The following is a 69,690-nucleotide window of genomic DNA, read 5'->3' as shown; positions in this document are numbered from 1 at the left end:
CAGGATCAGAAGAAGGATCCGAGCCAGGATCCCGGTGGACTATGGTTTTTGACGGAGCTTCTAATGCACTTGGCAATGGCATCGGAGCTGTGATCATTTCCCCCGCAGGAAGTTACACACCGTTCACTGCCAGATTATGCTTCAATTGCACTAACAATATAGCCGAATACGAAGCATGTATTCTGGGTCTTAAAGCTGCAATCGATCTAAGAATCAAATTCCTGGAAGTCTACGGAGACTCGGCCTTGGTAATCTACCAAGTCAAAGGGGAATGGGACACAAAGCACCCAAATCTAATTCCTTACAAAGAATATGTGCTGAGTTTGATTCTTTACTTCGAAGAAATCACTTTCGAACACATCCCACGCGAGGAAAATCAACTAGCTGATGCTTTAGCTACCATGTCGTCCATGTTCAAAGTCAGGTGGGACAACGAGGCGCCTATGATCACCATCTACAGGCAAGATGAACCATCCTATTGCAATGAGATCAATACCGAAGGAACCGAGGAAAAACCATGGTTCCATGAAGTAAAAAGATATCTCGAAGCTCAGGAGTACCCTGAAGGGGCATCCATTAATGACAGAAAGTTTCTAAGGAGATTTGCCGCCAAATTCTTTCTAAGCAATGGAACCCTATACAAACGCAACCATGACTCGACTTTACTTCGCTGTGTAAACAAGAAGGAAGCAGAACAGATCATGGAAGAAATACACAATGGTACCTTCGGTACTCATTCCAGTGGACATACAATGGCTAAAAAGATCCTTAGAGCAGGTTATTACTGGTCTACCATGGAAACAGACTGCCATCATCACTCCCGAACATGTCACAAATGCCAGATATACGCTGACAAAGTACATGTACCTCCAGTTCCATTAAGCGTCCTGACGGCTCCTTGGCCTTTTGCAATGTGGGGTATTGATATGATTGGAGAAATCAAACCTACTGCCTCCAACGGACATCGCTTTATCCTGGTCGCTATTGACTACTTCACAAAGTGGGTAGAAGCAGCTTCATTTGCTTCTGTCACCAAAAATGTGGTAGCCCGGTTCATCAAAAACAATCTCATTTGTCGGTATGGCATCCCTGAACGGATTATCACGGACAATGGCACAAATCTGAACAACAGAATGATTACTGAACTTTGCACACAGTTCAAGATCAAACATCATAATTCCTCTCCATATCGACCAAAGATGAACGGCGCGGTGGAAGCTGCCAACAAGAACATCAAGAAAATCATACAAAAAATGACAGTAACCTACAAAGACTGGCATGAGATGTTACCTTTTGCTCTTCATGGTTATCGTACATCTGCGCGTACTTCAACAGGGGCAACTCCATTCTCCTTAGTCTATGGTATGGAGGCAGTTCTTCCAATTGAAATTCAGATTCCTTCCCTAAGGATTATGAAAGAAGCCAATCTAGACGAAGACGATTGGATTCAAACACGGTTGGACCAGATAAACTTGATTGATGGGAAAAGGCTCGCAGCTATTTGTCATGGTCAGCTATACCAAAAGCGCATGATCAAAGCCTTCAACAAAAAAGTCAAAAGTCAAGCATACCAAACTGGTGGCTTGGTTGTCAAACGCATCATCTTACCACAAGGTGATCCCAGAGGCAAATGGACTCCCACCTACGAGGGACCATTCATAATCAAGAAAATATTCTCCGGCGGAGCCATGTTGCTTACCACCATGGATGGCGAGGATTTCCCACATCCTGTGAACGCTGACATAGTCAAAAAATACTTCTCTTAAAAAGAAAAAAAAAGAAAAAAAAAACAGCTCGCTAAGTTGAAAACCTGAAAGGGGCAACTTAGGCAAAAAATGAGCGTCTCGGTGGATTGAAAACCCGAAAGGGCGGTCCAGGCAAAAATTAGAGACTAAACAAATACTATCCCGGTAGGCTGAAAACCTGAAAGGGCGGCCTAGGCAAAAGTTAGGGAATAAAGCATACAACTGTGTTCCGTTCAGCTGCCTACTCACCATCAAGATTCAACACCTCAAAGACACCGATCAGTCTAATCACTTTCTTCCAACAAGTGAGGGATGAGATGCTCGAAGACAGATTGGCAATAGCAGAGTTGAAACTTGACTGGATCATTTTCACATAGCTATTTATCTTCATAAATATTTTTCAAAACTTTCTGACAGTTTCCTACTTCTAGGATTGTTGTCTTCCTGTGCTAACCCGCCTATCACGGCTCTTTTCAATGCAGCTCTTTCAAAAATCACTATTTTCACTTTTTCTGTTTAAATACGTAAGCGTCCCAATGATAATTTTGAATGAACATATGCATTTGAATATGATTGATGTTTACCAGGAAAAACAGGAATGGCATTCAGGAAATGTCCCGATCATCTGGACATCATTCCATCAGAAGGAAATCACCAAGAGAAACGCATTTCTCAGCAAATTCCTCAAAAAGATTTTCTCTTCAAAAGAAGTCTTATTCCCCAGCAGGTTTGTTCCAGATTACTATCTTCAGAAGGTGTGATCCCCGCACCCGGACTTGGACAGATAGTGCATCGGAGGATTATGCATCTTCCTCATTCCCATTTGAAAGGGCATCAGAACTTCCAGTTACCTTTGGTTCCCCAAGCAGTAGTCAAAGATCCTTCAACGGGACACCCGGGTTCTCAAAGAAATTCCCCAGATGAGGGTACTCAAGCAAGACAAAAGATCATCAACGATCACAATACATTCATGTCCAGCTGACTAGTGGGAATTTATTTTTCCAACTAGAAGCTTGACACGCATCACATTCATACATTCATACATTCATACATTCACATATTCATATTCATATTCATACATCATGCATCATGCGCGTATTCATACACAACATAACATGCATATTTCTCCGGGAATATCTCACATTTACATGCATCATAAACATTGCATATCACTAACTTGATTTTTCAGGTAGGCAGATATCTTCAACAAAGATGTTCTCAATCACATGCAGTGTTCACCTGAATTCCATGAACGGTTCTCTCAGATATAATCAAGCCGAAGATTCATTCTGATCACTTATCAACTCAAAAACAGACATCACGGATCTAAAGCGATACCTCAGACGGTTCCAAAACGATCTAACATCACAGATCTAAAGCGATACCTCAGACGGTTCCAAAACGATCTAACATTGCAGATCTAAAGCGATACCTCAGACGGTTCCAGAACGATCTAACGTTGCAGATCTAAAGCGATACCTCAGACGGTTCCAAAACGATCTAACATTGCAGATCTAAAGCGATACCTCAGACGGTTCCAAAACGATCTAACATTGCAGATCTAAAGCGATACCTCAGGCGGTTCCAAAACGATCTAACATTACAGATCTAAAGCGATACCTCAGACGGTTCCAGAACGATCTAACATTGCGGATCCAAAGCGATACCTCAGACGGTTCCAGAACGATCTAACATTGCAGATCCAAAGCGATACCTCAGACGGTTCCACAATGATCAACTTCCAAAATCTAAATCGGAAAAACTTTGAACAAGTTCCGTAACGATCATCTTCCAAGACTTAAAGCGGTAATCTTGGACGGTTCCGAAACAGTCAACACAAAGACTCTCAAATCCTTCATCAAGATATAATCAATGGATTCATTCTGATGAACAAACCCTCAACCCATTTACCAGGAGGCATCTGAAAGCCCATCTCAGGTAATGTTTCAATCTGCCAACAACATTTCGCAGACGACATTCAAATGCAACTTCCAACATCTCTTCTGATCAAGGTAAGTGCAAATTTTCAGGGCATCTAAATATTCAATCATCTTCTACCTTCAGATTTCAGACAATCTCTTCAGGTTTAAGAAGATTGAATAGGGGCAACTGTTATACCCCAAAATTTGCCCACATATTTTTCAAGAAAACTCCAATCTGAAAATTAAGGGTCTCATATAATCATGGATTTTTATTTCAACAAAGATCCTGACATATGAAATACTTAGTTTTTAGAATTTTTCTTATACAGTAATTTGGCTTGCAGTTGAATTTATTCTTACGCAAACACCAAATACTGTTTATTACTTCACACATGCTATTTATTTATTTACAGATAAATGGTACTGACACAATTGGTACAGAGTTAAATCTTTTTTTTGCAGGCGCAGAATCAGGAAACTCAGACTGTACTGGTAACAAGTAGATTATTATTATCTTTTGTTTCCCACTAATTGTTGTACTATATTCCATTATTTGCAAAAATCTTTTCAAATCTCTTTTTCAAAAATCAAATCTCTCTTTTTCCAACACTATCATACACTTTCTTTCAAATCTTACTTCCACTCAAATTTTCCTTTTGTACGGAATCACATCATTCCCCAACGTCTCTTTCCTTCTTTCCATTCTATAAATACCTTTCATTTCTTTCATAAAATCTCACATCAAATTCCAATTCATCTTTCAAATTCCTATCTCATATCTATTTTCTCTTCTTCCCTAACAAAAATGGCAAAATGGATAGAGACACTGTTTCTTACAGTCATCACCATTGCTACGGTGATCATGACTTTCTTCTGCCTGCACAGTCCTGAGGAGTGTGGACCTGCAATGGTTATGCTCCCAATCATCTACATGTTATTGTTCATAGCATGGGTCATTAATCGTCATTCTTAAAATTTGCCGTATTCCTTATTTCTTAAATGTACCGTTTATTCGTCGTACTGTTCAATATAGTATGTGATATTTGTACTGTCAGTATTAAATGTTGTACTATTTGTCATAATATTGCTTAGTTACTAAGATAATATTTTGTGTGTTTTCTGCCAGTCAAATATTCCTATTTCTGTGCATTAAATGATTTTCAGGGTTATTATCGGTAATTTTGCCCGCATACCGTAAATATTAGTTATTTATTATGTCTGTGTTTTTCTAACAAGTCATGTAAATAAACTTTTACTTTTCACATAAAACAAAAAAACAAAAATAACAAAAAAAGAAAATTAACTTTGACTGTTGATTTTTCACTCTAACTGCTACATCAATACCTGAACGGTCAGTTGACAGCCAAACTGCTGGCGGTACAATTCTCAGTGTTTTGTACCATCAATCAAATCAATCTTTCACAATTCAAATTTCCAAGATTTTTGTGTTAGAAGTCTTCTGAATATCACGCGATTAGCAGAGACTCAACACTGCACAAAAATCAGGTACGCTTAACTGTCTCCTACACAAACAGTCCCTAATCAGGGTTTTTCTTGTTTTTACAGGAGCAACAAGTTTTGAGAGCTCAAATGGATTTCATACACATCCATATATCTCAAAGTACCATCATACAAATTTTCAAACTTCAATTCACTCAGACGCACCGTCAGCAGCTCAAACAGTCAACAGACGACCCGTTTGACCAAAAAAGTCAACAGACAGTCAAAAATGAATTTTTTTGTCAAAGTCCATATTTTGTCAAAGGATTCATCATTTGATCATTGGATGATCATAATTCATCAAGGAAAGATCAAAAATCAACAAAACCCTAAGATTCAAAATTAGGGTTTTTGCCTGAAAAGTCAACTCAACTTTGACTGATCATAACTCTCTCATCCTTCATCCATAAAATTCAAACCAAAGCTTGTTTTGAAGGAAATTCAATTATCTTTCAAATGCCATTGATCCCATGGTCATTGGATTCACCATTTGAAAAATATGATCAAAGACATTACAGGTCATTTTCAAAGTCAACAAAAAGACACTTTTTTCAAAAGGACACACAAGGAGCTTCAAAAATCATTTTGACATGAGACCAAAGACATTGGTTAGAGGACTCTTTGAGGTTTCCAAAAAGTGCAAGATCTCCTTCATATGACAAAAATTGAGGGGTTTACACCTTGTTGAAGTTGGCTAAATTTTGGGAAAATGCATGAAACCAACATTGTTCAAAATTGCATTTTTTCCAAAAGGGGCCAAGTTTTCAGCATTCAAACATCATTTCCATGTTACTATGGGCCTCCCACGACCAAGGCTAAGCCCACATCATTTTTTATCCATTTTTGGCATAATTTTATCTTATTTTAAGATTAAAATTAAAAAGAAATTGAAATGGATAAAGAATAGCTTGTCTTCCAAGCAAGACTCATTCAACTCTGTCCCAAAGCAAAGTACAGCAGAGGAGAAGAAGAAAATCAAGCCATGGTGGCTTAAAGACAAAGCTACCAATGTTGAAAAAGTCAAGATTCCAAAAAAACTCATCAATGCTTTTGGCTTAGTTTCTAAGCACTCTAATGCTTATAAATAGGCTATAGCACTTCAGTAACAAAGGGGACAGAAATTGAGAGCAAAACTCTTGCTTGTAACACACTTGTAATCTCTTAAAATATTCAAAGAATTTTGAAATTCGAATTCCAAGTTTAAGTCACTTTCCATTCAAACTAAACACTCAAACACGTTCCTTGAACATCACTGAAGCTATCTCAATCAATTACAAGCCTTGAAGCTCACTGAATCGAGCTACACAGGTCAAAATTTGTTCAAACTAAAATCAATTCGTATCTGGTTATTCACACACGTTTAACAAGATGTAGACATACTATTGAGTTTGGTTTGAGGTGTAGATCATTTCTGGAAACTTAATTGAAGTTTGGACATGTACAAACGAAATCACCATTTTAGGGTTCATAGCTTCAAAATTAGGGCTTTCCAAATTAGGCAAAATTAGAGGTTCTAATTAGTACCATTGAATTCGCATGGACCAAACGAATTGAACTGATAGGTCGCGCCAAGTTTATGTGTACGTTTGACCCTATTCGCTATTTTGCAGGTTTAGTAAGTAACCAATTACAGCGCTTTTGGTAAGAAAGCGCTATTAAAAGTCTTGTCTGAAGGTTGAAGACGAAGACGTGTCACCTCCCTATTGGTTCTGACGCGCGCGTTTTTTTAAATATAACCCTTGGTTTCAGTGTTTTGCAGGCGTGTCATAAGTGATGTTCCCTCACCATCTGGACCATCTGATCTCATTTATGACTCATCCAACGCTCCAGATCACGCGTGCACACCATACTCCCTCATAAATTTCCACACAGGATCAGTATCCTTTTATTTCTATTTTATTTTCTATTTTATTTTGATTTCTTTGTTAAATTAATTTAAAATAGTTTTAAAAATCCAAAAAATACACAAAAAATATTTTTAGACTTCTAAAATAATATACTATTTTATGAAATAAAAATATTTTATTTTTCTTCAAAATTTCAATATTTTGCATAATTAATTAGTATATATTTATATATTTGCTTTTTAATTATTCTAACCAATCAAAAATCATAAAAAAAAATTGTTCTTTATGTTAAATATTGTTTATATATTGTAAACTAATTTTGTACATATTTTGAATAATTTTATCTTTAAGTTTTAATTATTTGTATAATTATTTGCATAATTATGTTTTAATTAACTTAAATCAATTTCAAATCAAATTTCAAAAATTCCAAAAAAATTAGTTTTGTTTTAAAATTAATTAACAAATATTTTATACATATTTTAAACTTAATTTCTAGGTTTAAATCTATTTTCATCTTTTTTCTTCATTTTAATTTAATTAATCATGCATTAATTATAATTAAAATCAATCATAAAAATCCAAAAAACATGCCTTTTATTTTCTTGCAATTTAAATTCCTAGATAAATGTATAGGATGTCAAATTCATGTAAATAGGCTAGTTTACGTTTCCTGCAAAATCGATGTAATAGCGTAGATTTACTTTCCGCACTTTACATTTCCGCATTTTACTTTCCAGCATACATATAAACTGCGTGTATGTCAAAGATAAAATTGAACCGTTAGATCACTAACTTCAAAGATAAATATCTGAATCCAATCACAATCACACTTGCACCTCTTCAGGTAATCCTTTTCATTCTTTCAAAATCAAAGTCAAATTCTACTATTTTGAGTACAAAATCGAACCTTGCTTTTATATCCGGTGAAAGGATAGATTTTTAAAGGAAACAGGATAAAGACCTTATAACTCAGGGTAGACCTCCTAGTTTGCTTGCTCAAATCAAAACAAACAAAATTCTCATACACTGTTGATTTTTCAAAACTTTCAAAAAAGACAATACTTTGTATACATCCAAACACGGGTTATTACAAAGTTAACGTTCTTTTCAAAACATCTTTCGAAAGATAAACAAGCATTTTGTATACATCCGCACACGGATCATTACAAAATTCAATTTACAAAGGTATTTGAAACCACATATGAGCAATTTCAGAGCAATTGAAAAGTGATCGAAAAACAAGTGAGCTAAGCAAACTTAAGAGCCCATGGATAACCATGGATACAAAGGGTGCTAACACCTTCCCTTTGTATAACCTACCCCCTTACCCAGAATTTCTTAAAGGTCTTTTTTCTGTTTCTTTTATAAACCTTTCCTTAATTGGATAAAATAAAAGGTCGGTGGCGACTCTATGATATTTTCAAAAAATGCGAAAGCATTAAGCGACAAAAAAGAGTCAGTTCACGTATCTCTACAGATCAGAGGTATGGCCCGGTATTAAAAAAAATCGGAGGTCCACATACATACTGATACCTGTCTTTTATTATATTCTTTATTTCTCACTATCACTATCCCTTAGGAACAATCAAAATTTTAGTAGCCCTAGCTTTACATAGTAACCTTAGATAACGGTAGATCGATTCATAGTCCCTGTGGATTCGATATCTTTTAAAACTACACGACACGACTGTGCACTTGAAGTCATCAGATTTATAGACACGTAAAGTCGCGATCAAGTTTTTGGCGCCGTTGCCGGGGACTATTTAAGTCGATATCGTAACTCACTGTTACACCGTAGAGACTAGGACAATTCTTCCCTTTCTTTCTGAACGATTGTATGCCAAATACTCGTTCACAAGGAGGAGATTTAATACAACGAATTAACGAGATTGAACGTTTCATTAACGTCAAACGTCGAGCTCGCAATCTTCCCGAAGTAGCACCAATTCTTATTAATCAGGAATTGACTTTTACTGATCAAATTAATCAAATTATCCCGAAGTTAGAGATGGCTGCTATTCGTCCTCTTAGAGACTATGCCGCTCCTTCGCGCGCTGAACCGCACTCAAGTATCGCACCACCTACGATTGAGGCAAACAATTTCGAACTGAAACCTTCTTTGGTCCAAGCTGTTCAACAGAATCAATTCTCTGGAAGCCCTGTAGACGACCCTAACCTTCATTTATCTGTGTTCGTGCAATACGCCGACACTGTCAAAGCTAACTAGGGGTGGCAAAACGGGCCCGGCCCGCGGGGAAAGCCCGTTTTACCCGCACTTTTTCGCGGGGCGGGGAGAGGTTTTAGGCCCACTCCTTTAGTTTGCCCGCCCCGCCCCGCCCTGTTTTTTTGCGGGCTTATGCGGGCATGAGTTTTTTCATACAATTTTACTATTTTTAGGCCTAAAAGGTTCAATGCCCGCGGGCTTTCCCCGCCCCGCCCTCACTTTTTTGCGGGGCGGGGCAAAGTTTTAGACCCGCACTCTCTCATATGCCCGCCCCGCCCCGCCCCGTTTTTTCACGGGCTTTTGCGGGGCGGGCCTAAACGGGGCGGGCATGCCCGTTTGCCACCCCTAAAGCTAACTGTCATACCCCAAATTTTGCCCACATTATTCCTTCTATTCAAATTCAAATCAAAATACAAAGCTCATAGATACATTCTCCTATACAAGGGCTCTGAACTAGGGTTTGACTAATTCAAAAGGAAATCATTGAATCAATGGCTCTAAGACATCTATCTTGGCTCAATATATTCTACAGTACCTCTATGACAAGTATCAAGGCCTATCTTAAAGTTCTGGTCACTCAAAAATTCAGAAAATCAATAGTCGACTAGTTGACCTAAAAAGTCAACTGTGGTCAAAGCAAAGTCAAAATTCCTGATTATTTTGTCAAGATCCTCATATTGAAGTATCATTCACCATTTGATCAAGAACTGATCATGGTTCATCAAGGAAAGATCAAAAATCAACAAATCAAAAAGTTTCTAAATTAGGGTTTTGTATAGGAAAAGTCAACTAAACTTTGACCAGCCATAACTCTCACATGGAACATCAGAAATTTTCCATCCAAAGCACATTTTGAAGGAAATTTGATTCTCTACAATTTTGTCTCTCACATGCCAAGTCTAAAAATGCTTCATTTGAGAGATATGGGCTAAAACATTATAGGTCATTTTCAAAAGTCAACAAAAAGTCACTTTTTTCAAAAGGACACACAAGGAGCATGGAAAATGATTTTGATATGAGACCAAAGACACTGGTTAGAGGACACTCTAAGGTTTCTAGAATGTCTTAGAACACCTCCATACCCCAAAAATTTAGAGAGATAGGCCTTATCAAAGTCAGGTTATTTTGGAAGGGAAAATGTGAAGGAAGTTGAAGTTTTTTGCACATGGGCCCAAATTATTTTGGTTCAATCTTGATTCCCAAGTATCCAAAGACCCAAAATCCATTTCCCACGAAATTATTTGATTTATGTGATTTATTATGAATTTTTAATTCATTTAAAAATGATTAAAATCAAGTAAATTACTAAAAAATCAAATATTTTATAAAAGATGTGTTTCGGATCTATTTTGATCAGCAAATATTCTCCAAAATCAATCAATTTTCGTACAGTTGGTAAATGGGAATAGATTGATTCAATTAAGGCAAAATTAGAAAGATTTTATGGCATATTTCAATCAAATTTTCCAAACAACAATTATCAAGATTTGACGGGATTTTGTTCAATTTTATTGACCTAAAATAGTCTCCTATAAGTAGAAAAGCCATTCAGATGCAAGGGTGACGAAAATCTGCAGCACAAGAACCCTAGTTCGAGTTCAAAAAATCTCAAGAAAGTGAGATTCGGTTTTGGGATTTGAGGAGAATTCAGTCCAGTCTAAGGCTTCTAAAACGTTCCTGGTGCATCATTGAAGCAATTCCAATCGTCGCACGCGATCAACAAGCCAAGAACAGAGCTCTATTACTCACGGTTTGCAAGCTTTAAAATCCACTTCGTTTTCATAGAATCATGGCATATACATACTTTTTAATTGCATATTATTGATTGTTGTGAGGTTCTGATCGATTCTGGGTATTTAGTTTGTTGCTTGGGTGGTTGAATCGAGATACGCCATGAACGGGATTTAGGGTTTGTTTTTGGGGATTACTTTTGCAGGTACAATTAGGGCAAATTGATGCCATCATTGAAATCGCAAGAAAAAATGAGTTGAACTACGGTTTCTTTTTTATTTTCTGTACATGTATGAGTGTTTTGGTAAACAGCAGGTGTTATATGTGAAGGCTTTTATAGCACGCGTAATGCAAGCGCTGTAAAAGATCACTTGCAGGAATTCTGTGGAGAAGATGACATCGTGTCATCTCGTCATTGGCCAAGCGAAGCGCGCGCAGGAATTTCAAAATCCAGGGATCGGACGCGTTAAGATGTACGCGTTATCGTGTTCCTTCAATCCAGCAGCCGTACGATCTTCTCCATCTCATCAGGCTTTCAATCCAACGCAAGGCAAGCTGAGGGCGCATCATGGACTGCACGCGCGTGCCACACCAGATCATAGCTAAGTTTTTTTGCAATTTTTTTTAATTTTAATTATATAACTTGTTTTTCTTATTCATTTATATATATATATATATATATATATATATATATATATATATATATATATATATATATATATATATATATATATATATATATATATATATATATATCATTACAAATATTTTCTTTTTCTTATTAACAAGAACTACTTATTTTCTTTTATTTTATAATATTGGTTATTTATTTATTATATTTCATTTTTTTAATATGGATATTAATTATTTACTTATTATATTTTCTTTTAATTATTTACTTAAAACCGTAAAAAATCATAACTATTTTATTTAATTCATAAAAATTCATAAAAAATATATATTTGCACTCGATTTTATTTTTTTATCCCGATCTAATTAATTAGGTCGCGAGACCAATAATTAATTAAATCGTTTGTATTTTCTTATTTAATACGTACCCTAATCAGGGTTTACAAAGATCATGCCATACACTAAAAATCTTCTTCTTCTGTGCCTTTTTCAGGATTGCTTTTTCAAATGCCTTCCGAATACGCGCCAATCTCAAAACGCGAAGTTAAGTGTTCTATTCAGTCTAATTTAAATTCTATTTGGTTTATTTTTAAAATTAGGGTTTGTTTCACCTTCATTCTTCTTTTGCCTTGCCTCTTTTCAGGGTTAACCTAAAGGCATCCTCCGACTACCAACCATATCAGGTCAAATGCAAAAAGTTAAGTGCCCTTTATTTAAATTACTTATTTCAAATTATTGTCTCGACCTTCTTATTTTAGGGTTAGAGACGTTCGCCTCTGAATTAGCCATATACTCACCCTATTTTTGGTTTGTTTGCCTTTTCAGGGTTCGTTGATTGCCAAAGCTACGAGTTTGGTAACCCTAAACTCTAATCTTTTATTCTTTCTGTTTAATTATTACTTATGTCAAACCCTACTAAGGGATCCGCTGGTTTCATTGTCCCCTTCCCCATATTATTGCTGTTCTTGCCTTATATTATCTGCGTGGTTAGTAAAATAGGGAGTGGCAACCATGAATTGAATTTAGAATCGCTAATTTACAAGATAATATAATTGAATATAATCACGTGATTGGTGCACACACGCACGCTTTTGGGTAACCCTCTCTGTTGCCTGTTGCCTGTTGCCTGTTGCCTTGTTGCCTTGTATTTTGTGCAGAATAGCCAGTCCCTCGAATACGAGGATACCTCAGCCATGTTGCCCCGATAAAAGGTCATGAGACCCTAAAATGATGCTGCCTTCGATACACTAACATGACCTCGACCCTCGGAAGTTGCCCACGAATAAGGCTGAGGTATCTTCTGGTTGCCTACAAACAAAGGCTATTCTGATCCTTCCTCTTAGACTACCTGCCTCTCTATGGCATGGGTCAGTCTTTGGGCGAACGATAACTCGACGACCCTTCTACCTCCAAACGAAAGGCTTCCTGCCCTCTTATGGCAAGGACTGACCCTTTCATTCTCAAAGGCAAAAAAGAGACCTATCATCTGAGTTTAAGGTAATTGCCCCTAATTGCCTTGCCATGCTCTATTTTCTATATTCTTTCTCAAAATTCTTCAAAAAACTGGCTACGCTCATTTACGAGCTAAAGTCCATTTTTCCTTTTTCATCTACATTTTCTGAAAACGAGCAAGCAAAGCAATTAAGAGCCCATGGAAAACCATGGATGCAAAGGGTGCCTTACACCTTCTCTTTGCATAAATTACCCCCCGAACTTAGATTTCTTTAAAAGGTTTTTTTCTGTTTCTTTTTGCCTTTCTGATTTAGTTTGGATAAAATAAAAGTCGGTGGCGACTCATGCTTAACCGCAACATTTTCGATCGATAAAAAGTCAGTTCACCGTATAACAGAACTGGCGACTCTGCTGGGGATTTTCCGATAAAAGAGGGGTTACCTTAAAAGTTTAGGATTCACTTTAAAATGTTTTCTATTGTTTGTTTTGCTTGTTTTAATTTTCAAGGCTGTTTTGGGAATTCTGATATGTGAAAGATCCTACACCCGGATCTAGTGTACCTTAGGTACGTGGCATGAGACCAGGGAGGCTGTACGACATGTATCGTTATGCTTGAACTGGTGGCCACCGTTAGTGCGACGCTTTGGTTTGTCCTGATGGCCCTTGAATCTGATCGAGGAGACATTTGGCTACCGCGTGGTGTCATGAGCACTAATTCGCCTTTAGAACCTTAGTCGAACTTGACTTTGGCTTATAAGAAGTAGCGAGATGGCTGGCTTCGGATTCCTGACTGAAGCCGGTTGATACTCGATGCTACACTCATTGAGATTGGACTCAAGGGATGCTTTTGGCTGGCCGATTGAGTGCTATGTTGAGACAATGCCCACGAGAAAGATCAGGGATATGAGCACCATAGAACCTGGTTACTTTTTAGGACAGGTTGAACCAACTAAACGAAAGGAAGGAGGGTACATACCTATGAACTTCATGCAAGCCTATCCTTAAGGCAATTGTGTGACTTGTGTGTGTTTGTTATCTACTTGGCATCATGACATCATGACATCATGGCATATCATATCCACTAACAATTTCAAGGACCAAGAAATTTATATTTGTACTGTTTTGTAGGACATGGCTTTTGCTACTAGGGATTATGTACGACTCAACTTCGTGGGGATACCTTCTGAGCTTAAAGAGCTTGCCTTAGAAGTTCCTGGAGATTCTAAGTTTGCTGAAAGACATGGTTATCTACTCCGACTGGTCACCCCCCAATTTGAAGAAGATATGATGAGAGTCTTATGCCAATTCTTCGATCCCGAGCACCATTGCTTTACTTTTCCAGATTATCAGTTGGTACCTACCTTGGAGGAGTTCTCGAATTTACTTGGTATACCTATCTCTGAACATTTACCCTTTACTGGTTTGGAGAGCACTCCAAAACTTGAGACTATTGCTGCTGCGCTACACCTAAAAAGATCAGACATTGCTTCTAACTGGGACACCAAGAATGGGGTCGAAGGTCTCTCGGCCAAATTCTTATTTGGGAAAGCTCGACAATTTCTGAAAGCCATGAGTTACCATGCTTTTGAAGACGTTTTGGCTTTATTGATATATAGCTTGGTTTTGTTTCCTAATCCTGATCAATTCATTGATGTGCACGCAATCAAGATCTTTTTAACCCACAACCCAGTACCTACACTATTGGGAGATATTCTACACTCTCTTCACTCCCGTATCATGAAGAAACGAGGGACTCTTATGTGTTGCACACCCATGCTAGCTAGGTGGTTTATTTCGCACCTTCCGCGTTCAGTGGTAAGAAACGATCAAAAGATGCAATGGTCTCGAAGAATCATGTCACTTTCTCATTCAGATATCCGTTGGCACGTCATGTCTCAAGAGTATGTCACCATTATTGATCATTGTGGGAAATTCCCTAATGTGCCACTCCTTGGCATTAGAGGGGGGATTACCTACAACCCTTCACTAGCCTTACGACAGTTTGGTTATGCTCGCAGAGATGGTCCTCATCACTTGATTATTGAAGGGGTTGTGTTCAACTACGAAGAAGATGTTCGAAACCAACGCCGAGAGTTCATACGCGCTTGGAACAAAGTGTATAGAGTGGATAGCAAGAGTTGGGGGCAAAAGAACTCCCTTCCGTCAGAGCCTTATCTTCGATGGGTGCGCACTCGCGCTCAACGTTTCATCATGCCATATCCTTATGTTAGACCTGTGATAGTTGAACCAGAATGTGAGGAAAAGGTTCCGTTGGTTATTCTCCATCCAGACATGCCTACTGACTTGGAAGAGTTACAAAAGTCTTGGGTTCAATTAAAAGAGGAAAGGGATACTTTTGAGGCTCAATTCCGTGCCAAAGAGAAACAAGTTTTAGAACTCACGAGACTACTTCAGGCGGAGCAAAGTATCAACAACTTCATCGGATCAAAGAGGAAGCGTCCATGGGAGATTTGAAGAAGCTTTATCTTATTACTATTTATTATCTCTAGTTGTTTTATTTATTTGTTTTCTTTTGTAAGCCTAAAAGTGGCAAAGAACCATAACTAAAGTATGAGTTAATTACTATTATCATTATTAATGAATTTGTTCTTTCTTTCTTGTTTAAACAAATTTAAATTTCAAAGTCCTTGAAAACATTGCATATGCATAATCATTCATTCATAAACATCACACTACAGGTTTTCATAAAAACAAATACCTCATCATTCCGCTGTTTATTTCAGTGAGAAAATGGATCTCGAACAATCTCCAAGTTCAAAATGCTGAATTCCAAGCTTTGATCCTGACCTTGTCCAAGGGGCAAGAAGAGTTGAAAGCCCTTATGACTGAGAAGGATAAGAAGACCAAGAAACCCAAAGGGGTGGTCAACATGGGAAGAAGGTTCAAGGGTCGTCCTAAGAAGGCTGACGAAGCTAATATTCCCAAAGACGAAGAAGACGAAGAAGATGAGAACATCAGTGTCAAGAACAATGCTGGAAGTAATGAGGACTCTGAGGGTCAAGATGACGATGAAGAGAACTATTACCATGACGAAGATGAATCTGATGAGAAGTATAGGCTACTGGAAGAGCGTCTGAGAAGCGTGGAGGTTCAGAAAGTGCCTGGGCTGGATTTTGAAGAGCTAGGACTCATTCCTGGAGTCGTCATTCCTCCCAAGTTCAAGACTCCCGTCTTTGCTAAGTATGATGGAATCTCTTGTCCAAAGATGCACTTGAGGTCGTATGTGAGGAAGATCCAACCTCATACTGGAGATAAGAGGCTGTGGATCCATTTCTTCCAAGAAAGTTTGTCTGGGACTCAACTGGAGTGGTACTATCAGCTGGAGGGTGCCAATATCCGTACTTGGGAAGACCTGGTGGTTGCTTTCTACAAGCAATATCAATACAATTCCGATCTTGCACCAACTCGCATGCAACTGCAAAGCATGTCTATGGGACCTAAGGAGAGTTTCAAGGAATATGCGCAGAAATGGAGAGATCTAGCTGGAAGAGTCCGACCTTCTTTGAATGATAGGGAGTTTGTGGACATGTTCATGGGTACGCTGACTGGGCCATTCTATAGTCATTTGCTGGGTAGTTCCTCGTCTGGTTTTACTGATCTTATATTAACTAGAGAACGTGTTGAGAATGGTATTCGAAGTGGGAAGATTCAAGTGGGCTCATTTTCTGGTACTACAAAGAAACCATATCACGGAAGGAACGAGTCTAATGCTGTCCATAGTCAGAAGGGCCGTGATAAAAATGATCATAACCAATCTGTTGGAGCTGTCCTCATCTCTACTCCAACATCTCAACAAGCTCCCAGACAAGATTATCAACGCAAAACTGATCGACCAAGAAGACGATTCACCCCGATCAACATGCCTTTATCTCAAGCCTTGCAACATCTACTAAAAGCTGAGCTGGTCACCCTGAAGGATCCTCCGAAGTTTGTCAACACCGCTAGTCCAGCTTATGATTCCAAGGCTACCTGCGCCTACCATTCTAATGCTACCGGACATCATACAGATAACTGTTGGGCCTTGAAAAACAAAGTCCAAGACATGATAGAAGTTGGCGAGATCGAGTTCGACGCCCCAAAAACTCCCAATGTCATCACTGCTCCTATGCCAAAGCATGACAATACTGTTAATGCTATCATGGACACAATCCATGTCTATGACGTAAGAGATCTGTCAACTCCACTCCCTGACATCAAGAGAAAGCTGTTGCGATCTGGTTTATTTCCAGGTTGCGACCCTGGCTGTTATTACTGTGAACTCATACCCGAGGGTTGTGAGAATCTGAAAAGAGGTATCCAAGGCTGGATGGATCGTGGCACCATTAGGTTTGAGAAGACTCCTTCCATTGAAGAGTTGTGCGAAGGTTTCTCCCGTGGTTTGAAGTTCGAAGATGTATCTGTCATTTCCAAAGTCCCGTTGAAGATCCCTACCAAGGCTCCTTTCAAGATTTCTGCTGAACCCCGTGTGGCTCCGATCGTTATCACTCAACCTGGTCCGATGCCATATTTTTCTGATAAAGCTGTCCCTTGGAATTATGGTGCCGAGGTCTATGTTCAAGGAGTTAAGCAAGAGCTGGAATCTGATAAGGTTTATGAAGATGCCAATCCTGATGTGGTTAATATTGCTGGAACTAGTAAAGTGACAAGAAGTGGAAGGGTATTTTCTCCAGAGATCTCTCCGAACACTGCTTCACCTACTGTTACTATCACCCCGAATGCTGATGCTCGTGGTAAAGGACCGTTACATGAACCTGAACCTGTCGCTGAAAATCCACCATCTGAAGAAACAAATGAGTTCCTTAAGATCATTCGCAAGAGTGATTATGACATTGTTGAACAAATGGGGCATACTCCTTCCAAGATCTCTATGCTGTCACTTTTGAGTTGTTCCAAGACTCACGCCAAAGCTATGATGAAGTTTCTAGAGGCTGCCCATGTGCCACAAGAGATTTCTGTTACTCAACTCGAGAATTGTATTGCAAACCTGACGACAGATAACTATCTAGGGTTCTCTGATGCTGATCTGAGTCCTAGTGGGAAGAATCATAATAAGGCGCTGCATATATCCATTGAATGTGGTGGTACTACCCTGGCTCATGTACTGGTCGATGATGGCTCCTCTCTAAATGTGCTACCCAAAGTAGTGTTGGACAAACTCAAAGTTGATGGAATCAAGCTGAAATCTAGTAATGTGATAGTAAAGGCTTACGATGGCACAATGAGTACTGTGTATGGCGAAGTTGAGCCCCCGATCAGAGTAGGCTCCCAAACTTTCAATACTGTGTTCTATGTGATGGATATTCGCCCCGCCTATTCCTGCCTACTTGGACGTCCTTGGATACATAAAGCAAATGCTGTGACTTCAACTCTCCATCAGAAATTGAGGTACCCAATGAAAGGCAAAATTGTCACTGTGTATGGTGAAGATGAATATATGGTGAGCTTCGTAGATGAGACCAAGTATCTTGAATTCACTGGAGAAGCGTTTGAATCTCCCCGCATAGCACACGAATGGGTCCCCCAAGTGGTTCCCGAGACTAAACATGTTTACACTCCTCCTAAAGTTACTGGGGTTATTCCTACAATGGCTTCCCTGAAAGACGCTAGGGCTGTGGTAGAAGAGGGTGGTTGCACCATCTGGGGGCAATTACCTGATATTCCATACAAGTCCAACAAATGGGGTTTAGGCTGCACTGCTAAAGATCAAAAGGAAGGACAACCTCCTCGCTCAGAAGAATTGAAGCATCACTTCGTCAGCAAGGGAGTTAATGCTATTGAAGAAGACGAAGATAATCACAACCTGGACAAGTGGATCTTCCCTACTTCAGACAAAGGGCTGGACAACTGGAATACTGAAGACATTGTTTCTATCTCCTATAATCAGGAGTAATCGCCGTTCTTAGTTTATTTTCCTGCTTTCCTTTTCAATTTCCAAAATTTAAGATTATGTACTTCAATAAACAATAAACTCTAAAAGCCACGTGTCCTGCCCGAGACACGTTGGTCCATTTGTAAGGGCTTGTCATTTCATAAGCATATTTTCATTCAATAAAGCATTGGACGTTTCGTATTCAAATTGTGTGTTTGTTTTTATCTTTTTACTTTTATAGCTATGCGTTCTCACACACACCCACATAATACACTGCAGATCCATATCCACTCTGGATCCTGTTGATAACGATTCTGCTATTGATAAATATGACTTTGAAAATCCGATCTATCAAGCTGAGGATGAAGGTGAGGAAGGTTGCGAAGTGCCCAGAGAACTTGCCAGACTACTAGAGCAAGAAGAGAAGACTATACAGCCGCACGAAGAGCCAATTGAGGTTGTGAACATAGGTACTGACGAAGAAAAGAAAGAGATCAAGATAGGGGCTGATTTAGAGAATACTATCAAACAAAGGTTAATTCAGATGTTACGAGACAATGTTGAGATCTTTGCTTGGTCCTAGGAAGATATGCCTGGGCTCGATACCGATATTGTGGTTCATCGTCTACCTATCAAAGAAAACAGCCCTCCGGTTAAACAGAAGCTCCGAAGAAGCAGACCTGACATGGCTCAGAAAATCAAAGATGAGGTCGAGAAACAATTCAATGCCGGATTCCTGAAAGTAGTAAGCTATCCACCATGGATTGCCAATATCGTACCCGTACCCAAGAAGGATGGAAAGGTCAGAATGTGTGTAGACTACAGAGATTTGAATCGAGCAAGTCCTAAAGATGATTTCCCACTACCACATATCGATATTCTGGTTGATAGTACTGCGCAATGCAAAGTGTTTTCTTTCATGGATGGTTTCTCAGGTTACAATCAGATCAAGATGGCACCTGAAGATATGGAAAAAACAACCTTCACCACGCCTTGGGGCACCTTCTGCTACAAGGTCATGCCATTTGGGTTGAAGAACGCTGGGGCCACATACCAACGTGCAATGGTAGCCCTATTCCATGACATGATCCATAAAGAAATAGAGGTCTATGTTGACGATATGATCGCAAAGTCCAATACTGAAGAAGAACATCTGGTCCATTTGCAGAAGTTGTTTGATAGGTTGAAGAAGTACAAGCTGAGACTGAATCCGAACAAGTGTACCTTTGGCGTAAGGTCTGGTAAGCTGCTGGGTTTCGTTGTTAGCAGTAAAGGTATTGAAGTCGATCCTGCAAAGGTAAAAGCTATACAAGAGATGCCTGCTCCGTGAAACGAGAAAGAAGTTAGAGGATTTCTGGGACGTTTGAACTACATTGCTAGATTTATCTCCCACCTGACCGCTACTTGTGAGCCAATCTTCAAGCTACTGAGGAAAGATCAAGTAGTGGAATGGAACGACCAATGTCAAGAAGCCTTTGACAAGATAAAGAAGTACCTGCAAGAACCTCCGATCATGATACCACCTACTGAAGGAAGACCTCTAATTATGTACTTAACAGTTTTAGAGAATTCGATGGGGTGCGTACTGGGGCAACATGACGAGTCTGGTCGAAAAGAGCATGCAATATACTACCTTAGCAAAAAGTTTACCGACTGTGAAACAAGATACTCACTGCTCGAGAAAACTTGCTGTGCTTTGGCTTGGGCTGCTCGCCGACTGAGACAGTATATGTTGAACCATACCACTTTATTGATTTCTAGAATGGATCCTATCAAATATGTGTTCGAAAAACCCGCTCTCTCTGGACGAATAACAAGATGGCAAATGATACTAACAGAATACGACATCCAATATACAACACAGAAAGCAATCAAAGGAAGTGTAGTTGCAGATCATTTGGCCCAACAAGCTGTAGACGACTATCAATCTATGAACTTTGAATTTCCAGATGAAGATGTTATGCTTGTTACCGACTATGAACAACCTGGCCCGGATGAAGGACCTGAACCAGGATCCCGATGGACTATGGTTTTTGATGGAGCTTCGAATGCACTTGGTAATGGTATTGGCGCTGTGATTGTCTCGCCCGCAGGTGGACACACCCCGTTCACAGCAAGACTATGTTTCGACTGCACCAACAACATGGCTGAATATGAAGCCTGTATCTTGGGACTCAGAGCTGCTATCGACCTAAGAATCAAGTTCTTGGAAGTATATGGGGATTCAGCCCTGGTAATCAGTCAGATCAAAGGAGAATGGGACACGAAGCATCCTAATCTCATGCCTTAAAAAGATTTGGTGTTATCTTTAATTCCACACTTCGAAGAGATTACTTTTGAACATATTCCCCGAGAAGAGAATCAACTGGCAGACGCGTTAGCAACTATGTCATCCATGTTCAAAGTCAGATGGGACAATGAGGCTCCTATAGTTATTATTGAAAGATATGATGAACCGGCACATTGTTACGAGATAGTTACTAATGAGGTTGAAGAGAAACCATAGTTTCACGAAGTAAAAAGATACCTCGAGACTCAAGAATATCCTGAAGGGGCATCTATCAATGACAGAAAGTTCTTAAGAAGATTCGCCTCCAAGTTCTTTCTGAGCAATGGGACCTTATACAAGCGCAATCATGATTCAACTTTGCTTCGTTGTGTGAATAAGAAGGAAGCGGAAGAAATCATGGAAGACATGCACGATGGTACCTTTGGAACCCATTCTAGTGGACATACTATGGCTAAAAAGATTCTGAGAGCGGGTTACTATTGGTCCACTATGGAAACTGACTGTCACCAACATTCAAGAACTTGCCACAAGTGTCAGATATACGCCGACAAAGTACATGTGCCTCCTGTTCCTCTAAATGTCCTAACTGCTCCTTGGCCTTTTGCAATGTGGGGCATTGATATGATCGGAGAAATTAAACCTACTGCTTCCAATGGACACCGTTTCATCCTAGTAGCCATTGACTACTTCACCAAATGGGTAGAGGCTGCTTCCTTTGCTTCAGTGACCAAGAATGTGGTAGCTCGGTTCATTAAGCACAATCTCATCTGTCGGTATGGTATTCCCGAGAGGATTATCACGGATAATGGTACCAATTTGAATAACAAAATGATTACTGAGCTCTGCGCACAGTTCAATATCAAGCATCACAACTCTTCTCCTTATATACCAAAGATGAACGGCGCTGTGGAGGCCGCCAACAAAAATATTAAGAAGATTGTACAGAAGATGACTGTGACTTACAAGGATTGGCACGAAATGTTACCATTTGCTCTCCATGGTTACCGTACCTCCGCATGTACATCAACTGGGGCAACCCCGTTCTCATTAGTCTACGGTATGGAAGCTGTGTTACCGATTGAAGTTCAAATTCCATCCTTAAGGATCATGAAAGAGGCAGAGCTAAACGAAGACGAATGGATTCCGACTCGACTAGATCAGATAAACCTGATTGACGAGAAGAGGCTCGCGGCTGTTTGTCATGGACAATTGTACCAGAAGCGTATGATCAAGGCATTCAATAAAAGAGTCAAACAACAAGTTTATCAGGCTGGTGACTTGGTCATAAAAAGGATTATCCTACCACAAGGTGACCCTAGGGGAAAGTGGACTCCCACCTATGAGGGACCATTTGTAATTAAGAAAATTTTCTCTGGAGGAGCCATGATACTCACTACTATGGACGGGGAAGAATTTCCACATCCTGTGAACGCTGACATAGTCAAAAAATACTACGCATAAATACGACCCGCTAGGTCGACGTACCTAGGCAAAAGTAAGGGCATCCCGACAAACCAAAAGGGTTTGGGCAAAAATTAGGGATATATACAAAATATGTACACCCGTCAAGTTGAAAACCCGAGAGGGCGACTTGGGCAAAAAAGGGTATCCTGCTAGATTGAAAACCTGAAAAGGCGGTCTAGGCAAAAGTTAAGGATTAAGCGTACGACTACTGGCTCGTTCACGTCACTCATCAGTCAGATATATCTACAACATCAAGTTCAAAAGGCTCTGATCAATCCAATCATCTTCCTCCAACAAGCAAGGGATGAGACGCTCGAGGACATAATAGCAATAGCAGAGTTGAAACTCAATAGGATTGTTTACACACAGCTACTTTTCTTATTATTCTGTACTTTTTCCAAAAAACACACAATATGTTTTACTTTTGCCTATTCATGGCTTTCTTAATACAAGTTCCTTTCTCCTTTCCGAGTTTCCATTTGTTTCTTTTCGAATACGCAAACGTCCAATGATAATATCGAATGAACATATGCATATGAACATGATTATCATTTACCTTTTCTTTTTCACAAAAGTATCTATTAGTTCATTAGGTAGGAAAGGCGAAGAGACAATGTCCAAGGTAATCCACAAAGCCAGATCATATCCCCACAGAACAATCATTAAAGAAGATATCTTCAAATCCTCTCAAACAAAAGACATAGCTCCCCAACACAGAGTTACATCTTCAACACTATCATTTCTCCAACACTTTGCTCTTCTCCAAACGTGGTTTATTAATATCTCCCATCCTCAGTCAGGGTACATCAAGTTACTGATCATCCCCAAGCAGAAATCATAAATCCCCAGCTCAGCATTTCCAAGAAGAGATCAAGCTCTCAATGACGTAGAGATTTATCTTCTCAATCAAACGATTCTAGTCACACAAAGTCATAATCATACATCATAAATCATAAACATACATCATAAATCATAAACACGTATCATAAAACATATTCATACATCACATACACATTCCTCATTTATTTTGAGAAGCACATAGCTCATGCATCATGGCATTACATAAAAAACTAACAATGTTTGACAGGTACATTACAAAGATTCGAATCTTATTCAAAGCAAACGCCTGACGCACGGCATTCCAGACATCTACGGATGCAATTTGGATAAGTCTAACGCACGACTCATCCACTGACCTAACGCACGGTCTTCCAGACATCTGAGGATGCAATCGGGATTAGTCTAACGCACGACTCATTCCTTCAACCTGACGCACGGTTTTCCAGACATCTAAGGATGCAGTTAAGAGTAGTCTAACGTACGATCTATTCTTCGACCTAACGCACGGTTTTCCAGACATCTGAGGATGCAATCAAAGATTAGTCTAACGTACGGCTTATCCATCAACCTAACGCACGATTTTCCAGACATCTGAGGATGCAATTAAGATTAGTCTAACGTACGGCTTATCCATCAACCTAACGCACGATTTTCCAGACATCTGAGGATGCAATCAAAGATTAGTCTAACGTACGGCTTATCCTTCAACCTGACGCACGGTCTTCCAAGACATCTGAGGATGCAATCAAGATTAGTCTAGCGTACGACTTATCTTCAGCCTAACGCGCGGTCTTCCAGACATCTGAGGATGCAAACAAGATTAGTCTAGCGTACGACTTATCTTCAGCCTAACGCACGGTTTTCCAGACATCTGCGGATGCAAACAGTCTAGCATACGACACATTATAACTCTCAATCTCATCAAGTCAGATGGCATCTTTAAGCCCATCTCCGGCAAAAGTCCCTATTTCAGCTAGGGCAAAATTTCTTGGTATTCTAGTGTTCAATCACCTTCCTCCTTCAGATACCGACTGGCATACAAACCACTCTACATCTTCAGGTTTAAGATAATTGAACAGGGGCAGCTGTCATACCCCAAAATTTGCCCACATTATTCCTTCTATTCAAATTCAAATCAAAATACAAAGCTCATAGATACATTCTCCTATACAAGGGCTCTGAACTAGGGTTTGACTAATTCAAAAGGAAATCATTGAATCAATGGCTCCAAGACATCTATCTTGGCTCAATATATTCTACAGTACCTCTATGACAAGTATCAAGGCCTATCTTAAAGTTCTGGTCACTCAAAAATTCAGAAAATCAATAGTCGACTAGTTGACCTAAAAAGTCAACTGTGGTCAAAGCAAAGTCAAAATTCCTGATTATTTTGTCAAGATCCTCATATTGAAGTATCATTCACCATTTGATCAAGAACTGATCATGGTTCATCAAGGAAAGATCAAAAATCAACAAATCAAAAAGTTTCTAAATTAGGGTTTTGTATAGGAAAAGTCAACTGAACTTTGACCAGCCATAACTCTCACATGGAACATCAGAAATTTTCCATCCAAAGCACATTTTGAAGGAAATTTGATTCTCTACAATTTTGTCTCTCACATGCCAAGTCTAAAAATGCTTCATTTGAGAGATATGGGCTAAAACATTATAGGTCATTTTCAAAAGTCAACAAAAAGTCACTTTTTTCAAAAGGACACACAAGGAGCATGGAAAATGATTTTGATATGAGACCAAAGACACTGGTTAGAGGACACTCTAAGGTTTCTATAATGTCTTAGAACACCTCCATACCCCAAAAATTGAGAGAGATAGGCCTTATCAAAGTCAGGTTATTTTGGAAGGGAAAATGTGAAGGAAGTTGAAGTTTTTTGCACATGGGCCCAAATTATTTTGGTTCAATCTTGATTCCCAAGTATCCAAAGACCCAAAATCCATTTCCCACGAAATTATTTGATTTATGTGATTTATTATGAATTTTTAATTCATTTAAAAATGATTAAAATCAAGTAAATTACTAAAAAATCAAATATTTTATAAAAGATGTGTTTTGGATCTATTTTGATCAGCAAATATTCTCCAAAATCAATCAATTTTCGTACAGTTGGTAAATGGGAATAGATTGATTCAATTAAGGCAAAATTAGAAAGATTTTATGGCATATTTCAATCAAATTTTCCAAACAACAATTATCAAGATTTGACGGGATTTTGTTCAATTTTATTGACCTAAAATAGTCTCCTATAAGTAGCAAAGCCATTCAGATGCAAGGGTGACGAAAATCTGCAGCACAAGAACCCTAGTTCGAGTTCAAAAAATCTCAAGAAAGTGAGATTCGGTTTTGGGATTTGAGGAGAATTCAGTCCAGTCTAAGGCTTCTAAAACGTTCCTGGTGCATCATTGAAGCAATTCCAATCGTCGCACGCGATCAACAAGCCAAGAACAGAGCTCTATTACTCACGGTTTGCAAGCTTTAAAATCCACTTCGTTTTCATAGAATCATGGCATATACATACTTTTTAATTGCATATTATTGATTGTTGTGAGGTTCTGATCGATTCTGGGTATTTAGTTTGTTGCTTGGGTGGTTGAATCGAGATACGCCATGAACGGGATTTAGGGTTTGTTTTTGGGGATTACTTTTGCAGGTACAATTAGGGCAAATTGATGCCATCATTGAAATCGCAAGAAAAAACGAGTTGAACTACGGTTTCTTTTTTATTTTCTGTACATGTATGAGTGTTTTGGTAAACAGCAGGTGTTATATGTGAAGGCTTTTATAGCACGCGTAATGCAAGCGCTGTAAAAGATCACTTGCAGGAATTCTGTGGAGAAGATGACATCGTGTCATCTCGTCATTGGCCAAGCGAAGCGCGCGCAGGAATTTCAAAATCCAGGGATCGGACGCGTTAAGATGTACGCGTTATCGTGTTCCTTCAATCCAGCAGCCGTACGATCTTCTCCATCTCATCAGGCTTTCAATCCAACGCAAGGCAAGCTGAGGGCGCATCATGGACTGCACGCGCGTGCCACACCAGATCATAGCTAAGTTTTTTTGCAATTTTTTTTAATTTTAATTATATAACTTGTTTTTCTTATTCATTTATATATATATATATATATATATATATATATATATATATATATATATATATATATATATATATATATCATTACAAATATTTTCTTTTTCTTATTAACAAGAACTACTTATTTTCTTTTATTTTATAATATTGGTTATTTATTTATTATATTTCATTTTTTTTAATATGGATATTAATTATTTACTTATTATATTTTCTTTTAATTATTTACTTAAAACCGTAAAAAATCATAACTATTTTATTTAATTCATAAAAATTCATAAAAAATATATATTTGCACTCGATTTTATTTTTTTATCCCGATCTAATTAATTAGGTCGCGAGACCAATAATTAATTAAATCGTTTGTATTTTCTTATTTAATACGTACCCTAATTAGGGTTTACAAAGATCATGCCATACACTAAAAGTCTTCTTCTTCTGTGCCTTTTTCAGGTTGCTTTTTCAAATGCCTTCCGAATACGCGCCAATCTCAAAACGCGAAGTTAAGTGTTCTATTCAGTCTAATTTAAATTCTATTTGGTTTATTTTTAAAATTAGGGTTTGTTTCACCTTCATTCTTCTTTTGCCTTGCCTCTTTTCAGGGTTAACCTAAAGGCATCCTCCGACTACCAACCATATCAGGTCAAATGCAAAAAGTTAAGTGCCCTTTATTTAAATTACTTATTTCAAATTATTGTCTCGACCTTCTTATTTTAGGGTTAGAGACGTTCGCCTCTGAATTAGCCATACACTCACCCTATTTTTGGTTTGTTTGCCTTTTCAGGGTTCGTTGATTGCCAAAGCTACGAGTTTGGTAACCCTAAACTCTAATCTTTTATTCTTTCTGTTTAATTATTATTTATGTCAAACCCTACTAAGGGATCCGCTGGTTTTATTGTCCCCTTCCCCATATTATTGCTGTTCTTGCCTTATATTATCTGCGTGGTTAGTAAAATAGGGAGTGGCAACCATGAATTGAATTTAGAATCGCTAATTTACAAGATAATATAATTGAATATAATCACGTGATTGGTGCACACACGCACGCTTTTGGGTAACCCTCTCTGTTGCCTGTTGCCTGTTGCCTGTTGCCTTGTTGCCTTGTATTTTGTGCAGAATAGCCAGTCCCTCGAATACGAGGATACCTCAGCCATGTTGCCCCGATAAAAGGTCATGAGACCCTAAAATGATGCTGCCTTCGATACACTAACATGACCTCGACCCTCGGAAGTTGCCCACGAATAAGGCTGAGGTATCTTCTGGTTGCCTACAAACAAAGGCTATTCTGATCCTTCCTCTTAGACTACCTGCCTCTCTATGGCATGGGTCAGTCTTTGGGCGAACGATAACTCGACGACCCTTCTACCTCCAAACGAAAGGCTTCCTGCCCTCTTATGGCAAGGATTGACCCTTTCATTCTGAAAGGCAAAAAAGAGACCTATCATCTGAGTTTAAGGTAATTGCCCCTAATTGCCTTGCCATGCTCTATTTTCTATATTCTTTCTCAAAATTCTTCAAAAAACTGGCTACGCTCATTTACGAGCTAAAGTCCATTTTTCCTTTTTCATCTACATTTTCTGAAAACGAGCAAGCAAAGCAATTAAGAGCCCATGGAAAACCATGGATGCAAAGGGTGCCTTACACCTTCCCTTTGCATAAATTACCCCCCGAACTTAGATTTCTTTAAAAGGTTTTTTTCTGTTTCTTTTTGCCTTTCTGATTTAGTTTGGATAAAATAAAAGTCGGTGGCGACTCATGCTTAACCGCAACATTTTCGATCGATAAAAAGTCAGTTCACCGTATAACACTAACAACGTTAGTCCCGAAGCTATTCGATTACGTCTCTTTCCTTTCTCCTTGAGAGATAGAGCTAGAGCGAGGCTTCAATCCCTGCCTTCTAATTCCATAACTACATGGGACGAATTGAAGAGAGTATTCTTAGCGAGATACTTTCCGCCTAGCAAAACTGCTATGCTTAGAGGTCAAATCAACGGATTTACCCAGAAAGATAACGAATCACTCTTCGAAACTTGGGAACGTTACAAGGACATGCTTAGAATATGCCCTCATCATGGACTCGAACCATGGCTGATCATCCATACTTTCTATGGTGGTCTCTTATATAACACTAAAATGACTATAGATGCCGCTGCTGGCGGAGCATTAATGGACAAACCCCATGATGAAGCATACAAACTCATAGAGAACATGGCACAAAACCACTACCAATGGGGTGGAGAACGAGCCGCTCTAGAGAAAACCCAAACCAAAGGAGGAATGTACGAAGTAAGTGGTATAGACCGCGTTAACGCTAAAGTAGACGCTTTAACTCAAAAGATCGAGAACTTAACCATCACTCCTTCAGCCACCGCTGCTGCTGTAACACCTAACTGCGAGATCTGTGGATTGACTGGACATGTAGTTGCCGAATGTCAACTCTTGACTGGAGTCCCATCTGATCAAGTAAACTATGCTCAAGGAAACCCTTATTCTAATACGTACAACCCTGGATGGAAAAACCACCCGAACTTTTCTTATAAGAACAACAATGCGTTGTACGCACCTGGACAAGCACCTGCTGTACCACCTGGCTACCAAAAAGTGCCTGTAGCTGCTCAAAATACCCCTAGGAAGTCGAATCTAGAAATCATGATGGAGAACTTCATAGCTTCCCAACAAAAAACCAATAAAGACTTCCTGAACCAAAACATCCACAACAGCGAGCAACTAAAACAACTATCGAACAAAGTAGATGCTTTAGCTACTCATAACAAAATGCTAGAAACTCAAATCTCACAAGTAGCCCAACAACAAGCACCTACTGCTGCCCCTGCTGGCACGTTTCCTGCTCAACCACAACCTAATCCTAAAGGACATGCGAACGCAATAACACTACGAAGTGGAACGAATTACGATGGACCCATTGATCCTAGAACTCAAAACGTACCCATGTCACAACAAGAGCCAAAGGAAACCCAAAAGACATCAACTGATGACCAAACTGCTAAGACTAAAGAGAACAATAACGAAGTGGAACCTGAAAAAGAGAAACCTTATGTTCCACCACCACCTTATAAGCCACCAATTCCTTATCCTCAGAGATTAGCTAAATCAAAAACCGAAGCGCAATTTAAAAGATTTGTAGAACTTCTGAAACAATTAAACATAACCATACCATTAACAGAAGCCATAACCGAAATGCCTTCGTACGCTAAATTCCTAAAATAAATCTTATCAAACAAAAAGAAACTCGAGGATAACGAAACCGTAATGCTTACCGCTGAATGTAGCGCTATCATCCAAAATAACATGCCTCCAAAACTGAAAGACCCTGGTAATTTCTCTATACCCTGCGTAATAGGTAAAACCATTATAGAGAAGGCCTTGTGCTATTTAGGAGCTAGTGTTAGTTTGATGCCTCTTTCAACCTGTAAGAAACTAAATCTAGGTGAGCTTAAAGCAACGAGAATGTCTCTTCAACTAGCTGACCGTTCAGTAAAATACCCTGTAGGAATGTTAGAAAATATCCCTGTTCGTGTAGGTCAATTCTACATCCCAACTGACTTCATCATAATGGATATCCAAGAAGATTCTAACATCCCGATCATATTAGGAAGACCGTTCTTAGCAACCGCTGGTGCAATTATAGATGTACAGCGAGGAAAGCTTACTTTCGAAGTAGGAGAAGAGAAAATAGAATTTATCCTTTCCCAATTCCTAAAAGCACCTTCTATAATTGACACATGCTGTTCTGCTGACATAATCGACGAGTGTGTCAAAGAAATAAAATCCGAACCAAATAAGGAAACCGAGATCCTAAGAATTCCTATGCCGCCAATTCTTGAAGATGACAACTGGCGTGAGGAATATCAAGATGACCACCTGAGTGAATGCTTAGCTTTAACTCCCGATCCTATACCTGGACCTAAGAAACCTGCTATAGAGCTGAAAACACTTCCTACCGATCTTAGATACGAATTTCTAGACGAAGAACTAAACCGACCAGTTATAGTGAACGCCAACTTAGGACGAACCGAGACTGAAAAATTACTTAATGTCCTAAGAAATTACCCGACCGCTTTAGGATATAACATATCAGATCTGAAAGGTATAAGCCCTTCTCTGTGTATGCACCGCATTATGCTCGAAGACGATAGTAAAACCTCTAGGGAACATCAAAGGCGGATAAATCCTATTATGAGCGATGTGGTTAAAAAGGAAATCCAAAAACTGCTAGAAGCCGGAATAATATATCCTATATCCGATAGTAAATGGGTTAGCCCTGTTCACGTCGTACCAAAGAAAGGAGGAGTTACTGTAATCACCCACGCTAAAGGCGAATCTGTAGCACAACGTACCCAAACTGGATGGAGAATGTGCATTGACTATAGGAAGCTAAACAAAGCTACCCGAAAAGACCATTTCCCTTTACCTTTCATAGATCAAATGCTCGAACGCCTAGCTAAACACTCGCATTTCTGTTATCTGGATGGATACTCCGGATTTTTCCAAATTCCTATCCACCCTGACGACCAAGAGAAGACCACGTTTACCTGTCCTTATGGTACATTCGCTTATAGACGAATGCCTTTTGGACTATGCAATGCACCCGCGACCTTCCAAAGATGCATGATGGCAATTTTTGCCGACTTTCTAGATGGAATAATGGAGGTCTTTATGGACGAATTCTCTGTCTGTGGAGGAAGTTTCGAAACATGTTTAGAGAACCTTGAACTGGTACTTAAACGATGCGTAAGCGTTAACCTAGTCCTTAATTGGGAAAAATGCCATTTCATGGTTCGACAAGGAATTGTACTTGGACACATCGTATCCGATAGAGGGATCGAAGTGGATAAAGCTAAAATCGAAATTATCGAAAACCTTCAACCTCCCAAAACCGTTAGAGAAATAAGAAGTTTTCTGGGACACGCTGGTTTTTACCGACGTTTCATTAAGGATTTCTCTAAAATTACAAAACCCTTAACTGAACTACTAATGAAAGACGCCGAATTCATTTTTACTGATAAATGCACTGAAGCATTCCATACGCTTAAACGAGCATTAATCTCTGCGCCAATTAAGCAACCTCCCGACTGGAATGAGCCTTTCGAAATAATGTGTGACGCAAGTGATTATGCTGTAGGAGCCGTTCTAGGGCAAAGAAAAGATAAGAAACTACATATCATATACTATGCGAGTAGAACCCTAGACGAAGCTCAAATGAATTATGCCACGACAGAAAAAGAATTATTAGCTGTCGTATTTGCACTAGACAAGTTCCGTTCTTACCTGGTAGGAGCCAAAATAATCATATACACTGACCATGCCGCCATTAGGTACCTCCTAACCAAAAAGGACGCCAAACCAAGACTTTTTAGATGGATCTTGTTACTACAAGAGTTCGACCTGGAAATTAAAGATAAAAAGGGTACTGAAAATGTCATAGCAGATCACCTCTCTCAACTAGAAAATTTAAAACCCGAACAAGTACCAATTGACGATGATTTCCCTTATGAAAGACTCATCGCTCAATTAGAAGCAAATGAATTCGAACCATACCATCCAAACGCTGAAACCAACAACTTAGCTGAAATAGCTTTAGCCCGCTCTGACACACCTTGGTATGCAGATTTCGTAAACTACCTAGCTGCTGGTGTGCTTCCTCCTGATCTAAGTTACCAACAGAAGAAGAAATTCTTCCATGACCTAAAACATTACTATTGGGACGACCCACTCCTGTTCAAAAGAGGCCCCGATGGAATCTTTAGACGTTGTGTACCCGAGGAAGAAATAGGAAGCATAATAACACACTGCCATTCTGCACCGTGTGGAGGACACCATAGCACATCTAGAACCTGCGCCAAAATCCTTCAATTTGGACTTTTCTGGCCCAACCTGTGGAAAGACGTTTATTTTGCTGTAATAAACTGTGATAGATGCAAACGAACCGGAAACATTTCGAGACATGATGAAATGCCTCAAAAAGGCATTCTTGAAGTAGAAATATTTGACGTCTGGGGAATAGACTTCATGGGTCCGTTTCTGTCGTCGTTTGGAAATCAATATATACTCGTAGCTGTCGATTACGTTTCAAAATGGATAGAGGCTATCGCTTCTCCTACAAACGATACACGAGTAGTTATCAAACTCTTCAAAAACGTCATCTTCCCTAGGTTCGGTGTGCCAAGATTGGTAATTAGCGATGGTGGTTCCCATTTCATTTCAAGAATACTTGAGAAACTCCTTCGAAAATATGGAGTAAATCATCGAATAGCTACACCATACCACCCACAAACAAGCGGACAAGTAGAAGTATCTAACCGCGAAATAAAACAAATATTGGAGAAAACTGTTGCTATATCTAGGAAAGATTGGTCAACTAAGCTAAATGAAGCTTTATGGGCTTATAGAACAGCTTTCAAAACTCCAATAGGAACTACCCCATTCAAACTAGTTTATGGAAAATCATGCCACCTACCGGTAGAGTTAGAACATAAAGCCTATTGGGCCATTAAGAACTTAAACCTAAACTACACTGCCGCTGGTGAGAGACGACTTCTAGACATAAACGAATTGGAAGAACTTAGACAAGACGCTTACGAAAACGCCAAAATCTATAAAGAGAGAACGAAAAAATGGCACGACAAGCGTATATCTAGGAAAAATTTTAGCATAGGCGATAAAGTACTTTTATTTAATTCTAGACTAAAATTATTTCCTGGTAAGTTACGATCTAGATGGTCTGGCCCTTTCGAAATAACTAACATATTTTCGAGTGGAGCGATAGAAATCAAAGGAGAAACCGTCAAACCTTTTGTCATAAATGGGCAACGTCTTAAGTATTACCATCATCTCGAACACGATGAAAACATCGAAGTTTTTAAACTTGACGAGCTGCCCGCTCTTTCGAAAAAATAGTTTTCTATTTTTAAAATTGTCGAGCTTACGACATAAAACAAAGCGCTTGGTAGGAGACAACCCACATTTATTTATTCTTTTATTTTACTTTATTTCTATTTTTAACCTTTTAATTTTTATTTAAATAATCTATTCTATTTTTAATTATTTTAATTTTAATCATTTTTACTTTTTTCATACATCTTATAATAATTATTATAATTATAACTGCTATCTTAATTCGAGAAAATATTTCCTTTTATAATTATATTTATTATTATAACTTGTTATTTAATTTTATTTCTATTTTAAAACCGACACTAGCCTAGTTCTAACTTAATCTTAATATTTTCAACTTCTAGGTTTTTCTTAACTACTAACTAAGATGCAAGAAGTCGATAATATGGAAGTTGTGTTCCGTGGTAGAGGACAAGAAGCAAGATTTGATAAGCTGGCTGAAAGACAAATGGATTTGACTTGCTACCCTCACCAACCGACTATGGTACGACTTGGTATCGAAGAAAGCGTTTTGCACCTGCTAAACCAAATTGGTTGGACTGGTTCTCACCTGTTCCGCAAGTTTAGTACCTACCGGAAGCTCACTCTGGAATTCTTGAGCTCCCTGACCTATCTTCCTAACTGTGGACAAGGACTGAGAAAAGGAGTCATTCTCTTTAGACTCTTTGGTATGGAATTTAATTTTTGCATCCGAGATTTTGCTGAAATGCTAGAGCTACCTCATGGATCAAATGCATACACCAAAGTAGCTGAAGACAGTCTTGCTTACTGGGAGTTGGAAAGATACTGGGGCAAGATCACTGGAAACGAAAACCCGGAAGAGAACGAATTCCAATCTGAGAACATCCATAACCCCGCTTTCAGATACTTCCATAAGATCATTGCTCACTACATCTTTGGAAAACCTGATAATATCACTGAAGTTTCTAGAGAAGAGTTATTCATCATGTTCTGCTCCTCTCAGAATCGCCCGGTCAATTCCATCGCATTCATGCTAACAAACTTCGAGCGCATCATGCAAGACGAAGTTTCACCTATTAGGATCGGTGGATTTGTCACTATGATTGCTAATGCCATAGGAATGAGAGTACCTTTGCTTAGATTGACACCTCTTGGTTCCCAAAATTCTATGGACATTCATTTCTGCTTTAACCGAGGTATCATCGGTAACCTTGGACCTGATCAGTTTGATTTACTCATTGATAACAAAGTATTGGATCAGTTCACCTTACCGAGCCCAAGGACGAGTGTGCACAACCCTGCTAACTGGCTTTACTATGGTCAGATTCCTGAGAGAGAACCCTCACCTGAAACCCCTCAAGCTTATGAACATTTTGATGAGGAAATGCACGTATCAGAATCTGAGCCTGACACTCCTCCTGGATACTATGACCCTAATCCTGAAGATGAACCCATTCCTGATTATGAACCTCTTTCTGAAGATGAACCTATACCTGAGTATGAGCCTGAAACTCCCTCTGAAGATTCTGTTGATGATTACACTGTTGATATGACTGGTGTCGAGCTCGAGCAACAACAACCCGCTGCATCCACCGCATCAGTAAATCAAAGAATGCCTAATCTGAACACGCACGAGCAAGCCATCACTGCACTGCAACAAGATGTACAACATGTGCGCAACGAGCTTCACACTTTGCAAATGCATTTCTTCGATTTCATCGACACCGTCAATGCTCAGTTCGACGAAGTTTTCAAGCACATTTATTCTAATGTGCACAACAATAAACGTGGCTAGATGTTACCGTTTATATTATTAGATTTTATTTCTAGTTTTAGTAATTTCAAATTCCTAGTTTAGAATTTAATTTTCTACACTTTTACATTCTGCTCCTGTTAACACTCAGTACCGGTTTAATTTTAAATGCAATATTCTATTTATTACTGCTACTGTGTTTTACTACATCACTATTAAACTGCTATGCATTCCTGTATACCATATTTTTGCCGTTTATAGTATGATACAATGACACTGTACTGAGCTGGTATTCGGTATTAATGCTACTGTCAGAATTGGTCCACACCTGCACGCGTGGAAACCACTTACCTGAGCTAGGAGACGCACGTCTCCATTCATGTGGGACCAGTAGTCTTCCTGCATAGGACAGGAGACGCACGTCTCCATGCCTGTCCCCCAGCAGACTGGCTGCCTGAGACGCGCGCCTTCCCAAGGCCAGCAGTCTGTGCTGCCTTTTTGACCACGCAGAAGACCACATTTATCCCATTTTTGAATTTTGAATTTGAATTTCAAAATTCATTCTTCCTCATTCTTCCCCTATTTATTCCATTTAAACACCATAAACATCATTCATCCTCCATCATTCACCTCTTAATTCTTCATCATTTCCCAATCTTCTATTCTATTCAAACTTCAAACACCACCATAATTCCATTAACCACCCCATTCTAAAACCTCACTATAAAACCACACCACCACCACTCTTACTTTTCACAACCTTCATACCATTTTCTACCACTCTACTCTCATTTTTATTTTCCATTTCTAAACTCACCATGCCTCCACGTTCAATCATCCGTAGTGTGCATCCTGAGAGACCACCTCCCGACCTTTCAAATATTATTTTCCGAGAAGACGACAATGATGCTCAAAGAACCAAATACCTCGCTTTCTATGAACGTTCGGTTGTTCCCACAAAATTTGTGAACACCGAATGTCTAGAAACTCTAGGCCTCATTGATGGTGTCACCCGTTTACTCACTAAATCTAGCCTACACCATCTTTGTACCGAACCCGTACCCACTTATGAGCCGCTCGTCTTAGAGTTCTTGAGTTCTTTCAACTACGACACTCCTTCTAATCAACCGCTCTCAACCGGTAGCATCCAATTTCGGATGTTCAACCGTGAATATACTTTGGATCAGGAAGTAGTGGCTACGTACTTGCACTTTAATACGTCACCAAATGCTCTCCGCACTATCTTTCAAGAACTCAATGGTCGTTCATGGGAGCAACATGCTTTCGACCTGTGGTTTAATCTCACTGGCGAAGTTCCTACTAGTTGGAGGGCTCTACATGCTTCTCACATTCAAAACCCCGCTATACGTTATTTTCAGCGTGTTTTGGGGCATACTATTTTTGCGAGATCCAACAACCATAAGGTAAATCAGCATGAAATATTTTTATTTTATTGTGCGCTAAACAACATCCGTTTCAATGCCGCACCTTTTATGCTCCAACATATCCAAGGCTGTGTCAACGCCCCCGCTACAAACCCCTTTTTGTTTGGTGGACTTATTACCACCTTGGCATGTGCTCTAGGCCTTGGTGATGATCTCCTCTCCCTCTCTCATCTCATGCTACCTGCTCAATCACTCGACCTCACTTATTGCCGCGACTCCCACTTAGTTTCACCCCGCCATGATGGCCGATACACTTTGGTCGTCAACAAAGTTCTGATTCCTTATGTCATCCTTCCGTGCCCCAAAAGAATCAACATCCGTTATGTTCAGTGTTGGAGGCTCATTGAAGACAATCCTCAAGATAACCAACCTAAACATCCTAATGAACCTGTGGATGCAAATGAAGAAGAACTCAACCAAGGACAAGCTGATGACAACCAACCTCCTCAAAACAACCCTCCGCCTATCACTCTTGAAGCCATGTATGCTGCAATTCAACGACAAGACCACCTATTTCAAGCTATGCAGACTAATCAAAATGAAACACTGAGGCTTATTCGAGAAATGCAACAGGAGCACCGTGACTATGCTATTAGGAACGAAGGCCAATACACTGAAATTGCTACACAATTGCATGATCTTAACATTCGTGTGAATGCCTCTCCTACTGATAGACGTCGCCGTGTTCGTACAAGAGGCGCAAGCAATTCACGCAACCGCAACACTGAGGAGTAGTTCTCATGCACTGAGGACATTGCATCATCTAAGTCTGGGGGAGTCATATTACTTGCTTTAGTTTTATTTCCTTTTAGTTTATTTCCTTTCCTTTTAGTTTATTTCCCTTCCTTGTAATGTTTTTTCTAATTCAATAAAGAATATTTATGGAATTTCAAGTCTTATCTTTATAATTCCGTAGTTATTTCAATTTCTTCCATTTTCTTGAGCCATAACAAAAATTTTGCTCTTAAACGATAAACGCAAACCCCAAATGTTTGAGAAATACGAAGCTACTCCAACACTCAACGCATAGAAATTGATTCAAGTCAATACCCTTATTGTCCCGACACTCTAAAAACCCCAAGTATGCGTAACCAATTTGAATACCCGTTATACCAAAACCATCGACTTTAATTTTTGAAGTAACCCTTAGTAGTTTATTCTAGCAGTCGGCACCGTCTTAGATACAAACTACGCAGAGAGTCGATGAATATAAGTGTATGATCCTCATAATAATAATTATGTGCTTAACCATAATAAGAAATGTGCCTACTAAGTAAGGTGATCCTCACAAGATCATTTAACCTAACGGTCGCAAATCTCAAATACAAAAAAATTTTAAAAACTCATTGTTGATTGGTTCAGAAGTCATCTGGTACTGAACTTGGTAGGAAGGACTATTGTCCGATTCCCCACAATCTACAAGTGAATGCTAAGGAGTATACCACATATTGTGCCAGAACTCCATGAGAAGGATCATAGTCACTAACCGACTACTCTGCTATGTGCGTGTCAAGATAATGGGCTTAATGTGATTGCGCGCGAATGAAAAGGGTAAAACATGATGACGAGTCAAAAAGGTCGAGCTATAATGGCATGATTCGGATTGGTATGCATACTGGGAGTTGTCTAGTGTCGCTACTATAAGTTTATTGTTTGGATCTGCAACATTATTTTCAAACAAGAACACAATGTAGCTGAGTATGACCGAACGATGTGGTGGAAGCGTGTTTCATTTCGCTGTCCTCCCATTTCTATCTTGTTATTTTGCTTGAGGACAAGCAAAGGTTCAAGTCTGGGGGAATTTGATAACACGATTTTATATCGTATATTTAGCTTGAAATTCATAGATATTTATAGCATTTTCCGTTTATTATATTGATTTATTATGATATTACGCGAGTTTTTGCTTTGTTTCAGGTTTTACACTCTTATTATGACTAATTGCGAAAAAGAGAAGAAATGGAGCTAAAACGACCCATATCTATGCCTAAAAGACGAAAAATAGGTGCTGAAGTAAAAAGGGAGTGCAAATAAGGCCCAAGTGTGCTGAAAGAGACCCAAAGACCCAATGAAGCAATCCAGCCCACGAAGGAAAGCAGCCCAATCCACACAAGTAAGCGGAGACGCACGTCTCCAACGTCTCTATGCCACATCAGCAAAAGGGAGACGCACGTCTACATTTCCCTAAAGTTTCTCCACTTGAGACGCACGTCTCAAGTCACGCGCCCAGTCTTCCTGAAGAATCGGAGACGCACGTCTCCAAGCCAGTCTGAAGAGTTTCCTCTTTTCACGCAACGTCACTGCAAAGCATCCCCTATAAATAGAAGCAGTCACTTCAGTCCAAAGGGTCCGATTTCCTGCTAACAAAGTGCTGCCGAAATTGTACCGCGAATCATATTTTTCATTCTGCTTTCATTCAAACACTTATTTTCTCACAACGATTTCTACACGGGAAATTGTTGTGAACTTTCTTATAAATCTAGCCTTACGTTAGATTTATCGTTTTTATTTCCTTGTTTTATTTTCTGTCCGTTTAAATTCCGAAGAACGATCCAGCCAACTTGTGGTGGAGGTTCGATACTTGAAGATTTACTTGCCATTTATTTAATTCAGGTTTAATATTTACCGCCTTATTTATATGTTTATTTGCATGATATATTGTATGCCTATTAACATGCCTATTATTATAAACCGAATCTATTTATGCATGCTTAACCATATTAATATGTCTGGCTAAATTACTAAGGTGTCGGTATGTAGAGTAAGTTAACCGAGGGATCCGAAATAAATTGGCTTACTTATGTTTTATTAAATATCATTTATTTTTGGTTTATATGTCTAATTTAATTAGTAAGTCTTAAAACCAATAGAGCGAAAGTTTGAGGGGTTAAGACGGTCAAAGGTTAAAATCAATAGAGCGAAAGTTTGAGATCTTTAACCAGATAGTAGACATAGGACATTAGTTTTAAGGATGGCGAAAGCGTATTAAAACTAATTGGGACTTATTTATTTTCAAAAATTGTTTTTACACCCGAGCGGGATGGCGAAAGCGTACGTTAGGGATATTAGCTTGTTCCGAGTCAATAGAGCGAAAGTTTGAGATTAGGAGATTTAAATAGATAACAACTTCATAAAATAGGCATTTTATTAATTACGTTGTTTCCAAAAAGCTCTTCTAAAATCTAATGGGATGGCGAAAGCGTACATTAGGATTAGGATAGTAATCTGAATCAACAGAGCGAAAGTTTGAGACGAGGATTTTTAATCAATTGAATTAGTAAAGATTTTTAATTAAATTATGCAAAAGCCAATGGACCTTCGGATTACCTTAAGTTAAACGAAATACATACTGATACCTGTCTTTTATTATATTCTTTATTTCTCACTATCACTATCCCTTAGGAACAATCAAAATTTTAGTAGCCCTAGCTTTACATAGTAACCTTAGATAACGGTAGATCGATTCATAGTCCCTGTGGATTCGATATCTTTTAAAACTACACGACACGACTGTGCACTTGCAGTCATCAGATTTATAGACACGTAAAGTCGCGATCAGTAGCCTCGGAAGGTGACTTGGGGATATAATCCTCAATGATGATTTCACCAGTCGATGATGATGAATAGCAAGGGTTATACATCTCTTTTGGCTGAGAGAGGTACTCAAAATCACTATTCCATCCAGTTGGAACAATATCTTCAAGAGAGATTCTTGAACTTTCAGGAGCGGAGTATTTCACCATGTAGTCGAATTTTCCGCTTGGTTCTCCCAATGTATCCCAGGTTTCTTCGGGGATAGGAGGAACTTCTTCTGATGAACCATGACTTCTGGTGGTGAAGTTGTTAATAACTTCATCACTGCTTGGTTGAGTCTTACTTTCAGATCCCTTAGTCGGATAACAGCAAGGTGATTCAGACACTGATAGGGATATGTATCCTGCTTTGTTAAGATAGGATAGCCATTCCTCTTCATCGGTGTTTTCCGTACCGATGGTATTGACTGTTTGTTGAACAGGTTGAAGAAAACCTCCGCTGCGGAAAGTTTCTTGAATTGGAAGAACTACCTCAATTCCTGGAATAGTCTTTGATGATGTTGGAAAGAATCCAACTCCCGTTCTGTTCTTGTTGTTGGTAGGAATATTAATGTGCCCCCAACCACTGGTGGTGCCATCCTTTACAACTTGGATTGCATCTCTGTAGGAAGAAATAGACGCTGCTTTCTCCTTTCCTTTTTCCTTATCCAAGGAAAGTGCTTGGAATTTAGTTCCAACAACTTCTTTTGGCTCTATGTCGGAGAACGATGACAGGTTGCTGACGATCAGAGCTCGTTCCCCACATACGGTTACCAATTTGTCATTTTTTATGAACTTCAGTTTCTGATGAAGTGTTGAAGTAATTTCCCCAGCCTCATGAATCCATGGGCGACCTAGCAAACAACTGTATTGTGCTGGAATGTCCATAACCTGGAAAGTGATTTTGAACGTCTGAGGTCCAATAGTTATGGGAAGATCCACTTCTCCAAAAACTGACTTCCTTGATCCATCAAATGCTTTGACGATGACATGACTTTTTCTTAGAGGGTAATCTTCGAAAGATAATCTTGACAATGTTGATTTCGGCATGACGTTGAGAGAGGATCCGTTGTCTATTAGGACTCCTGTGAGTGTATCACCCATGCAGCCAACTGAGATGTGAAGTGGAAGATTGTGGTCTACTCCTTCTTCAGGAAGATCTTCGTCACAGAAACTTAGGCTAGTTCCCGCGGAGATGTTGGCAACGATGTTGTTGAATTGGCTTATTGTGACGCTAGGTTCTACAAAAGCTTGTTCCAAAACTTTCTGTAGAGCTTCCCTATGAGCTTCAGAACTCAATAGCAGGGAAAGGACAGAAATCCTAGACGGAGTATGTAGTAATTGATCTACAATGTTGTATTCACTCCTCTGGATTAACTTCAAGATCTCATCATTTTCTTTCGCTTGAACAACATTGGTCGGATGATTGTCTTGCCTATGTGGTACTTCCTCCGAAGGTTTCTCCACATTTTCTGTTGTTCTGTTGAAGACTCGTCCACTTCTGGTGACTCGACTAACATCGGCAATGTTGACAACAGACGGTAATGGTATCTCCTTACCATTTTCAATGTATGTAGCATTGTACTTGTATGGTATAGCCTTGCTGGACTCATACGGTACAGGACCTGGTAAGTAAATGACTAGTGGAGCAACTGCTGTCTTCCTGCTATCATACTTAACTTGCATTGGTTCAACTTGATTAATTTGAGGAGATATGGTAAAGACTTCATCATCTTCTCTGTTGGCAAGAACAGTAATGGTATTGTCATCCATCAGCTTTTGAATGTCGTTGCGAACACGCAAACATCCTTGTGAATATCTTCGACAAATTCTGCATCTACTGTAAGCGTGGAAATCTGTTCCAAAGTAGGCAAGTCCATTTAAAGTTTTATGGAACCTGACTACCGATCCTTCAAGATCTTCAACTTTGTAGATTTTGTATTCTCCTGGACATCCTTGAACCATGTTGATGTCATGTTCAGTCCTGACTCGGATATGTTGAATCCATCCTAAGTCCATTTGTTCTTGTAATGCAGCTTGAACTACGGCACATCCTTGATTATTCTTTAGACAAATATCACATGTGAAGTAGTTGTGAGGTGGTACATAGCCGTACTCAGCTTGTTTAGCGTGCATCTTGACAAGATTTTCCCCTATCTGACGAATGTCGTAGATTTGAATGACGTTAGGGTGTTGATCTATCAGATTTACTGAAGCTTCTTTATGCTGCGGCAAAGGATTTGCTTGGACGTTTGGACTAGTATCTTTGAAGGATAGCATTCCGCTCTTCACTAATCGTTGGACGTCAATCTTGAACGAGAAACGGTTCTCAATATTGTGACCTGGTGCCCCCTGATGATAGGGACAAGATTGGTCAGCCTTATACCATGGTGAGGAACTGTTTGCAGGATTTGGAGGACTCCTTGTCTGAATGAGTCCTTTTGCCAGTAATGTTGGAAACAATTCCGCATACGGCATTGGTACTGGGTCAAAGGCAGGATACCTTGGAGCCCGATTGTTGTAATTTGGAGGTCGAACCTGCTGCTGAGGTTGCTGCGACCTTTGTTAAATTTGTTGTTGCGAGACCTGAGGTTGATAAGCTGGCGCTGAGTTAACAACCGGAGTTATTGCTGCAACTTGAGGTTGAAATTTCTTCTTGATTTTGTGCAAGACATTGCTGACATCTTGATCCTTTTTCTTCTGGAAAGAACTTCCATACTTCCTTGGACCAATAGAAGATTCTGGTTCTTTGTTCAAGCGTCCTTCTCGAACTGCTTCTTCTAAACGTACACCCATGTTTACCATCTCGGTAAAGTCACTTGGTGCACTTGCAACCATTCGTCCGTAGTAAAATGGACTCAAAGTTTTGAGATAGATTTTTGTCATTTCTTTCTCTTCAAGTGGTGGACAGATTTGAGCAGCAACTTCACGCCATCTTTGAGCGTATTCCTTGAAGCTTTCCCTATCCTTTTGAGTCATGGCCCGGAGTTGATCTCTGTCGGGAGCCATATCCAGATTGTACTTATACTATTTGACGAAGGCCTCTCCGAGGTCTCGAAAAGTACGAATCTCTGAACTGTCCAAGTTCATGTACCATTTGAGTGCAGCACCAGTCAGGCTGTCTTGAAAATAATGAATGAGTAATTGTTGATTATCAGTCTGAGTTGACATTCTTCGAGCGTACATCACGAGGTGACTTTGTGGGCATGAATTCCCTTTGTACTTCTCGAAATCTGGTACTTTGAATTTGTGAGGAATCTTAACATTTGGAACCAGACAGAGGTCTGCGGCATTCTTTCCAAATAGATCTTGTCCTCGAAGAGTCTTGAGTTCTTTCTGCATTTGCAGAAACTGTTCCTGGAACTCGTCCAATCTTTCATACACGCCAGCGTCCTCACTGGGAGCGTGATGATATACTTGTCCGCCCTGTGGAGGAAAAGTATGCATAATGGGCTGTGGAGAAGCCATGACAACAAATCTTGGAATCTCAGCATTCTGTTGTGTGAAACCCATTGCCGTTGCTCTTGGAACTTCAATTTCCAGAGGTTTGTAACCCTCCGGCGGTTGCATCTCCATTGTAGCTCTTGGAACTTCAGAAATTGGGGGTATGTACCCTTCTGGAATAAAGTTATACGGCATGCCCCAAGGTCGGTTGGGTGGCATGGCATACTGAGGAATAGGAGTAGAAACGATCTCGGAAACCACAGTCCTTTGCGGTTCTTCTGGCGTTGGTCGATTCTGTGCAACTACCAGGGCTTCTACCATGCTATTGAGCCTTTCAATAGCATCTTTGAGAGTATTAACCTCTTCTCTGAGTTCTCCATTCTCTTGCTCAAAGTCTTCCATTCTTTTCTTGCGACTTGAACGAGTGTTGTATGGATGAGACAGCTTGAAAGTCTTGGTTCACCTCCTTCTCCTCCTCTCTTTCTGGAGAAAGGAAAGTGACTATTAGATCCGCGACAATTCTCGTGTCAGTGCGTATGACTAAAGCGATGTATGATATGCAATTAAGTTAATATTTTTCAAGGAAACACCATAATTACGTTATGAAACATCAAACTTTTATTAATTAAGCGAAAACGCCGTTTTTTACACACTTTGAAAAATAAATACAGAGAAACTGAGAGAAAGGAATCTAAAACTTTGACGAAGAGCCGACTTCACGTTCTAACATTTTCTTCTGTTTTTTGAGCTGAGCATTCTCTGCCGTGAGCTGATCAATAATCCAGGAAGCAGGAGGGATATGATGAGAAAGTGACGTTTGTGTCACTTGTCGATCGAGCACTTCAAGTAACTCATCCTTCCTTCTTAGGATGTTTTGAATCTCAACATTTTCCGTGTTGACGATTCGATACTTGTTCCTCCAAGCATTCCTTTCTTGGCATACCTTGTTTAATGCCGCTTGTAGTTTTTCAACATCGGTGGAGAAAAGGTATATTGGTTCCCTTAGGGGAATGGGTTCTTGATGTTGATATGGCATCCTGAGCTTGAATGCTCTGACGCGTACCCATTGAAGGTAATGATCCAGGGAGATGCAAAGATGTTTTCCTAACAATCTTCTCCCTTTGCTGTGAACAAGACGCCAGACTTGGACAATTTCCTTCTTCAGCATGTTGCCATGATCGTCGATGTTCTTGAAGAACAGACCCTCCAATTGGATGTTACTTGGTATATTTTTCATGGGATAGCCGTATTGACGACGGGCTAAAGCTGGATTGTAACTAATTCCTCCCTTAGTTCCAATAAGGGGTATGTTAGGAAAACTTCCGCAACTGAAGATGATCTTGGTTTCGTCGTTGTCGGGACTACACCAATCAATGTCTGTATGAGTGAGGGACATGATTTTCTGTGACCAGTAAAGGCCATCCCTCATGTTCCAGAAAGTGCTAGACTTCGACAGGTGCGAAACGAACCATTCGTATAACAACAATACGCAGCATGTGATTAATCCTCCTCGCTGCAGGTTTCTTGAATGCACAGAGTAATAAGCATCCGCAAGCAAGGTTGGAACTGGATTTTCAATTAAGAAGATCTTAATTGCGTTGATGTCGACGAAATCGTTAATGTTAGGGAACAAAAACAATCCGTAGATAAGCAAAGCCAAAATTTCCTCAAAAGCGCTCATATCTTGGATGCTGACGAAGTACCGAGCTTGATCAAACAGGAATTTGGAAGGCCATCCTTGAATTCCTCCTCTACTCACCATATGAGTTCTGATGTCGACTACGTTCAAAGGAGTAGTTGCAGCAATGATAATGTCGTCAGGATTCTTTTCCAAACCGGAGTACGGATCTTGCGCGTACACGGGTATTCCAATCAGACGAGAGTACTACTCCAATGTAGGCATGAGCTGATAATCTGGAAAGGTGAAGCAGTGATACGTTGGATCGTAAAATTGTACCAAGGTGGGAAGGATCCCATCCACAATGTTGGTATTGAGCAAAGGCAGAAGTTTTCCATACTTCTCCTTGAAAGCCCGGGGGTTAACCACCAGTTTTCCGAGATTTCCTAGTTCCTCGACCTGGGGAATCTTGAAGGTGTATTTCCTAGCTCTCTTTCTCCCATAATCCATGGTATAGATCCTTAAGTCCTTTCTCCGTTTCTCTCTTTCTATGAAGTTCAAAACGTTCGTTATTTAGTTTCCTTGAAAAACGACTCGAAAAAGACTTTTTTTGTTTTTAGTTGTTATTAATGAATGATGCATGAATGCACACACAAGAGTTTTTAAACAAACATGGCGTTGAAGGGTATAGTGGTCATTAAGTCAAAACGCAAACCTCGCCCCAAATGGTAAAGTAAGGATAAGGATTTTTGTACCTGTAGAACGGGTTCTAGGGGTCTCAGAGTTTTTGCTCAACCTTAAAGATACGTTGACTGGTATCTATAAGAGAGTTTTCTCTGAGTGTAGTATCTGCGTGACAATTACTTCCGTAATCACCGCTCTACGTCCTAAAAAAGGCTTTAAGTGGGGTTAATGTGTTTCTAGGTCCTCCTGGTACAAATCAGTCTCGGAATGCAGTGGCGCAGTTAATCACAACCAGCCAGGCAAATCCCAAGAGTAGAATTGTGAACCAAGATTAGAGGGTCTTCACCGGGAAGACATCCTCCATCCTATCTTATGTTGCACTCAAATCCGGGTATAGGATTTCTCACCACAAGGGGGAATCAAGCCCTTTCCCGATACAGAATAAACAAAATAAACAAATATAAATGCAACAAACACATGATATGACACAGAGGTTAGGCAGGACCTCTCTTGTTTGAGGGGGAATTTGGCATCCCTAATTCCTCATTGGGGCTGGACCAGCAACGGGTCAACCATTGGTTTGGATGAAAAACCAAGGTTTTTTAACAATTATATCCCCAGCAGAGTCGCCATTTTTCTGTGGTGTCGTTTTTTTTACCTCCCCGTTTCACTTGGGAGGACGGCACGTGTAGCGGGGAAAATCTGACATCGAAGCCATGGGATTGACTCGAATCAATATTCCGTTCTGAAATCGCCACCGCGCTTTATTTTTTCAAAGGAAAAGGGAAAAGAACGTAAAACCCAAAGTTTTGTTTTTAAAACAAGAAAGAGATCTCAGGTTCGGGTGTTGATTATATGAGGGGAAGGTTTAAAGCACCCCTCATATCCGTGGTACTCCACGGGAACCTTTTTGAAAATCTGTGTGTGTATGCTAAAAAAAGGTTTGTTTTATTTTCAAAATAAGCTCGGCAAAGCGTTAAGCTTTGGGCCTACATACCTCCTTGGTGCAATGGAGAAGTCAGAGCTAATGTAGTTCCGCTTTTGGAAAAACGTTTTTAAAACGAATAAACACTTTGTTGTCGTTAGAGAGAAATACTCAGCCATTGATCTTGAGCATGAGAACAAACAAGTTCTTTGCATCGCAAATGAAAGAAGGGCGCCAACTCGGATAAAATCAACGAGTATGCCACTAGCTCTCTCACGCGGAAAAGATCTCGTTATTATCAATCAATTTCAAAATCGTGGGGTATAACCACTCGTTTCGACAATTAACGGTGTCTGAACTTTTGAAGAAAAGCCACTAAGGGCGAAAGATATTTTTAAGAAAAGGAAAAAAAGTTTTGAAAAAGGTTTGCAAACATAAGAATATTTTGGAAAAAGGGAGAAGATTTTGAAAATTTAAGAATGGGAGGAGATGAAGAGGCTAACCTAATGCATAAAATAAAAGCTAAGGAAAGAAACGGTCTAACCGAATAAGAGGCCAACACTTGACATTAAGAGCCAAGGTAATTTTCCCATCCTTTGGATTTATCAATACCAACACATTAACACTTGGGGATCCAGATGAACTTATTGTCTTAGCGCCATTTTTCATTAAGCACATTAAGATTCTGACAAAAATTGGGCAGAGTAACGGCTGTTTTTGGGTAAAATCCTTATCTCAATGACTTGGAATTAACCATCAAGGGCTTTCAAGGAAATACCTGCACACATAAACATACAACAGAACAATGCCAGACAGACAGAACAATCACAGGATAGTAATAGAATGAGTCCAAAGGTACTAGGTCCATAAGTCCGAATCTCCAAATTGCTAGGGATAGTAACTGATAGTCCAAAGAGAGCCCTATGTATTTTTTAGATTTTTGATTATTTATTAGTGTTTTAGCGAAAAAATAAAGTATGGTCCAAGTGGACAAAGAGAAAATGACAGAAAGTAAATATGATGAAATGATAAAGTAAAGCGATAAAGCGAGAAATATAAAGAGCGGTAATATAAAGAGCGGTAATATAAAGAGCGGTATAGTAAAGGTGCGGAAATTAAAGTTAGTTGTTAAATGTTAAAGATAACCATCTTGAATCTTGTCAAGTATGTTATCAAAGTTAGTAGGAGATCGATGGTGAGTGAATGATGTACTCGGATTTAAATTCAATGGGGTTTATCAGAAGCTTGATAAAATCATAGCGACTACACGATAAAAACCTCCACAAGTCTTAAACCAACCGCATACAATTCTCTTCCATATTTGATCTTTTTTATTCGGGACACGAAATATTGCGCTATGTTAAGCAGATCGCCAAGTGATTTATATAGAAATCACCCTACAACGAGGCCGGTCAAAACTTTATGTGCTAATGCATGCGAGAAGAACGATATGTAGATCGTTTTCCGAAAGCAATACCGCACGAAAAGAAAAATGGTGAGTGATCTAGTCTTCACCAAGAATCCATAAGAATTCTCAAGGCATTAAGACTTTCATCGACCAAAATAAAAAGAAATAAAAGATGGAACCACATTAAAGGCTCCTTTCATCCATAATTTCAATCACATAATTTTGCGGATTTGGATTCTCATCCTATCGACGCCCTAAGTCCATTGAAATTAGAGAGAAATTAGGCCTCTAACTTGTGATTCAAAGAAAATATCAAAAGAAAGGAGTAGAAGATGAGTTAGAACCAAAAATAAGTCAAAAACCACAAAAATCAGCATTCTGCTCAGTGTAAATCGATTTGCACAGAGTGTAAATCGATTTGCACAACTCTGTTTTCAAAATCTGCGCAGTTTTTAGTTGTGTAAATCGATTTGCACAAGATGTAAATCGATTTGCACAACACAATTTTCAAAAAAACAGCAAATAAAGAGAAGAAAACTTGTTTAAACATAAAACCAAACACCTTGTGATCTTGGATCAATTTGTGCACGAAAATGTATCAAGTAAGCAAGCAAGTCTCATCAATATAGCACCAAAGGTGCATCAAGCATAAACAACAATGGATCACATCTTGAATTATGGATTGGATCTAAAATTTTACCAAATCTTTCACAAACTTTGAATCTTCTTCAAGAACACACAACCACAAGCCTTGATCTCTCACAATTGATGAAGAAAAGTAGTGTTTATGTTGAGGTTTAGCTCTAAATTAGTGAGGTTCAAGATGTGACTCACTAATTTGTGTGGAAGAAAAAGAGCTTTGAGTGATGGGTTTGGAAGAGGTGAGGAGAGAATTTGCAATAAGTTTCTTGGCTATCAAAGCTTGAAGAAATGAATTTGCAATAAGTTTTTTGGCTATCAAAGCTTGAAAAATGAGGAGGGGAATGCCTCAATTTATAGCACTTAGGCTTGGGAAATTTTGTGGCTTGGAGTTAGGATTAGAATTAGGCTTGGAAAATTGATTTGGAGCCAAAAATGAGATCCAATGGCCTTGATGCAATCACATGAGGGTACATGATTAGATGATGTAGGAAATCAAATGTAAGAACCAAGTCATGCTTCCCATGCTTGCAAATGATGTCAACACTTCAAAAAGCTGAAATTTGCCTTCATTTTTCCAAATTCGTGCTGGTGCAATCGATTTGCACATTATGCAAATCTATTTACATGGCTGAAAAAAGGCAAAATCTGGGGCAAAAACAGTTATGCAAATCGATTGCTGTCTTATGCAAATCGATTTGCACTGATGGCAGAAGCAAATCTGGTGCAGAAACAGTTGTGTAAATCGATTTACACCTTATGCAAATCGATTTGCACAGTGAAAATGTTGAAAAATGCTCCTTTGATGGGTATTTTGACTTGGTACCTACAAAACACAAACATACAAGAGCACAAGGAAATATTTTTGGTATTTTGGTTAGTAAAGGAATATATACAAACTAAAACATGGGTGCTCGATGATTCCTTTGCAGATGAATTGAGCACAACATTGCAAGTAGAGATCTAGGTTAAAACTTCTTGATTGATGATTGGTATGCAAATGATGCGTGATCTTAGGGTAAAAAATTGGGGTATGACAGATGCCCCTATTTAAGTTTCTTCGATTTGGAGATACGATGATTGGAAATCTTCGTTTTGACAAAATCGAAGAGACTTAAATATATAAAACACAATTTTTGATCCTAAGATGCAATGCAATGTTTAATGAATGCATATGATGATAATAAAGCATGACAACACTGGGGAGTAACAGGTAATCCACTGGGGAAAACAAATATCTTGCTATAACTCCGCTGGGGAAACAAACGTCTTGCGAGTAGAAACTTCACTAGGGAAGGCAAGACTTTGTTGGAGAGACAGAACTTTGGTGGGAAAAGAAACTTCTCTGGGGAAAACACTTCGCGTCAGAGAGGTTATAGCATCACCTTTCGCGCCTCAATGGTTGACGATAGGCTGCTAAGAACAATGAGTTGCCGCTGAGAATAGGGATCAACTTCTTTTTTAATCAAGGACATGGCTTGAGAAAAGGAACTGGATGCAAACTGTCACTTACACTGAAGCGACTTGCCATTTGCTGACTTTGCTGAGGAATCTTTAAGCAAAACGAACTGTCTTCGTGAAGAAGGCTGCCATTCGTTATCTCAAAGGGAACAAACTGTCTTCTGTTGAAAGAGACTGCCATTTGCCGACCCTGTCGAGAAATCCTTAAGCGGGACGAACTGTCTTCTGCTGAAAGAGACTGCCATTCGTTGACCCATCTTAGGAAAAAGTGAGCAAACTGTCTTCTAATGGAGGAGACTGCCATTTGCTGACTTTAAAATAAGAATTCTTAAACGAACTGTCTTCATGAAGAAGACTGCCATCCGTTATCTCAAAGGGAACAAACTGTCTTCTGCTGAAAGAGACTGCCATTTGCCGACCCTGTCGAGAAATCCTTAAGCGGAACAAACTGTCTTCTGCTGAAAGAGACTGCCATTCGTTGACCCGTCTTAAGAAAAAGTGAGCAAACTGTCTTCTAATGGAGGAGACTGCCATTTGCTGACTTTAAAATAAGAATTCTTAAACGAACTGTCTTCATGAAGAAGACTGCCATCCGTTATCTCAAAGGGAACAAACTGTCTTCTGCTGAAAGAGACTGCCATTTGCCGACCCTGTCGAGAAATCCTTAAGCGGAACGAACTGTCTTCTGCTGAAAGAGACTGCCATTCGTTGAGCTTCTTCCATTTGGAATCAATAAGTTCATAAAGTATGGGAGATTATCACTTGATTTGTAGATAAGATTGATATGTGGAGACGCACAAACTTGCTCAAATAAAGAGGCTTCAATTTGTTGTCAACCAAAACATGATGGGGATAACACAAGTTGCTCAAAGTCAAAACCTGCCCCTTGCTTTCAAGCACAAATTCCAAGGGAGTGCAATAACATCACTGCTGGAAAATAAATATTTCGATATCTGATAGGAACATCAATCACAAACAAGTTCTCCATTATAGAGGAAAACATAATCCTCAAGAGGTGCAAAATAAATGCCTTCTCAATCTAGGTTTCCCAGCCTAGAGAGGTTCAAAATAGTATTTGTAAGAGACCAAAGTTCAACTCCAAGAACAAGCTGGATAGAAACGGTCAAACAAAGCTTTGCCCCTTGAGGAATAAACTCAACTGGGGATTAATTCCATCCTGACAAATGAGCTGAGGAGGAACACCGAAGCAAAATTCTTCCACGAAGAACAAACTCAGTGGGGATTATCAATTTCTGCGAGGAATTTACAGATAATCTTCTTCTTATCAAAAAGGTTGGACAACACATCAAGCTCTATTAGGGGGAATCAGAGAAAATTTCTTTGGAGAAAATCTCCATTCTGAACTTGCAGAGGAAATAAGAAGTTAACATCAAAGCAAACAAGTTAACATGCGGGGGATTTTAGTTCAAAACTCAACACAAGGTGAGAAAGAAAACCCAACAGTCAACCGTTGTCTCAAAGCTTCTTGGTAGAGAGTGACATACTCTGGATTGGTCATGGCAACGACCTTTGTACTTCAAGCTAATGAGGTGATCAAGGTAACTTCGGATTCACGACTTGCCCCAGATTACATGGTCTATGAAAGGAAACTACCTCAAAAAGGTTCATAGAGATCCTTGGCGTCATGCAGACTTGGAATAATCTGCCCCGGATCAACAGATTTTTTTGAGAGATTTGTCAAATCTTGACGTAACTGCCCCAGATTGACTAAACTTGGCACATTCTTTTACTTGACAGAGTCTTCGAGATTTGCCCCATGATGGTAATCAAACTTGCAAAAGCATTATATTGGGAAAACAACATGCCCCTGGCAATGTTTTAGTTTTCTACTGATGATCAGATGTAAACTTCCTGGATGTCAAACAAACGTTTATAAGCAGAAAAATGTTTATTCTGAGAATGATAATGAAAATGCAACAATTATGTAAGTCTTGAAGTTTTCTTTAAAAGATGTCGCAAAACCTTGTGAATGAATCACTAGTTAAGAGATGACATTGATTTTTTGTATGCATATGATACCAACACAAGTTTTCAGCATAACCGATAGGAGTCAGGAACGCTTTCTTGTTTAAGTATGCTTTCGAAATAAACCCTGCTTCAATTAGGACTTTTGAGGGTTGTAACGTGGCCTGGTTCACGGTTTTCAGAAAAAAAAAGATTTTTAGGCTCAAAGTTTATTTAGCCCACCCCATCTTCGTGATGTTCTCCAGTCCTATGTTCAGTTAACTTAACACGAGTATTCATCTCTCAAAAGGATTTTGTGCCATTAAGGACCTGATGAAGCTTTCTTGGAGTAGCAGTCACCCTTTTGTCTTCATTTTTGTATTCACACAGATTTGTTCATTGTTGAGGACTTTTGCTTTGTAGTCCTTTCTTTTCACTTTTCACTCTTTTCTCTTCTTTTTTTTTTATTTCCCTAACTTTTGCCTGGACTGATTCTTTTGAATTGGTCGTCCAGCGGGATGCTCTAACTTTTGCCTAAGTCACTTGTTGTCAAGTTTTTGACTTAGCGAGCTTTTTTCTTTCTTTTTTTTTCACTTTTTCTTTCATTCTTTTGATTTGAACAAATCGTATGATATTGACTTTGTCTTGACTTGTTGAGAGGGTTGTGGTTGCCTCATTTCTTGGCGGATGAAGGATAACCATTGTAGTTTCACATTTTCCAGCCTTTTGATGCGCGGGGAATAACCATTGTGGTTTCCCATGATCCATCCTTTGATGTGGATATGACGTGCTTGACCTTTGGATGCACCATCCTTTTTGAAATATGAACACTCGGTCAAATTAACTGAAGACTACCCTGCCCCAGGTTAAAAATTAGGGTTTTCCGTTCAGAAAAGAAACTCCTACTTCAAGGCTCAAAGGGGTTAACAAGGGATTATCTTCCTTATATCTCCGGTGTTTGGGAATTTGAAACAATGCCTGTACATCGTCAACAAGGTCTTATTCAAAAGCATACAACCTGAAATTTGGCGTTTTTAGATCATCATCCTCCCTCCAATCTTTGCATAAGCAAGAGTTTGGCAAAAGCAATTGGTATCATAATGCATAAAAACAAATAAACATGAGTGAAACGAATGGATTACTTCAAGACAAACATTATCATTGTGTTAGCATTAACATTCAAAAATAAACAAGTTTCTACATGCAAACAATGCATTGAAAAACAAGAAATATTACAAATGGAAATCAATAAGAATACTAAAAACTGAGAAAAACTCTCTCCATCTGGGCATATGCTGAACGAAACATCTTTCGAGCTTCAGTCTACCATCAATAGTGATTCAATCATGCTTTGGCAAAGAATTGGCTTGAACATCATAACCAACATCTTGGAAAGTCAAAATACCAGCATGGATTAATCTTTGAACTTCATTTTTTAGAGGCCAACAATTATCTAAGTCATGTCCAGGAGCATTCTGATGAAAAGCACAAGTGACATTAGCATTGTACCACCAAGGAATCTTCTCGGGAATTGGAGGTGGTGACCTTGTCTGAACCAAATTCTTATGAACTAGAGCAGGGAACAATTCTGCGTAAGTCATGGGGATAGGATCAAAATTCCCCTTTTGAGGTTGATTTTGCTCGTTCGGTGGAGAATCTTGTTGACGAGTGCTCTGCTGATAATCTGGGATTGCATGAACTGAATTGGATACAGGAATGACATAGGAAACATGCTGATGTTGATGATGATTGTTTCCTCCCTTGATTCTCTTCTTTGAAAAGTCATTACCAAACTTCTTCACACTACCAGCTGAGTTACCTTCTTCAAACAAACATTCCTTTCGGGCATCCTTTTCTAGAAGCGCTTTCATATCCACCTCTCTGTGGAAGTCAGCAGGTGTACTGACTACTGTCCCTTTGGGAAAGAACGAGTTCAGAGTTTCAAGAAAGACCTTTGTCATCCTTTCTTCCATCATAGGAGGATTGACTTGGGCAGCAACTAGAGCCTCAACCAGAGTAGTCAGATGCTCCATACCATACTTCAAAGTAACCACCTCTTCACGGAGCTCAAGAATCTCTTGTTTGATGCTTTCCATTTCTTCTTAGCACGAGCGTTGTACTGATGATACCAGGAGAAAGGAAATAAAGCTCTGGAAAACTTCTTTAGAAAGTAGGACCAAATGCAGAATGATGCATGAAATGCAATGATTTGTTTTTTTGTTTTTTATTTTTGAGTTTCAAGGAAATTAAGATATTAACTTGTAAACACTCAAACATTGGACTAAAGCTTTGATTAAGTTATCATCAAAATCAATCATCCATTTTGGTGGATTAGAGTTTTCACCCCATCAACACCCAAGATCCATTGAGTTTGATGAAACTTATGATGTTTACAAGAAAAGACCTCTAAGTTCCTTGAAAATCAAAAGAAAAAGAGTTTTCATGGATGCATGAATGCATGGTTTATGCACCAACCACAACCAAGAGCACGCAAGGTCACATAAGATCATAGTTCAAAGGTTCGACGTCACGAGCATGGAGCCATGGGTCCAACCATCCCAAAAGGTATGATCTAAGGAATTTTGTACCTGCCAATCGGGTTCTACAAAGGTTCCCAGAGTTTTCAATCTTCTATCGGATATTACCGGCACGCACAATTGCTCATGGGCGCCAATAATATGCCTAAAAAGACCTCGTCTGAGCGTAGTATCGCATGACAACAAGCTCAAATTGGTACTTGATCTTGTTTCTGCACTACATCCTAAAAAGGCTTAGATGTGTTAAAAAGGTTCTAGGCCATTCAGCTTCTACGGACACTTACTATTGAAAGTAATAGCGTTATCACGATGGTTCGTAACAACCTCTACTACCTTCCATGAGGCCTCCACTGATTGGGGTTCCACCATATGACGCTCATGGTAAGGATTGCTCCTGACATGCGACTATTGGTCTTACCACCTCCTATCTCAAGTTACTCACCAAAGTTCGGTTTAGAACTTTATCTCATCACAGAGGAACCATCGAGCACCAAAAAGAAAAAAGAAGATAAACAAACAAAGCACACAATAATATATACAAATAAAGCACACAGATAAACAAAAAATAGGCTTAACACACTTAAAACTGGATCCCCAGTGAAGTCGCCATTTTTCTGTAGCGGGGAAAATCTGACATCGAAGCCATGGGATTGACTCGAATCAATATTCCGTTCTGAAATCGCCACCGCGCTTTATTTTTTCAAAGGAAAAGGGAAAAGAACGTAAAACCCAAAGTTTTGTTTTTAAAACAAGAAAGAGATCTCAGGTTCGGGTGTTGATTATATGAGGGGAAGGTTTAAAGCACCCCTCATATCCGTGGTACTCCACGGGAACCTTTTTGAAAATCTGTGTGTGTATGCTAAAAAAAGGTTTGTTTTATTTTCAAAATAAGCTCGGCAAAGCGTTAAGCTTTGGGCCTACATACCTCCTTGGTGCAATGGAGAAGTCAGAGCTAATGTAGTTCCGCTTTTGGAAAAACGTTTTTAAAACGAATAAACACTTTGTTGTCGTTAGAGAGAAATACTCAGCCATTGATCTTGAGCATGAGAACAAACAAGTTCTTTGCATCGCAAATGAAAGAAGGGCGCCAACTCGGATAAAATCAACGAGTATGCCACTAGCTCTCTCACGCGGAAAAGATCTCGTTATTATCAATCAATTTCAAAATCGTGGGGTATAACCACTCGTTTCGACAATTAACGGTGTCTGAACTTTTGAAGAAAAGCCACTAAGGGCGAAAGATATTTTTAAGAAAAGGAAAAAAAGTTTTGAAAAAGGTTTGCAAACATAAGAATATTTTGGAAAAAGGGAGAAGATTTTGAAAATTTAAGAATGGGAGGAGATGAAGAGGCTAACCTAATGCATAAAATAAAAGCTAAGGAAAGAAACGGTCTAACCGAATAAGAGGCCAACACTTGACATTAAGAGCCAAGGTAATTTTCCCATCCTTTGGATTTATCAATACCAACACATTAACACTTGGGGATCCAGATGAACTTATTGTCTTAGCGCCATTTTTCATTAAGCACATTAAGATTCTGACAAAAATTGGGCAGAGTAACGGCTGTTTTTGGGTAAAATCCTTATCTCAATGCCTTGGAATTAACCATCAAGGGCTTTCAAGGAAATACCTGCACACATAAACATACAACAGAACAATGCCAGACAGACAGAACAATCACAGGATAGTAATAGAATGAGTCCAAAGGTACTAGGTCCATAAGTCCGAATCTCCAAATTGCTAGGGATAGTAACTGATAGTCCAAAGAGAGCCCTATGTATTTTTTAGATTTTTGATTATTTATTAGTGTTTTAGCGAAAAAATAAAGTATGGTCCAAGTGGACAAAGAGAAAATGACAGAAAGTAAATATGATGAAATGATAAAGTAAAGCGATAAAGCGAGAAATATAAAGAGCGGTAATATAAAGAGCGGTAATATAAAGAGCGGTATAGTAAAGGTGCGGAAATTAAAGTTAGTTGTTAAATGTTAAAGATAACCATCTTGAATCTTGTCAAGTATGTTATCAAAGTTAGTAGGAGATCGATGGTGAGTGAATGATGTACTCGGATTTAAATTCAATGGGGTTTATCAGAAGCTTGATAAAATCATAGCGACTACACGATAAAAACCTCCACAAGTCTTAAACCAACCGCATACAATTCTCTTCCATATTTGATCTTTTTTATTCGGGACACGAAATATTGCGCTATGTTAAGCAGATCGCCAAGTGATTTATATAGAAATCACCCTACAACGAGGCCGGTCAAAACTTTATGTGCTAATGCATGCGAGAAGAACGATATGTAGATCGTTTTCCGAAAGCAATACCGCACGAAAAGAAAAATGGTGAGTGATCTAGTCTTCACCAAGAATCCATAAGAATTCTCAAGGCATTAAGACTTTCATCGACCAAAATAAAAAGAAATAAAAGATGGAACCACATTAAAGGCTCCTTTCATCCATAATTTCAATCACATAATTTTGCGGATTTGGATTCTCATCCTATCGACGCCCTAAGTCCATTGAAATTAGAGAGAAATTAGGCCTCTAACTTGTGATTCAAAGAAAATATCAAAAGAAAGGAGTAGAAGATGAGTTAGAACCAAAAATAAGTCAAAAACCACAAAAATCAGCATTCTGCTCAGTGTAAATCGATTTGCACAGAGTGTAAATCGATTTGCACAACTCTGTTTTCAAAATCTGCGCAGTTTTTAGTTGTGTAAATCGATTTGCACAAGATGTAAATCGATTTGCACAACACAGTTTTCAAAAAAACAGCAAATAAAGAGAAGAAAACTTGTTTAAACATAAAACCAAACACCTTGTGATCTTGGATCAATTTGTGCACGAAAATGTATCAAGTAAGCAAGCAAGTCTCATCAATATAGCACCAAAGGTGCATCAAGCATAAAAAACAATGGATCACATCTTGAATTATGGATTGGATCTAGAATTTTACCAAATCTTTCACAAACTTTGAATCTTCTTCAAGAACACACAACCACAAGCCTTGATCTCTCACAATTGATGAAGAAAAGTAGTGTTTATGTTGAGGTTTAGCTCTAAATTAGTGAGGTTCAAGATGTGACTCACTAATTTGTGTGGAAGAAAAAGAGCTTTGAGTGATGGGTTTGGAAGAGGTGAGGAGAGAATTTGCAATAAGTTTCTTGGCTATCAAAGCTTGAAGAAATGAATTTGCAATAAGTTTTTTGGCTATCAAAGCTTGAAAAATGAGGAGGGGAATGCCTCAATTTATAGCACTTAGGCTTGGGAAATTTTGTGGCTTGGAGTTAGGATTAGAATTAGGCTTGGAAAATTGATTTGGAGCCAAAAATGAGATCCAATGGCCTTGATGCAATCACATGAGGGTACATGATTAGATGATGTAGGAAATCAAATGTAAGAACCAAGTCATGCTTCCCATGCTTGCAAATGATGTCAACACTTCAAAAAGCTGAAATTTGCCTTCATTTTTCCAAATTCGTGCTGGTGCAATCGATTTGCACATTATGCAAATCTATTTACATGGCTGAAAAAAGGCAAAATCTGGGGCAAAAACAGTTATGCAAATCGATTGCTGTCTTATGCAAATCGATTTGCACTGATGGCAGAAGCAAATCTGGTGCAGAAACAGTTGTGTAAATCGATTTACACCTTATGCAAATCGATTTGCATAGTGAAAATGTTGAAAAATGCTCCTTTGATGGGTATTTTGACTTGGTACCTACAAAACACAAACATACAAGAGCACAAGGCAATATTTTTGGTATTTTGGTTAGTAAAGGAATATATACAAACTAAAACATGGGTGCTCGATGATTCCTTTGCAGATGAATTGAGCACAACATTGCAAGTAGAGATCTAGGTTAAAACTTCTTGATTGATGATTGGTATGCAAATGATGCGTGATCTTAGGGTCAAAAATTGGGGTATGACAGCACGCTAGACCCTTCACGCGAAATTTGGAAGGAGAATGCGCCCGTGGTGGGATGAATTTTGTTTCAGTTCTTCCTACGATATCACACGAACTTTCTTATTTGTCCTACGAGTAGGAAAGGGGAAAAAAGATCTCAACTAAACCCTAGGAGTTTGCTAAGTGTGGGGATTCACCTAGACTAGAAATTCTGGAGTCCGGGAGGTCGGTTATACATAGGGAAGTGTTTAAGCACCCTACATATCTGTAGTACTCTACAGGAACCTTCTCTGTGTCTAAATGTGTTTGTGCTGCTAATGATTATTGGGAAAGTTTCTCCTTTGTATTAGGAGAAGGAATTGAATTGAATAAAAGAAAGACAGACAGACTGACTGACTATTTTTGGTATTTTATTAGCTCGCTGAGATTCCTTGTGAACCTCATGCCTACATATCCCTAATGGAAGTCCGAGCTTAATGTAGTTCGGAGAACTAATTAATTATTAATTATTTTTGGGTGCCTTGCTTGAAGCTCAAGGTTGAAGCTTGAATTAAATCTCTGTTTACAGTAAAGAGACATGAAGTCATCTTTATAGAGAGGTATTTCTACTATTCCACCACAAACATTAAAAGAGTGACAGAATAACTGAATTCATTTCATTCAAGAGGGGGACCTTACTTGTGTATGTGCAAGTATACCAGTCAAATGCCTCTTAAATGAAAGAAAAATGCTCATCCAAATTAGGGAAAGTTACCACATGTCTGGGTTTTACTGCCAGCTCATGCCTTTCAAAATCCTAAATGGGAGACTTGATTAAAATGAAATGTAATGTTTGTTTGTTTGAATGTGGTGAGATAGAGGAAAGATCTCTCTATAGAGATAAGCTATGTCTATCTACTGTATAAAAGATTTGATTTTTAACTGGCTTGTATGAGGCCCAAGCTTGAGGCTTTTTGATTGATTGATTATTATTATGACTCTGGGAGAAAACTCCACTGGGGATTAATTTACAAGGGATTTTTATGTTCTGTACAAAGCCCAGAATTGAGGCTGATTCTACTTAGGGAAAATCTATTTTGATGGGTTTTATTTGGTGTTCTGTACAAAGCCCATAATTGAGGCTGACTCTAACTAGGGGAAATATTATTTTCTGCCTTGTATGAAGCCCAAGGTTGTGGCGGACTCTTAAATAAACTGAGTATGAATGACTCTATGGGAAAAGATCCTAGATGTTAGGAATTTTTGACACATGACATATGGTTTATCTGCCTTGTACAAAGCCCAAGGTTGTGGCTACTGAACAATGAAGGACTCACTGGGGGAGACTCTATTATCTGCCTTGTACAATGCCCAAGGTTGAGGCTGACTATTAATAAGGGAGTTTTATTGTTTTTGTGCCTTGTATGAAGCCCAAGGTTGAGGCTAACTATTTTTGTTGGGTTTTGACTCTGCTGAAGGATTTATTTATTAAAAGACTGATTTTTTGGAAGCTAACCCTTTCCAGGGATTTTGTCTCAGCTGGTGAGTTTATCTTTTGTAAAGAATGATTTTTGGAGGCTAACCCTCTCCAGGGGTTTTGACTCTTTTGGGGAAATTATCTCCTAAGAGAAATGAATCTTTGTTTTTTGAAGAAGTGATTTTGGAGGCTAACCCTTTCCAGAGGTTTTTATTAAGATGAAAGAAATGATTTTTGGAGGCTAACCCTTTCCAGGGGTTTTTATTAAGATGAAAGAAATGATTTTTGGAGGCTAACCCTTTCCAGGGGTTTTTATTAAGATGAAAGAAATTATTTTTGGAGGCTAACCCTTTCCAGGGGTTTTTGTTAAAGTGATTGGCAGAAAGATTATCTAGTGGAGACTTCTTGTTTAAAGCCCAAGATGAAGGCTGACACTTGCTGAGCATAAGCAAACATGGATCCTAGACTCTGCTAAGGAAAATTGAAGAAGATAAGGGTGACAGAGACTCTCCATGCCTCTCATTCCAAAAGGTGTACTCAATGTAAAATGGAGACAAACTTAGCTTGTTTAAAGTCTGGTTTAAATTGGAAGAAACTCACCAGGGTACGTTAAAAGGTGACTAAAGACCTGTTCCTATGTTTATAAGAAACCTGGTGGGTCCTTGTATACAAGCTCAAGAGGAAGCTGGAAATGCTTTTAAGAAGCCTGTGGGTCCTTGTACAAAGCCCAAGAGGAGGCTAATCGAGGGTCATCGAGGGTCCTTGTTATAGCACAAGAGAAAGCTATGTGGTTTTGAACTTATTTTGGCTCTAAGCAAATGGGTAAGAGGTTTCACCGGGAATAATTCCTCTTTGGGTGGATGTGTCCTATTTTTTGGATTCTAAGGTTTTTGCCAAGATGTTTCACCGGGAATAATTCATCTTGGGGGTTTGAACTACAGATCTCTAATTAGGAAAGAGCCTTCACCGGGAAGACATTCTCAATCCTAGGTCATATTCCTATAGTATATATAGTTTAACTGCCCTAAGGTTTATACTCAAACGTAGTTCTAAACTAATATATATGCACAGTTTATATTTGACAGTAATTTAAATAAAGACTGTAAATGGAAAGCTTGTAAAGCCTAACCTGGATGGAGTGGAGGCCATTGAAGAAGTATGTACAGAGCCTCAACAGTAATTGGTGGATAACAGTTGAATATATATGATAAACAGTTAATGGTTTTTGAAAACAGAAGAAGTGAAGATGGACATAGGTCACATAGGTATCTGAAGAGTTTCACCGGGAATAATGCCCTTCAAATACCAGAAGAATGTTTTGAAAACAGAAAGAAGATTTTGTAAATACAGTTTTGGAAAACAAACTAAGAAAAGAAAGAAGGTGTTGGGACTTACACTCTATTAGAGGCCCACTTGAAAAATGATTTACTGTTTATGAGAAACAGTTGAAAATGATTGAAATGATATAAGGTTTTGTTGTTTGAAAACCTTAATCATCTGTTTAATCAGAGATTGAAAACAGCTTTGAATATTGACAAAAGTCAACTTAATTAAGGCAAAGATGAAATCTATACCTAATTAAGACCTAAATAATTAGGGTTTTATCATAAAATTATTCACAAAGTAATTAGGTTAAAACAAAATGAAAATATATATTTTAAAGTATTTAAGAAAACACTTAAAACATACTATTTTAAACCTAATTAAAATACATGAAATAAATAATATTTTTATGATTTTTTTATTATCCATAAAATAGGTATATTAAATAACAAGTGTGTGAAAAATGAAGTGAAAATGGATTAATTTCATAGGTTAAATAATTATGTGAAGTTTGTGAATAAAACAAAGGAAAATAGTGATAAAAAAATTTGGGTTTGTCTCCTTCAAGGCTTGAACCCACGCCCTATAGATTACCAAACAAATACCAACTGGGCCACGCGCATGGCTTGTTTAAGAAGGGAGCCCATATGATTATATGTAGAACAAAGCAATGAATGAGCTAAAAAAGAAAATAAATGAACAAAAGGTCTGAGGGGGGGATCGAACCCCAGACCTAAGGCAAGGCAAGGCTTTTGGACGCGCGCTGTAACCATTGGGACACTACGATGAATTCGTAGATAACACACCCATCATTCAAAATAAAATAAACTCAAATCTGGGAAATTCAAAAAATGGCGCCACCATCTTCATCTTCAACCTCAAGCTTCAAATTTTTGAATTTGCTATCTCCTTCGTTTCTCAACCAAACTTAAAGATGTAAACATGGATTTTGCTCGTTTTTGAACGAGGATCATGATGGTGTCCTTTAATTTTATTTATTTTCAGTATAACATAAAATTCGCAAGCATGAACACTAAGAACCCTAAAACTGAAATTAAACATGAAATACTATATATGCATGATTTGATGCAATTGATTGAGGGCTAATGATCTATGAAGGTGCAGAAACCAACTGGTAACTTCATTTTAAATTTATCATGCGTGAATCATAGAGTTTGAAGCTTTTGAAACTTACCTGAAAAATGAAGATTTGGCTCTGATCAAAAGGTGTTACAGAGCTGTTGTAACGATCCAGATAGCTTCAATGACTCCTTTGGAAGGTGTTGAGATGCCTGGCTTGGACTGAAAGTGCCCAGAACTTCTTGCTCGACCCCAACTGCAACAGCTCCAAGTGAGAGGTGAAGATGATGATTCTCCACGCCCAGAAGTGTTTCAGAGGTTTGGATCACCTCTAAATGACTCCCCTAAGGTGTTTGAATACTTAATTCCAAAGGAAGAGCTCTGGTTTGAAGAATCCGAGTCTTCTTGCCAAAGAACCTTTGAAAACCTTAAGTATGAAGAAAGAAGAGAGAAAGCAAGAATTATGTTGCTTTGGTGTGTTTTCTGAATGAGAAAGAGCCCTCTATTTATAGGCAATTGGTTCAGAGTAATTGTGCATAGTGAGCTTGCTTAGTGAAGTGAGTTTGGTTTCTTAGCCAAGAAGAAAATTTGAAAAGATCCCAAATGCAATGATGCATTTTCGGGCTAGCTTCCCCAACCATTGATCTTGTATGATCTAAGGGAACATTTCTGATTCAGAGGAGAGTTCTAATTGGCTTAGAGCAAGATTCCTTGATGATTCATCATTTGCCATAAATTCAAAAATGCAATCATTACATAATCACATGCCCTTGTTTTTGGGAATCTTCTCTAATCCTTATGCAATGATGAATTTGGATGCATGGCATGTTTTCAGATGCATTAGAGGTCGTGTAGCATCACTTAGTGAAGCAAAATGCACAAAATTGCAAAGTTTCAAATTGTACATGACCTATAATTTCACTTCATGAGGCCAACTTTGAACAAGCATAAATCTTAGCTCAAAATGAATTTGGAGAAGGTTGAACACAATTTGGAAAGCCCTAAACTTCAAACATCTACTTCAAGCATAAGTGTTTATGACCTAAAACTTCAAAATTCCCAAATCTCTTAAATGATTGATCTTTTGAAAAAAATTCCACTGTAAGATGTTGTTTTATTTTTCAAGATCTACAACTTTCATGTTGGAAGTTTTTTGAGTTGTGTAGGTGAAATTTTGAGTTCCCACAATGCCCTCAAAAACCCTAATTCCCGACTTTTTGCTCCTTGATGATTCTTCTTGAATTTCTTTGGTCAAATGACTTTAATATCCATATATTGATGATATTGATCTTTGAAAGTCATGGTTTGACCAAAAATCTTAAAAGTCAAAGGTGATCCCACACAGTTGACTTTTTCCAGATAAGGTGAGATTTTGGACTTTTGTGTGGAATTAAGATCTTCTCCTCAAATGAGTGATGTAAATGGGTTATATTGAGGTAGTAGAGGTTCTTGAATCATGTCTTGAGTTTTGGATCCATGCCTTGATTAAAAGTCAACTATCCAGATGAATTAGGTTAAAAACCCTAATTGTCGACCAGATGAAATTGGTGACTGTGGATCTTGAATTGAGGTGTGATGTCCAGTGGATCTTATTGTATGGATCATTTAAAGATGATTGAAGTATTTAATAGATGTCTTGGAGCTTTTTAGGGTTTCCCAAAGGTGATCCCTGATTTCAGTCCTTGATAGGCTCAAAAACCCTAGTCTGGTGACTTGAGTAAACCTGTACTCAGATGACTGAGTGTCTAATCAATCATAGGTGAATATAAAAGTGAAGCTTTTGAGTCCTATGATTGTGTTAGAGACCAATCCCTCTATTGATTGATCCTTTGCCTGAGTTTTCTTGTCTTTGAACATCCTTGATTAAATGCCAGATGAAGAAGTGACTGCTTTGAGTACTTGCTTTGACCTGATGAAAATCCTGAAGATATGTCATCTCAGGGGGGTCAAAAATTAGGGTATGACAGAGGTTAGAACATTGACGTGTCACACATGCATTAGAATCATATCACTAGAATAGCAATATAATCAAGTTTTAACGTCTCTTTTAGATTTTCAAATCGTTGTGTCTTCAAAGTTTGAAGTTCAAACATTGTTTCAAAGTCTTTGCCTATTTTCAACGTCCTACAACCAACTTTATGTTTCCTTGTTTCAAATTTATTTTTTTCTTATAAAAAAATGGATGCAAATCTATTGTTCGTTATCAATGAAAAGTATGTTGATTTCAATGATTTTGAACGTTTTGAATCAAAATTAAGGAAAGCTGTTAACAAACAAAAGTTGAATGGTTAATTTAACATTCTACATGGCCCCACATACACTAACCTTGTTAAATAGTTATGGTTGAATGCATCCGTTGTTCCAACTGGTCATCAAGATATCATCAAGTCTTATGCCAATGCCACTCATTTATACATTACTCTATTACTGACTGCTATGACAATCAACTGTGAAGAGTTTTGTAGTTGTATTAAGCATTATGAATTTAACAATGTTTACACAACCCACCTTCAACGACTTTTTGCCAACCAAAATAATCTCTCCAGTCCAGCTTCTATAATTTCAATTGCAAAATTTTGGTTTCAACTTCTAGTTGCAAATCTGTGCCCAAGAGAGAAAGAATTGGAAACGCTTACTTGGAATGACAAGCATCTCGTGTTATTCCTCACCTACACCATTAGAGTTAATCTTCCTCTTACCATTTTCAACTTCTTGAAGGAAATGATAAAGACTTCTCAGGAGGAAACAAATTTTCTCATACCTTATGGAAGAGTTCTTTCTAAATTTTTATAAAAGTTATGGATAGTTATGGGTGATGTTGAAGTTGAGTTCACTGAGTTGTTTGAATTTGTTGATTAGTTTTCTTTGTTGTGTTGCTTATTTATTATCAATGAAATATTTCCTTTTTCAATTATTGCCTATTCTTGTTTAACAGAGTTTTTGAGAATTACTGATTAACAAAACAAAACATGGCATCTAGAAAAAGACGCTAAGTGATAAATCTTTGAAAAGAGTTTTAAATGCGGCAAAGGAGATTCGAAGCGAGATTCCTTATAGCTATATTACATGGGTTCTCAAAAAATATAACAAGTTTATTATTTTTTATGGATTTAAAAAGGCGCTAAGTTATAGTTGTGTTATAAAAATAAAACACTGCGCTCCCAGGACATATCCTCTCTGTTTTTAGCATGTTCGAGATGAAAGCTTTGTCATAAAAAGTGTTATTTGTTGTAGTAAGGGAAAATATAGATGATAATATTGTGACTTATTTTTCTAGTTGGTATAAATCCTTCAATTTCAACTGCTTATAAATAGGGGATTTGAGTGTTTAGAGGTTTACGTAACTTTTGGCATTCAAACTTATGATCTCTTTCCCAGAAAAACATATTCATTTCCTCATCTATGAAAACATAAATAGAAGCAATCTTTAATTCCTTTCTCTTAGTGTTTTCCTTTCTTACTTTTCTTCTACTTAATAAATCTCAAATAAGGTACCATCCAATGTAACACCCTTCTAAAACCCCACAATTTTCACGAATATTTTAATAAATAAATAAACGTAAAACAAAGCAAGAATGTCACATCTTCATAAAACTTCATATAACAATTAATTCTGCTCCGTAACACGGGTTGTAAAACATTTAAACATAATAGCATCTTTAGTGCCATGAATCAAATTAATTCAAACTTCACAGCGGAATAAATATCTCTTAGAAATTTCTTCATAAATTAATCATTATCATGAAAGGTAGTTTAAACATCGAGAAAATCATCATACTTTATGTTTATAACATCATGATTATAAAAGTAATACAAAATCTTCAAAATAACAAAATGCTTAAGGTTCACAATCAATCGATCCCAACCCTGATGTTACATATCAGAGCAAGGTCCACTACACTCAACGAAAACTAAATAGCGCACTCCGAAGCTACCTCTTATGCTTCCTGCACTAAACTTGACCACCTGCGCGTTACCCACGTGGAGGTAACATTCAAACAGAAAGGGTGAGTAAATCATAATCATTGTAAAAGACATAAAGAATAGATATAGCAGTCATATCAAGGAAACAACAATCATATAACATCATTTAATGCATTCCATCACATAACAACAATTACCAGCTCTTCACGTCACAACATCATCAATCCAAGAATAAATCAAATACATCACTTAAAATGTACCAAACATCATCTTCCAAGAATCAATCAAGGACATCACTTATTCCAAGTATTGTGCAATGCCACAAATAATGAAGTGTAACTTCATAAGACTCATGCATGTGATACCAAAACATCACTGATGACTTAGTCATCGTTATCTCCAAAGATCCCACCAATAGGATCGATTCCCGCTTGGAACCGGAGCACATCACATGTTTCACTCAATCCATACTATGGGATTGAGGCCATCACTGGACCAAAGCGTCCTAACATCACTGGATAAATATCCTGCAAACTTCACTGGACAAAAGTCTTACAAATGCTATGAATGCATGATGTGCAACACCACATAAAATACGACCACGGCTAGTCAAAACGCATCATCATTCATCATACTCATCATACATCATCACATACTTCATATTACACACATCATCATATCATCATCGATTCATCATATTCATCATACTTCATCATGTACTTCATACATACATATATCATCACAATAACATCAAACATCATAGTACACAAGTCAAGTAACGACGTGACACGGTTAATTCAACTTCGCAATAAAAACATATTTATTATTAATTCATCACAAGGCATCATTATCTCATCATAAGGATAATACACATCATCATATCAATAACATCGTATCGTTATAAGGAAAACACAATTCAAGTTGCACTATGACATGGTTACGTCAAATCGTAACAAAGGGCATACTTCTTATGTTAACACTACATAGTTCATCTCATAATCATAATACAAGTACTAAGAGACTACATATTATGAATCCTTTTATTCCACCAGGTATAGTTTAATGCGTTAGCTTTCCAACGCTTCAAACGACGCATTAATCGGAGTCTAGAAACTCAAGTTATGGCCTTCGCAAAATCTATAAAAAATTGGAAGCTATGAGCCAACGCATAACCTCCTTAGGTTGACGCATAGATAATTTTGTCTCCCTCAGGTTCACTCAGACCGACCGTATGGTCGACGTATGGCAGTTTTATGCAGAATTTTTCTACGATTTTGTGTTTCTAGGTCTGCAATTTTCTTGACCCCAAAACCCACCTTTTCCATTATTTTTGACAGTTTTTAGCCTTCTAATACATGCCTAAATTATGGTTATCAACTACATCATCTTAACATAATTCTTATTAGTCTATAATATCAAAACCCCAAAATTCCAATCAAAACCTAAATCATCTCTTTGATTCTTTTCACATCAGTTCATCATAAAATTCTAAAATCTCCATGTACTCCACATCACAAGACCATCATCATTAACATACATTAATTTCATCAATTTCATGCCATTTATCTCATTATCAAAATTTCACCAAAACCCCAATAATCCTACAATTATATAAGCCTTAAATCAATTATAATAACAATGATAAAACTCCCCTTACCTTAGATTGTAGTTAGCTTTGATTCTCGTCGTGTTCTCTCTACGAATCCTTCTATGTTCTTCGTGCCCAAACTCTCTCCCTTTGTCTCTTCTCTAAACTTCAATCGTACATAATGAATTTCTCTTCCATCTTTTCTCTTTTTACCCTTAGGATCCCTAATATGACTTTCCTCTTTTTGTCCTCACTTAACCTCTTACAATTTACTATTTCTCCCTTATCATCTCAAACACAAATATTATTCTATTTTATTAATTAAAATAATATTAACTAATTATCTTAATTAATATATATCATCTAAAATACTCTATAATTTCCCAACACATCAACATCATCAAATAAATCACCAAAACATCATATCACACCTCATCTTCATCAAGTCATCACAAATCACCACAACATCACATGAATCATCAAAATATCACATAAGTCAAATACTTCACCAAAAATCACTAAAACATCATCGATATCAAATGCTTCACAATGACTCATACATTCTTGCTAAATTAATTAAATAAATAATTAATCTAGAATTCAGGGTGTTACATCCTAAACTCAAGCTTTTATCTTCAACATTCCCTATTTACTAGTTAGTATAAGTTATAGTACGATTGACCTAGTGAGTGATTCCAAAGGTAAAAATTTGTCTGCCTCTATACTAGGGACATTTCCTAATTCTTATATCCCTCCTCTTGGTCATAATCACCGAGAACCAAAAATCATAACTTTAGCTAATTGTTCTGACTCATAAAGGGTATCTAGGAATTCCTTGGAGGAACAAACTTCTTCATTCGGCTAATTAGAAGCCCTTTTATCAAATATTGACGGAGAAGTTAATCGTGTTGGGGTTCCAATTCCCTCATCTTGACCAAGGATGAGATACTAGCTAACTAGAAGAGGATACAATGCACTAAGGATTATATTTTGCTTCCCTTGAATACCGATAATTGTGAGCCCAAAGATGTTGAAAGGAAGGCCTACTTGGACCTTCTAGATTGGTCAGCCACAATAGAGCATGAATGGATAGATGCAAAAGTAGCGGGTACTCCATTTGCTATGAGCACATAGGCTGCCATGGATGCCACTAGAACTGTGGTTGGGCATCAACTAGAACGATCAATACTTCAAGTGGGATCATAAAAGATGATATGTAGTTCCTTGACGATTGAACGATCTCGATACACGAGTGTCTGTTCAAAAAATAGTACTATAGTTACCTTTTTTTTCTGCATTTGAGGTACCCGTCGTGAAGCACTTAAAAGTTTGTCCTTCTCAACTTCATTTGGGGTCTTAGGCGTTCATGAGGGTATTTCACTTGTGTTTACAATATAAATTTCAGAAAACTTCCCTTGGGTTACTCTTTGATATA

The 69,690-nt window shown here is 38.5% G+C and overlaps 1 non-coding gene across 1 annotated transcript; it reads right to left on the bottom strand.

The window, feature by feature from the left end:
• Window positions 1-28,613: 28,613 nt before the first annotated feature.
• Window positions 28,614-28,720, bottom strand: LOC131645388 (small nucleolar RNA R71). Its single transcript, XR_009297013.1, has one exon. It is a non-coding gene; the product is annotated as a small nucleolar RNA R71 (small nucleolar RNA).
• Between the last annotated feature and the right edge of the window lie 40,970 nt (window positions 28,721-69,690).

This window comes from Vicia villosa, linkage group LG1, assembly GCF_029867415.1.
Source record: "Vicia villosa cultivar HV-30 ecotype Madison, WI linkage group LG1, Vvil1.0, whole genome shotgun sequence".
NCBI lineage: Eukaryota > Viridiplantae > Streptophyta > Magnoliopsida > Fabales > Fabaceae > Vicia > Vicia villosa.
Note: the sequence above shows the minus strand (reverse complement) of the source record. Positions and strands in the feature narration are given on the sequence as shown.